Source organism: Dasypus novemcinctus, chromosome 5, assembly GCF_030445035.2.
Source record: "Dasypus novemcinctus isolate mDasNov1 chromosome 5, mDasNov1.1.hap2, whole genome shotgun sequence".
NCBI lineage: Eukaryota > Metazoa > Chordata > Mammalia > Cingulata > Dasypodidae > Dasypus > Dasypus novemcinctus.
The window spans coordinates 130,192,678-130,254,695 of record NC_080677.1 but is presented as its reverse complement, the minus strand read 5'-3'; the positions used below and the strand labels follow the sequence as shown (position 1 = coordinate 130,254,695).

General features: G+C 39.6%; 1 protein-coding gene and 1 non-coding gene across 2 annotated transcripts; both read right to left on the bottom strand.

The window, feature by feature from the left end:
- Nucleotides 1-4,208: 4,208 nt before the first annotated feature.
- On the bottom strand, nucleotides 4,209-60,758 carry ZNF398 (zinc finger protein 398). Its single transcript, XM_004484248.4, has 6 exons — nucleotides 60,333-60,758; nucleotides 56,247-56,642; nucleotides 43,008-43,134; nucleotides 42,347-42,460; nucleotides 11,512-11,625; nucleotides 4,209-10,127 (listed from the first exon to the last, which is right to left on the bottom strand). The coding sequence occupies exons 1-6, from the start codon at nucleotides 60,354-60,356 to the stop codon at nucleotides 8,974-8,976; spliced, it is 1,929 nt and encodes a 642-aa protein (XP_004484305.1). The 5' UTR covers nucleotides 60,357-60,758; the 3' UTR covers nucleotides 4,209-8,973.
- Nucleotides 17,805-17,927, bottom strand: LOC111762132 (U6atac minor spliceosomal RNA). The gene has a single exon (XR_002795323.2). It is a non-coding gene; the product is annotated as a U6atac minor spliceosomal RNA (small nuclear RNA).
- Nucleotides 60,759-62,018: the final 1,260 nt, after the last annotated feature.

The window sequence follows — 62,018 nt, the reverse complement described above, 5'->3', positions numbered from 1 at the left end:
TTCCACAGACTGCCAGCGGGTTCCTGGTTAATAACCCCTGGTTTAGGCAGAGGGGGGCTTTGCAATTGGATACAGCTGGGTTTAAATTCCAGATTCAGATTCACTGCCCACTAGCTGTGACTCTGAGCAATTCATTTAACTTCTCTGAGCTTCACTCAGTCTCCTCATATATAAATGAAGAAAATGCCTACTTTTAAGTTGTAAAGATGAAATCATATGAGAACAGTGCTTAACACATAGTGGGCACTCAGCAAGATAGTTATCACAGAAAGGCCACTTGTGATTACCCTCAAAATAGTGTCTACTTTGTTTCCCTAAATGACCAGGTCCTATCTTGTTATGACAGAGATCTCCAAAATTATCACCCTATATCCAGGCAGGCCTGCTTCAGAGCTCCCCCAGACTGGTACCCTTTAATTCCATTGCACTATGAAAAAAAAGATGACATTGTCTCATTTAAAATAAGGAACATTATTGGCCCAAGTGAGACGTGTGTTTGGAGCACCATACTCAGGACAATTAATCAAGTAGTTTTCTCTTTTAGGCATACTTCCAGGATACAGAAAGGAGTATCTCATGGACTTACTACTATCCTCAAAGAGTTTACAGGCTAATAAAGGTTATGCTGCAAGACAGCAATTTCTTTTCCTCTGTTCCCTGGCCACAGGAAGCAGCCTGATTGTAAATATCATATCCACTATTATCAGGGGAATCAGGCAAGTAGAGTCAAAAAAGCTCCAGGCAAATTCATGTTCACAAACAAGGCACATTTCAGAGCACACATTCTGACCTATAGATCGTCTACCATGAGCAGTGAGGTTTAAGTTAGTCCCAAGCATTTAAGCTTTCCTTTCCATATAAAGTAGCATTTAACTAGTTATAACTACTTTCCTTTTTACACAGTAAGAAACCACCATAGTATGTCCATTTCATGTTTATCCTTTACAGAGGATGGATTTTCAGTCATTCACACTTTTACACCTTGTAGCCAGAGTGTTCATTATCATGACATCTGAACAAAACTATTTGGCTTAAACAAAATTTAAATGTCTGGGCTTCATTGTACTAGCATTATAACAACCAAGCCTACCAACCAAAGGCTGCAAAATCCAATAGTGGATACAAGGGCAGTGAATGGGGTGATTAGGGTGCATTTCCCCAAAGGAAAACAAGATGTGGATGAGGAGGGAGAAGCATGGGCCATGGACCCTATTAGAGGTACTCCCACCAGTGACTGGTGGGTTGATAAGGCTGAGATTATGCCAAGTGGAAGACATCCTGTACTAGAAGTATCCAGTCATTAGATTTATGAATCACTGGGTAACCATGAGGCAGTTATTTAATTCATTGAGAAGCAGAATGAACAACTGGATACAGTGAATTATAAATGTCAAGTATCTATCATTGTTAAACATTTCCCATAAGGGAAGGACCTAGGATTGACCCCTCAGTCCCTCAGGTGGGAATGGATGGGAATTGACTGCTTTTCATCTCCTCATCTGGGGATTCTATAGCAGGAGCTCTTAATAAGGGGTCCACGGGCTTGAACTGAAATTCAGAAAAGCATTATTCTTGTGGGGATGTGTTGGTGTGGGTGCGATATATTTATTTATTAAATAATATACAGTATAGTGTGGACTTAGTAAGGGGTGCGTGAAAGAAAAAAGGTGAAGAACCCCGCTTGTCCTATAGCTATTGTGCTGGGGTATATTTGAAGTGATAAATGCTGAACCAAAAGATGCAAAAGCCAAAGGAGAGAGGGATTAATAAATGCCAGCACATTTATGTGCCTACCATTTCCTAAGAACTTCTTTTCTGCTCCTCTTTGCACTGTGTCCTTTCAACAACTACAACAAGCTTTATTTAAGGAAGAAAACCTCTAGATTTAATCTTAGCTAAGTGAAGGGGCTAACCAGATTTGTACTGCTTTCTTGGTGTCTTGTCATGCCTAATTTAACAAACAGGTTTAAGGATAACCAATATGATTGAGGACGGGATAGACAGAAAAAAGAGAGGACAGCCTCAGACCTTTCCCCACCCTCTGGCATGTCTTCCTATCTTAACTGTAGGATGCTGTCCCCAGTTATAATGCCCACCTCCAAGGAAGGGTAACTCCTTAGATTACAATGTCATTAACATGCTAGTGTGACAAAAAAGATCAGAGGGCAGGCCTTTATGGAGGGGAGGATGGGATACTGGGTGATAAAGCTCCAGGTTACTTAAAAGGGGGCAGAAAATGTGAATGTGGGGTCACAGTCAAACATTTTGTATTACAAAGTTTTAAGGGCAATTTACTAAGTAATGAATTTTCAATCCTCTTGCCTTTTTCAGACCCATCTTTTGCCAACATTTTTATTCCAAGTTAAATACCCAAACAGAGACGTTCTCCCTCTCTCCCTTTCCTCTATCTCCTTCCTTCTCACTCTCTTCTAAATATGTGTTTTATACCTATGTAAAACTTGGAGAAAATACTATTTTTCCCCCCTTGGATTTATTCTTAGCCTACTTCTACTAGGCATTTATCACCTTCTTGACAAATTTTGACACTGTAAAGGAGTGAAGTTCATTGACTTTACACTTTTTAATGACTGTTATCTTTCCTCAGTCTCCCAATAAATAGGTACTTGCTTAGTGACTAAGCGGGTATGCTATTCAGCAGTTCTAATACAACAGAAAACCTAAAGCTTAGAAACCCTTTATGCAGAAGACATGGCTTGTTGCTAACAATTGTGGTATATTCTATTGATTCTTCTGCATGAGCAAACTTCAGCTTTTAAGTGTGGATTGGATTACTAAAAATGGTCAAAATCCATTCATAATCAAGTCTAGTAATGGTGTAGAATAAAATTGTTTTTTCCAAACACTGCTCTTAAAAGGAGGTGCTAGTCTTACCACAGTAGAGGTTAGGAAGGTCTACAGCATAGACGCTGGGTCCATTCTTATCTGTGCTCATCCGGTATCCCCACCATACCAAGCTCCTGCACATAACCTGCGGTGAATCCTGTTTCTCCCACTGCCTCTAGAGCCCCGAACTTAACCACTGAGATACATCAGAACTTTTCTTGACAATTCCCATAGCTGTATTTCCTTCTGGGCCCTTCTTTAAGAATCAAATTGTTATTTCCCAATGTGTATTCAAAAACCTTTTTTTAAATCACCAAGGCACAGCTTCCTGCTCTGGTAAAGCAGGCTAACTAGCCATTCCCCAGTCCAATAATCCTTTTCTCTTTTTATGCTCTTGCAAACCTTGCAGACATGTTAGAATCATTTGGGGGGATCTTTTTTAAAGAAAAAATCCAGGTCCTATTCCAGATTGATTAAATCATGCCATGGTGGGCCCTGGCATTGATATATATTTTTTTAAAGCTCCCCAGGTTATTCCAATATTCAGCCAAGGCTATGAGAACAGTTTTTCCACATATCCTGTCTCAGCCACAAAATCATGAAAATTCTAAATTATTACTTCTTAACTAATCACATAAATGTAAGATTGTTTAATATTCTTGTTCATTGTTTTCATTCACTTTTACTCATTGAAGTTGACTTTGTACATATTTTTAAAAATAAACTTAAAAAAATTAGTGACTCAAGGCTAAGAACTGACTTGATATATGAAGCCTTATGTACCACCTAAATTTTGAGTTCTGTTTGTTTAACCCAACCTCTCCAGTACTGTGCCTGCCTTTCTGACTCTGTTGTAGTTCTCCATATACATAAAATTAGTTATCTAATATAAGTTGCTGGTAGAAGTTAACACATTATATAGACCAACCTAGTATTTTCTGCATTGATCTTTGTTTTCCAACCTCTGCCCACATCATGACTCTGCTTCTCCCACTGCACCCCTAAATGCAATCTTGGGGTAGCCTGTCTCCAGTAAGGGCAGGCAAAGTGGAAGTGAAAAAACGACTAATGCCCAGTTTGAAGATAACTACATCCGGGAAATTGTATAACTGGCCAACAGAGTATTTCTCTTGTACTTACTGTACCAGCACCTTCTTCGTATGCCTGTAATGTTTCAAAGCTCTTTGAACTTCTTAATTTGATCCTCACAACACCTATGTAAATTAGGTAAAGCTGGTATCCTCTTACTACACATGAGAAAACTGAAAGCGAGATTAGAACCCTGGCCTCCCAAATTCCATTCCAGGAACTTTTTCATTACAATAACCCTTATTCTTATAAAGGCATTAAACTTACATTTTAAGTAATGTTACTACATTATATGAAATTTATTAATAAATAAATCCATCATTCTAATGCAATCATTGTTATTTTGGCATGTTTTCATTTTCCTATGCTTTTTAAAAAATTGCGATCAAATGTATACTGTATAAGCATTCAAAATAAAATTTTATAGTTTTACTAGAACATTGTCAGTTTGTGTGGCTTTGGAGTAATTACAGTATAGTTAGAATGAAGCTTTTTATTCTGAAATAATTCATACCTCTCAGAGGCATTTATTCTGCTGTGTTGGCAAAATCACTCAATAGGATAGAACCAGACAAGGAAAATAGGAACTGGGAAGTAAAATCTTAAATCCTAGAATTTTAGAGTTGGAAGGGACCTTATATTACCATCTTGTTCAATCTTCACATTAGGATTAGGAAAATGAGATCTTCAGAAGTTCCCACTATACAATTATTCACTGAGTATCCATGTGCCTAACAGCATTAGGTATCATGAGGGATACAAAATAAGACATGGATTCTATTTCTGTGTAGCTTAATTTTTAGACCTGTTTCAAGATTTTACAGTGAACAGTGGCTTTGCTAATAAACATAACCCAATGAGGTTTTATCAAAGATTTTATTTGAAATATAACCTGGCAGTCTCTGAGAGCAATGCAGCACACTGCTTTTGAGGCTTCTCTGATTGGGCTATATCTATTTAACTGACCAAATTCACATACATTTATTCTCTGTGTGTGTACGACTACGGCCAGAGCTACTCATTTAAAAAGAACCTGGAGCAGGGCCAGAAAGGGAGGAATGACACTCTAGAAAGTGACAAATTTCTCCTTTACAAGCTACTTAACAGCACCTACCAAGTCCTGTATGCAAGGGACAGTAAGTTCTGGTGAATAGACAATGCATATGATAAAGAAGTCTTTTAAAGAAATATAATAAAGGTTAAAAAGAAATTCTCTCCTTTCTTGGTACTACCAGAAATGCTACACTGTGCCACCATTTGCCCATTCCCACGTGAATCTACCAGGCCCACAGATGCTAACGCAGGCACCATGTGAATAGATAGAGTAAAATAATAAGCTAAATGGAAGCAAAAGAAGATGGTAGGCAAAAAGCTAAGACATCAAGTTATCAAGGGCTCAGTAAGAAACAGAGAGAGCAGCTACTTCTGTAGAGCAGCCTCAGTTCTTCACACTTTCTACTTCAAAATCAGCCCAGCTTCATCACCCTCTCTACTTGGTCCTGTAAAATCTTTCCTGATAGCTATCAAACTGAGCACCTTCTATGTTGGGCTTTGTGCTAGAAACTTTACAGAGGTTTCCTCCTAAACCCTAATACCTCTGAGACATAGGTATTATGATCCCTATTTTACAGATAAGGAAACTAAGGCTTAAAATGGTTAAATATTTCATCAGTTATGTTACTTATGATGAACCCAGGTTTTCAATCTAGGTCTGACTTGAGTCCCTGCTCTAAACCATTAAGCTATACTAACACACATATATACTTAAGGCCTTGTGCACTCCCCAGCGTGACCTAACTTGATTATCATTCCAACAGCCTGACAATTTCCAACACAAAGAATGGCCTCTGTGTACAACTCCTATGAGAAGAAGTGACTGCTTCCTTTGCTACAGATAAAGAACTGGAGTAAAGAGAATAGAGTCATAGGAATCCACCAAGCACACATAAAACATATAAATCTGATGATATCAGACATCCTCTTCCATAAGAATCCCTTTTTTTCAAAGACTTGCTTTTACTCATTGCTACTCAGGCGTCCTTAGGAAGATACAGAGGAGGATTTTGTTGTCTAAGAAGCTAAGATATGGGAGAGGGCACTGCCCTTTCTCAAGAGGGATCTGAGCACCAATGACGTATTTGGGATCTCTATCGCATTTGGGATGAACAGATAAAGCAGCTCAGGTCCTTTTTATCAACAAGGCCTTTGCAGACTGAGACTGTGAATATGTTATTCCCCAGTAAGCAGTAGGGTCTGGTCCTAGTTGAGACAGACAGGGACACCCACATCTCTTGAAATTGCTTTGAAGAGAAGCCCAGCAGAGAACCCAGAATGAACATGGCAGACTTTATTTAGTTAATGACGAGAGAAGTTATGTAGAGCACTGCTCTGGCTAGAGTCCAGCTAAGGTGTTTCCAATATCAAGCCAGCAAAAAACAACTGGAGTCATCTTTAACTTTCTAAACAAGCAAACAAATTCCATTTATTTTCAGATCTGTAGCTGAACCAGAGGTTCATCCAAACATAACAATGAAAAACCTAGTAAGCAAAGAGCTAATCTGATACATTCAATACCTGGATCCACTGACCATACCAACATTTGAAAAGGTCAAGGAGATGGTGTCTATTTATGAAAGTACAGACTCCTTAGTCCAGAAGGCAGACTGATGAAAAGCACATTCCTGGGTTTTCCTATTTCCTATCTTATCTGCTAATGGCAAACAATTCTTAGATACTTGTTTGGATTAGCAAACCAAATGCTAATAGTTGGTAAATTTGGGTATCTGCATGAGAATGGAAAAAAAGAAGACTTTTAGAATTATCTTATCCAACATGACACCTAGTATAGGAATTCCTTCTCCAGCATACCCTGGCAAATGCTTGAATCTGTTCAGAAAAAGGGAGCTCCTAGCCAAGCATAGTTCTTTCATTCTTCTTCCTTTCATGAGGGAAATCAAGATATAAAACAGAGCTGATTTCATACTCAAGTTTCATGTGGGTGACCAATGAGGCTGGAACCCTGGCTTTGAAATTTCCAAAAACCCTGAAGTTTCCATAGTAAGGTTGATTTTGGCTAGAAATCTCTTAATCCTAACATGCCAGGGTTCTGCCCATCTTCTGTCTTGTTTGTTCTGTACCCTTGGGCCTTTCCATTGCTTTCAAACTCTAAGTTATGAGAGCAGACTACATCTCCCATTGTTCTTGGTATTGTGAATGGCATGTGGCAGATGTTTTAGAAATGTGATTATCCTAAACAGCAGCATGTTTGGACAAAGCTTTCACAGGAGCAAAGCTAGCTGGGGTTAACACTTTCCTAGTGTGGCTATGCATCTCTTGACAAGATGAAGGTTACGTGAGATGATAAGAGAAAAAATGGGCTCCTCCCTTATCACTTCATTAAGGAAGTGTCCTATCAAAATACTCAGAGACCTTGTTCCAGGCATCATAGGATGATTCAAGGGAAACAGTGCTTAGAAATAGTTTTTCTGTCTAGTACTTAGGGCTTCTGCCTTCTCTTCCTGTCTTCTACCTCAGGCTCTAAGCATGACTAAAATGATAAATCAAACTGATTTCAGTCAAGTTTCAGCAAGAATTTCTCTGCTTTGATTTTGCAGACTTATTTGGCACTGCCTGGATAGAAGCCAGAAATACAGACAGGATTTTGGCAGGAGAAGGAATGTATCACAAGATTAATTTTTTTTTTCAAATTTTTAGAGGCTCACCTTTTTCCTTTCAGTGGCATCATTTTGCAGATGAAAATTTGAGATCTGTAAACAGGAAGGGACTCACACCCAGTCATAAAGCCACTTAGGAGTAGGACCAGGCTCAGATGCTCCCACTAATTGAATGACCCTGTCAAGAGAACACATGGTACCAAATCCCTAAAAGCAAATAATCAGGAATAGGCTGTCCTTGTCTTAGCTCTCAGTTATCTAGGAAGTTCCTCAATCTGTTCAATGCTCGTGGAGTAGAATCAGATGGGGTGAACATATAACCTCTCTGATAGCTAAATGAAGCTCAATTACAACATTATTATTATCTCACTAACTTAGGAAATGAAAGTTGAAAGTCCACTGATGCTTTCTGAAACTCTATAATGTTTCTGGGCAGTTCTGTGATCTTTTCTGCTGATGACTGACAAGAACATCAGACACCAGGAATGGAAAGCCCAGCTTATTGGCTTGGAAAGGATAAGGAAGAATTTGATGTGAAGGACTCTAAAAAGTGGTTCAGACACAATTTTAGATGTTGTGTTGTTGATGTGCCAGAAATTTTTCTTGGATCTCTCAAGACTGGGGCTGCAACACTGATCCCATTTTTTTTTAAACCAGGGCATTGGCAAAGGTGTCTAGAGGCCTCAATGCTTCAATTCAAACCAGTAAAAGTTAAGAGCTGTTCTCTTTAAGAAGCTTTTAAAGTTATAGTTCTTCTTTACCCATTATTAAGCAAAATGTATTACAAGAATTAACCCAGTAAACATAGGAAGGCGGTCTTGAGCTATCACATTATATGGAAAGGCAGCTATGTAGGTTTGTGAACAGATCTTAGCTGGTATAAAGAGGGAATAACATAAACAGTGGCTTAACAAACATGTTCTTACAATAATCACCTTATCTATCCAGGAATTAATGAAAGGCTTTAAACATTCTCATGCCTCACAATGGGCTGCAAGCTTTGGAAGCTCTTCCTGTGTACCAGTCTCTACCTAGAGTCACAATCAATTATCAACCTCTTATCCTGTAATAGATTACCAGAGCCAAATCTTGCTTTTCAACTTCTTTGCAATATTTTTATGACTTCTGCTTATGTAATATCTCTGAAAAGACAGGGATGATGGGCTCCTTTCCAGGTCTTTCTGAGCTTCAAAATATGGTGTTTGTATAATGTTGTAAAGTTCTGAAACTCAAGCATGTGTATAGGATCTCAAATTCATTAACATGCCAGATGATAATTATTGTTTGAGGTGGAGGGACTCATGGGCTTTCTCTTGGATTTTTTTGCCTTGCTTCAAAAACATGGATAACCATGAAATGACAAGATTTACAAAACTCCTCCTCCACTCCCTTCCCCATACCACTGGTTGGTCTCTAGGCCTTCAGTGTTAACACCTAGGCCAGAGGTTTCAAGCCCAGTTAATAGGGGACCTGGTGGGTCAGGTGGCTGTCCAGATGGGTCTCTATCATCCCCACAGCCTCCATTGTGGCCCGACCGCAAGTGATCCTTGAGTGTCTGTTTGTAGCGAAAGCTTCTGCCACAGTAGGAACAGGGATAGGGTCGCTCGCCTGTGTGGATGCGCTGGTGTTTCATGAGGTGGTGCTTCCGGATGAAACTCTTGCCACAATGAGCACAGCTGAAGGGCCGCTCACCTGTGTGCAGCCGCCGGTGGTTCAGCAGGTGCTCCTTGCGCATAAAGCTCTTGCTGCAGTCAGTGCATGGGTAAGGACGCTCACCCGTGTGGATCATCTGGTGGCGAATCAGAGCCGAGTGGCCATTGAAGTCGATGCCACACTGAGGACAGGAGAAAGGCCGCTCCTGCGCATGACCCCGTTGATGAAGTAGGAGGCTGATTTTCAGGCTGAAGCTTCTGCCACACTGGGTGCAGCGGAAGGGTCTCTCACTTGCATGAGCTCGTCGATGGCTAGTGAGGCGGGCCTGGTCAGCAAAGCGCTTGGGACAATCAGGACAGGGAAAAGGGCGCTCAGTACTATTATGGACCCGAAGGTGGTAAGTGAGTCTTGATGGGTGAGTAAAAGTCCTGGCACAGTGTGGGCAGGTGGGGGGTGTCTCACTGGCATGTTCCTGGGAGTTACCGCTGAGGTCAGCCTGTTCAGGAAAGTGCTTAGGACAGGGGGCACAGGATAAGGGGTGCTCACCAGCGTGGCTACATTCGTGAGTCAGCAACATGTCTTGGTTGAAGCTCTTGCCACAGTGGTGGCATGAGAATACCTGCTCCCCAGCTGGAGGAGGAAGGGAGTAGCTACCTAACTGAGTAAAAGTCACCTGTCCCTCAGAGGCTTCAGCCAGGTCAGTGGCTGGACGTCCAAAAGCTGTCATGGATGCAGACTGTTGGCTTTTGAAAGCCATATCTGAAAAAGTATCCTTTGCTGCTACTGGTGGAGAAGAGAAGGTGACTGGAATTTCAGGGCACAATGAGGCCCTAGCAAGGCCTTCAGCTTTGACCACAAGCTCTTCATCTGAAAGAAAGGACTTAAGAGTTATACCTATAAGCAACTATCTGACTAGCAACTCTCATGTATTCCCACCAGCTCTACAATATTGCTCTGTGCTCTTAATTGGCTTGGATAAGAAACTCGGTGGAGGGCTGAGATAAGAATCAAGCTATCTATAGTTTCTGTGACAAATCATCAGTGAAGTCAGTATACTACCTCTTAGATGCTCCCTGTTTGGAAAAGGAAAATCTTTGGCATCAATCTTCCGAACATTACTTTCAATGTATTTGACTTTTGCTCAAGACCTAAGGTTCTCTGTTGTCTATTGTAATAAAACGTATTATCATATATTTATCTACTTCTGTTCCTCTCAATTCTACCAGCGAAATCTTTCACTATAGTCAGCTGTCTCTTCACTTTGCCTAAAAATAAAATACACATTTCTGCTTCTGCATCTTTGTTCATTCTGTCCTCCCTTTTGAAGAACGCATTGGTCCCTGACTTGCCAAATTATATCCAGCTATATTATACTAATCTCCTAAGGCCCAACTCTGGCTTTACAACCTTCTTTAGGCCTTTTCTAAATTCCTAAACTAAAACTGATATATCTTCAAACATCTCATTTCTTTTATATGGAGTATCCATTCCATGAATTTTGGCACTTAACAATAAGGATGACAAACTGGTAAGTGTTTTCCCATACACTCTTAAATAAAAAAAAAGAGCATAAACTCTTATTTTTCATTTGTACTTCCCAGATTAAAAAAGAACACAGGGCGTATGAAATATTTAAAAAACGAAAACAACAACAACAAAAAAACCCCAGGTTGCATTAAGTTTATAAACTATTGGGTCCCTTCTGCCCTTGAGGGTCTCTCTTTTATAATTCAGATAGAAATATAGCCTGTAGGTATAGATTATGCTAAATATCTTAGGAAGAAGGTACTTCTGCTTCTTCTTCCATCATAGCTTTTACTTTTACTGAGGAAGGGATCTTAATTAACATTCTCATTTGCTCCTTGCCAATGACATTTCTGTCTCCATTGCCATCTCCCTACCCCAGCCCCATTTTTATTCTATTCTTTCTATTTGATCTTTAAATGTTCTTCTGTCCTTCCCCATCCTAATATTTCTGGTCCATCTGTATGCACTTATTTTTCTTCCTCTGACAATTTCAATTTTTTTTTCATTTAAGAGTGTGTTTTCTTGCTTACAATTTATATTAGTAGCATTTTAATTTCATTTCTAACTTACAAATTTTTGAGCCTTCTCCTCTCCCTCCCCCACCTCCTACCACATTCTTCTCCCACTTCGTTGCCTCCACAACCGCATTTCATCTGCTTTTTCTTCATTCACTCCTGGCATGAGCTGGGTCTCAGCATGAAGGTCTCTTCAATGTATTACTCACCAGCATAGGTACTTTTGTATAAGTTACTCTCCTTGGTCTCCTGTGGGACCCCTGTTTGAGGCTCTTCCTCTTGTTTAATCCAAGAGAGAATATCTGATGTTGAAATACCAGGTTCTATTTGTGGGAAAAAGAAAGAAAATGGCCTTCAGGGATGTGAATCAGAAAGTAAAATTAATCATGTTGATTTGTTGAACAGTGTTGCCCAAATATGTATTTTTTAAAGGTTATATGATGTTTTCTTTTTTTAAACTTATTAAGAAATAATTTCATACTTACTGGACAGGGTGCAAAAATAATATAAAATCCATACAAAGAACTCCAACATAGCCCCCCTACCCAGATAACCAGATCCACCAACTTTTAACATTAAGAATTTATTTCTAACTGAACTACAACAACAAAACTGAACCCGCCTTTAAAAAAATGTAAACAAACTCTAGAGAACCAGTTCAAAACAAAAACAAATTTATGTATTTTTACATGATAGATTCAGCTTGATTCTCTATTTTCAGTGAGTCCATTTCAAACAAATCACAATCTTTATTTTGGAGACGGCACCCTGATATAATGTAGCCTCAATGGTACCTTGCATTCTAATAGCACTCTTATTTTAAAAAGTATTTTCACTTTTTTCTTCACAGTACTCTTATAAATAATAAAGCAGGGAATATTTTCCCCATTAAGTAGAGGGCCCACTGATGTTAAGTGGTAAAATGCCATGATGTCAAAGATTTGCTATAAAATACATTAGGAGGGAGTGGGTGTAGCTCAGTGGTTGTACACCTGCTTGCCCTGTATGAGGTCCCAGGTTCAATCGCTGGTACCTCTTAAATAAAATAAAACAAAACAAAACAATAAAATAAAATAAAATACACCATGAAAAAAAAAGAGAAACAAGGTTGAACAAAAAGGTACTTTTAAAAGTTAATTAAAAAACAAATACACTTCCAGAATTATAAAGCTAGGTCAGTTTAAACACAGGATCTGATGTCCCAGAAACATACTTTTCTGATTCCCAATTCTGGACTCTTTCTAAGGATCCTATTACCTTTGCATGTTAAATTATACAGGTCACTATTTCCTGAATCCTGGGAGTAAGGAAATAATATATGCAACTCTATCAAGTCCTGGGGATTCTTTTTGAAAAAAAAAAAAAGCATAGCCTTCAAGAGTTTTGCACACAACGTGCCTCATTTGGTCAGAACAGAAGCAGCTGTCATTGCTAGTCCAACATAGGCATATAATGCCTTTTTTGGCCTAAAAGGACAAGCTGGACAAGGTCCAGAGAGTAAATAAATTCAAGCTCTCTACAATTATTTCTCAAAAAAGCCTTGTAAGCAGGTTATGGTTTTATTTCTACCAAATGAACAGAACTCACTGTTTTGCCCAGTGACTTTTAAATCATTTAGAGATCACTGAAATCTAAAAGTATGCCCAAAGCAGAATTAAGAGACTAGACAAGACTAAGGTACAAAGGGTTGTCAGGTTAGGTTTAGAGCCTGGGAAAACACAGATTTTAGTACATGTGGCAGGCTGTCTTTCCAATTTCCTACTATGAGACACAGCCAAGACTGAAGTGTATTTAAATGTAGCCCAACTTTGTCTTATTCCTCCCCCGCCCCAATTAATTTACACACACACATACACACACACACACATAGAGGGGGTGGGGAAGGCAGGAGGGGAAAGCCTGGGTATAAGAGGATCTTTTTAAAAATTTATTTTTTTGCCATTTTAACCATATTTAAGTGTACAATTCAGTAGCATTACTTTTACAATGTTGTGCTACCATCACCACCACCCATTACTAAGTTTTCCATCACCCAAAACAAAAATACACTGAACCATTAGTCAAAAAATCTCTATCCCTCCAGCTCTACCACCACCCAGCCCCTAGTAATCTGTAATATACTTTCTGTCTCTATGAATTTGATTCTTCTATGTACTTCATATAAGCAGAATCATACAATTTGTCCTTTTGTGTCTGAGTTATCTCAGAACTTCATTCCTTTTCCTGGATGAATAATATTTCCCTGTATGTATATATCACATTTTGTCTATCCAATCATCTCTTGGACACATGGATTCCTTCCACTTTTTGGCTATTGTGAACAATGCTGCTATGAACAATAGTGCACAAAAATGTTTGGGTCCCAGCTTTCAATTCTTTTAGCTATATATTTAGGAGAGGAAATATTAGTTCATATGGTAATTCTATGTTTAACTTTTTTGGCAAAATACCAAACTGTTTTCCACAGTGGCTGCATCATTTTATATTTCCACCTTCAATACTCAAGGGTTTTAATTTCTCCACATCTATGTTTTTTAAATAATAGCCATCCCACTGGGTATGACGAGGCATCTCATTGGGGTTTTGATATTGCATTTCCTTAATGGCTAATGATATTGAGCATCTTTTCATGTATTTATTGGTAATGTGTATTTCATCTTTGGAGAAATGTCTATTCAAGTCTTTTGCCCATTTATTGAATTGTCTTTTTGTTGTTGAGTTTTAAAAGTTCTTATGTATATTCTGGATATTAAACTCCTATGAGATATACGGTTTCCAAATATTTTCTCCCATTCTCTAAGCTGTCTTTTCTCTTTCTTGACAATGTCCTCTGATGCACAAAAGCTTTAATTTTGACGAAATCCAATTTATTTTTTCTTTTGTTGCTCACGCCATTGGTGTCAAATCTAAGAATCTATTGCCAAATATTAAGGTCACGAGGATTTTCCTGTTTTCTTCTAAGAATTTTATGGTTTTACCTCTCTCATTTAGGTCACAGATCCACTTTGAGTTTATTTTTGTGTATGGTGTAAGTTAGAAGTCCAACTTCATTCTTTTGCATGTGGATATCTAGTTGTGTCAGCACCGTTTGTTGAAGAAACTATTCTTTCCCTGTTGAGTGGATTTGGCATCCTTGTCAAATACGTGGGTTTATTTCTGGACCCTCAATTCTATTCCAACAGTTTATATTTCTATCCTTATGCCACTACTACACTGTTTTGATTACTGTAGCTTTGTAGTAAGTTTTAAAATCAGAAGTATGTGTCCTCCAATTTGTTCCTTTTTTTCAGGATGGTTTTGGATATTTGGGTCACCTGCCATTCCATATGAATTTGAGGATTGGCTTTTTCATTTCTGAAAAAAGGCTGTTGGAATGGTGTTCTGTCATGGTCCCTAGGGGAGCAGCGATAGTCTCCCAGGTACAGCGGCGGGGACCGGGAGGGAGTGAGGGTTCAACAGTGAGCCCCTGATGCTAATGACTATGCTTGTGAGCCGATAAGCCTAAAATAAGAACAAGGCCTAGAGCAACATTGTGCCTGGGAATTTCCTCCTGTCAGCCTTCATGTTACTCAAATGTGGCCAGTCTCGAAGCCAAACTCAGCATGTAAATGCAATGCCTTCCCCCCAGCGTGGGACATGACACCCGGGGATGAGCCTCCCTGGCAACGAGGGACCACTATCAACTACCAACTGATGATGCAACTGGAAAATGACCTTATACGGAAGGTTCAATGTGGATCAGCAGAATATCCCTGTCTACATAAAATAACATGACTTTAAAATGCTGTTTGACCTAAAGTAAGGGGGAAATGGAAAAGAGAAATGAGTTTATATGGCTACGAGTTTCTAAAAAAGAGTCTGGAGGCTGGCAGAAGGACTGCCCTCATGCACAACTGAGCAGAGTCAGAGAGACAGATAAAGCAGATACAACCCCCAGATATCGGTTCCTTCGAGGGCTAAAGAGACCCATGGGAGTTATGGTCATGGCCGATGGGGTTAAATACCAGGTCAGATGGCCCCTTTTTGGAACTGGTGTTTATGTGTGATGAATCTGGACTCAGATGGGATCTTCCTTCATAAGACTTTCATGCTAAGGTGATGGAGGTGCAGTTAATGTTGGGGTTTAAGATATATTTAGCGGATTTGAATCTCTGGACTGACAATGTGATAGCCAGGTCCTGAGCCTCAACAGACTCCAGCACCTACAATATGATTTATTGGACTTATCACACTCAGCTAAGATGGAGTTGAAGAAGGACAACCACCACACCATGGAGCCTAGAGTGATTACAACTGAAAGTGGGAGGATTGCATCCAACATCCATGTGGAATCTGAGCCTCCTCTTGACATAGAGGTGCAATGGACACAACCAATCCAATGTCCACATAGAAGAGGTGGCATTGGATTGGGAAAAGTGGACATGGTGGCTGATGGGTATGGGGAAAGGCAGGAAGAGATGAAAGGTGGAGGCGTCTTTGGGACATGGAGCTGCCCTGGATGGTGCTTCAGAGGCAATCACCGGACATTGTAAATCCTCACAGGGCCCACTGGATGGAATGGAGGAGAGTATGGGCCATGATGTGGACCATTGACTATGAGGTGCAGAGGTGACCAAAGATGTACTTACCAAATCCAATGGATGTGTCATGATGATGGGAACGAGTGTTGCTGGGGGGGGGGGGGGGAGAGGTGGGGTGGGGGGGGGTGGGGTTGAATGGGACCTCACATATATATTTTTAATGTAATATTATTACAAAATCAATAAAAAAAAATGTAAAAAAAAAAAAAAAAGGCTGTTGGGATTTTGATAGGGATTGCATTGAATCTGTAGATTGCTTTGGGTAATATTGATATCTTAATATTTAAGTCCTCTAATCCATGAATGTAGGATATCTTTCCACTAATTTAGGTCTTTTTAAATTTCTTTCAACAATGTTTTGCAGTTTTCAGTATATATGTCTTTCATATCCTTGGCTATATTTATTCCTATTTTATTCTTTTAGATGCTTTTGTAAATTGATTTTTCTTGATTTAATTTTTGGTGATCATTGCTGGAGTAAACAGAAACACAACTTATTTTTTAAAAATATTTTTTATTTACCCCCACCCCCACCCCGTTCTCTGTGCTCACTGCCTGCTTTCTGTGTCCATTCACTGTACGCTTTCTGTATCTGCTCGTCTTTTCTTTAGGAGGCACCGGAAACCAAACCCAGGACCTCCCATGTGGGAGAGAGGCACTCAATCATTTGAGCCACCTCTGCTCCTTGCTTTGTTGTGTCTCTCACTGTGTTTCCTCTTTGTCTCCTTATGTATCAGCTTGCTGACTTGCTTGTCTTCTCTATGAGGCACCAGGAACCAAACCTGGGACCTCCCATGTGGTAGGTGGGCACTCAAATTCTTGAGCCACATCCATGTCCCCACATCTGATTTTTCTGTGTTGATCTTATATCCCACTACTATGCTGAATTTATTAACTCTAGGAGCTTGCTGTGGATTCTTTGGAGTTTCCTATATATAGGATCATGTTACCAGAAATAAAGATAATTTTATCTTCCTTTCCAATTTGGGTGCCTTTCATTTATTTATTTTGCCTAATTGCTCTGGCTAAAAGTTTCAATACAATGGTGAATAACAGTGATAACTGCAGATATCCTTGTTTTGCTCCTCATCTTGGGTAAAAACTTTCAGTGTTTTGCTGCGAAGTATGATGTTAGCATATTGGCTTCATGGGAAGAATGGCCTCCTTCTTCAAAATTTTGGAAGAGTATGAGCATGAATGGTGTTAATTGTTGGAACACTTGGTAGAATTCAAGTGAAACCATCTGATTCAGGACTCTTCTTTTTTGGGAGTTGTTTGATTATATATTTAATCTCTTTTCTTGTTATTGATCTCTTGAGATTTTCTATTTCTTCTTGAGTCACTTTACATAATTTGTATGTTTCTAGGAATTTGTTTTATCTATATTAACTAATTTGTTGGCACACAATTGTTCATAGTATGCTCTTATCCTTTTTACTTCTGTGAGGTCAGTAGTAATATCCCCATTTTCATTTCTGATTTTAGTTATTTGTGTCTTCTTTTTTTCTTTGTCAGTCTAGCTAAAGGTTGTCAATTTTATTGATCTTTTCAAAGAATCAACTTTTGGTTTTGTTGATTCGCTCTCTATTGTGGAAGAAGATCTTTCAACAGACATCTAGACAATTAACTTTTTACTCATCCAAAATGACTTTTTCAATGCTTAACTATTTCGATCAATTTTCTGAATGATTTAGAGCTCTAGAAACCTCAAAATGTGATTCAAGTAGTTTTTTGTAAAGATTTACTTTATTTATTTATTCCTCCCACCCCCGGTTGTTTGCGCTCACTAGGTGCTCCCTGTGTCTGCTAGTCTTCTCTTTAGAAGGCATTGAGAACTAAACCTGGGACCTCCCATGTGAAAGAAAGGCACTCAATCACCTAAGCCACCATCGCTCCCTGCTTTGTTGTCTCTCTCATTGTTTGAGAAACAGTGGTTAGATGCCACAAAGCAGGTGGCAATGCCTTAATTATAAGTGTGTCAGGCCCGAAGGCCTCTTCCACCCTTGTCAAGGGGAGTGCTAACCTTCCCTCCTTTCATACAACATTCAAGTAGTTTTGGCTATTTTTATTGTTGTTTACCATTTCAAAATCATAGATTATTATATATTCGAAGATTTTCATTCCATTGCAGTCACTAAACTTTTTTTTAAACAAATCAATTTTATTGATACATATTAATAAAGCATACAATTCATTTAAGCAAACAATCACTGCTATTTGGTATAATCACATGGTTGTGCATTCATCACTTTAGTCATTATTAGGACATTTTCATTATCATTATACTTTTTGATACTCAAATTATTCTTTCTATGATCAGTGGGAGCCCTTGCAGATAGACTCCTATGTCCTTTCACACAACCCCAGATATCCAGTTTCCTTCATTTCTGGGATGACAAACCAGGCTCATCTTGTGCATTTTCTGCCTCAGGCACATAATCAATGATCTCTTCAAGAAACAGATTTAGAGATCAAATTCTGGATGATAAGGTTGCTAATTGCTAATAGGTTATCATTGCTTCAAAGGTCCTTTCAGGGAAGCAGATATGTCTCAACAGACAAAGCATCCGCCTACGACATGGGAGGTCCAGGGTTCAAACTCAGGGCCTCCTGACCCATGTGATGAGCTGGACCACGCACAGTGCTGTTGTACGCAAGGAGTGCCGTGCCACGCAGGGGTGTCCCCCGTGTAGGGGAGCACTACACGCAAGGAGTGCATCCCATAAGGACAGCCGCCCAGCATGAAAAAAGTGCAGCCTGCCCAGGAGTGGCGCGGCACACACGGAGAGCTGACGCAGCAAGATGATGCAACAAAAAAGAGACACAGATTCCCAGCGCTGCTGACAAGAATGCAAGCGGATACAGAACACACAGTGAATGGACACAGACAGCAGACAACTGGGGGGAGGAGAGGGAGAGAAAGAAAAAATAAATCTTTAAAAAAAAAAAGGTCTTTTCAGTGGACAGAGATATAAAATACATACTTGGAAAAAGAAATGTTTATATTAATATTTGATTCATATTTAAGATGACAGGGATTAGTTAAATCCTCTATTTTTATGCTTGTATCTTTTTTTTCTAACCCTGAAAATCTTAGTTCCTAATGACAATCTAATCTTTGCTTTATCTAAATATTTGTCTCAAAATACTACTACCAATAATATGAACTCAATTTAAGATTTCTTTGTGGATCTTTTATTTTTTTTAAACATGTTCTTTTTTTTTTTTTTTTAAAGATTTTATTTATTTATTTCTCTCACCTTCCCCCCCACCCTGGTTGCCTGTTCTCTGTGTCTATTTGCTGCGTCCTCTTTCTTCACTTCTGTTGTCAGCAGCACAAGAATCTGTGTTTCTTTTTTTGTTGCGTCATGTTGTTGTGTCAGCTCTCCGTGTGTGTGGCACCATTCCTGGGCAGGCTGCACTTTCTTTCGTGGTGGGCGGCTCTCCCTAAGGGGCACACTCCCTGCACGTGGGGCTCCCCCACGCGGGGGACACCCATGCGTGGCAGGGCACTCCCTGCGCGCATCAGCACCGCACATGGGCCAGCTCCACATGGGCCAAGGAGGCCTGGGGTTTGAACTGCGGACCTCCCATGTGGCAGATGGACGCCCCAACCACTGGGCCAAGTCTGCCGCCCTGGATCTTTTATTCTTTAGGATAGTTCTCCTCTAGGGACATATAGTTAAAATATTATGTTTTAAAATCACATGAAATAAATCTTCTCTATGTTATTTATGTCACTGACTTGATACACAGTTAAGTTTGGCTGTTTCAGTATGTGTTTGATTTTTATAAATTTAATTTTAATTATGTAAAACACTTAAAGTTCCAAAATCAACTCTATAATTCCCTCTCCCATTGTATAGGTAGGCCCTTTTATTGGCTTTCTTTTTAACCTTCCATTGTTTCTTTGTGAAAATATAAGCAAATATGGATTAACCTTCAAATTTTTCCTCTTTAACATAATATAACTGCATTAGTCAGCCAAAGGGGTGCTGATGCAAAGCACCAGAAATCTGTTGGCTTTTTTGAAGAGTACTTATTTGGGGTAAAAGGTTATACTTATAAGGCCCTAAAGAGTCCTCACCCACTCTGAGTTGTCCTAAATGATATTGCAGGGTCAGATGCTGGACTTTATATATCCTGCCAAAACCCACTGAATGTACTGGGGGTGAGTGTGAACTACAGGGTATACTATTATCCATGTGGTGCAGCAGTGCTCCAAAATTTGTTCACTGAGTGTGATGAGTGTGCCACAATGATGGGGAAGGTTGTTGGTGTGGGAGGAGTGGGGTGGGGAGGTGGGGGGTATATGGGAACCTCTTATGTTTTTTATGTAACATTTTTTGAGATGTATTTATCTTAAAAAAAAAATACAATTTACAAAAATGACGGAGGTGGGGGTGGGGAATGGGTTATATGGGAATCTCTTTATGTTTTTTTAATATAACGTTCTTTGTGATCTATTAGCTTTCATTTAAAAAAACAGAACAGCAGCTATGCAGGGCAGGGGAAGCATAGAGAGATGAGAGGTGATGTGTTTTGTTTGCTTTTTATTATTTTTATTATTATTGGAGTAATGAAAATGTTTGAAAATGACTGAAGGAATGAATGCACAACTATGTGATTATATTGAATACCACTGATTATACACTTTGAATGATTTGATGCTTTATTAATATTTATCAATAAAGTTGATTTGTTTAAAAAAAAAAAGGATCCTCACCCAAAGTCTGTTGTCATGTATTGAAGCAAGACCTCACCCAAAGTCTGTTGTCAGGTATTGAAGCAAGACGTTAAGGTCTTGTCTGTGAGGGGTCAGCCTTCCTCTTCCTCTTAAGGCTCTATGGGCCCAACTTCTTCTGATCTCAGCTCTAAGGATGGCATAAGGCTAGTCTCTCAGGTCTTCATAGCTGCTCTGGTCTCTTCACAAGGTCAGCTGTAAACTACCATATCTCCCCAGGGCTCCAGCATCAAAACTAAATTCTCTCCTCTGCTATGTCTTTTCCTGTGTATCTACTTCAGCCTCCTTGATCGAGTGTCTGTTTATATATAGCAAACCAAGGGGGCAGGGACTCAACTCTGAGTTGCCTTAATGATGTGGTCAAATCGAAGCCCTAATCTTGATTTTTTAAAAAAAATTTATTGAAGTATATCACTCACACATAAACACACATAAACAGTAAGTGTATAGTAATAGTTGTGAACTTACAAAACAAACATACTCTCATAACTCATCTTACTACCAATACCTTGCATTGTTATTAAACATTTTAAACTAATGAATAAAGAGCATTGTCAAAATATTACTACTAACCAAAGTATTTTCCCCCAACCCACTCTATTATTATCTTTATATAATTTATATAAGAACATATATAAACAATTAAGTGTATAGTAAAAGTTGTGGACTTACAAAGCAAACATGTAAAATATTATACAGGGGTCCCCTACATCAACCCTCCACCAATACCTTGCATTGTCGTGAGACATTTGTTACAGATTATAAAAGAATACTGCCAAAATCTTACTACTAATTATAGTCCTTATTTTACATTTGGTGTGTTTTTCCCCCAACCGACCCTATTATTACTTTTTAAATATATTTTTTATGACAGAAGCTATAAACTTACAAAACAATCATGCACACGGGCGAAATTCCCAAACAACATCTATCAACACACAACACTGTGGTGGAATATTTTTTACAGATAAAAAAAAATCATCTGATTGTTACCATGCTCATAGTGTATATTTGGCACACATTCTCCATACTGCCCCATTATCAACACAGTACATCTTTGGCATAGATGCAAGCATATTACATTATTACTGCTAACTACAGTCCACAGGTCACTCCAGTTGTATTTTTCCCATGCTTCTCCACATTCCCACCACCCTACAGTGGTAATGTACGTTTATTCTAGCTCACAAAGGACAATCTTGCATCTGTACCATCAACCACAATTCTCATCCACCTCTTGGTTTACTATGCTATTCAGTTCCTAGATTATTCTCTAGCATTGTCAATTGGCACTTATATCCCTAGACTACCATTTTCAGCCACATCCCCATTTATAAACTAGCTGTTACTCATATGTGTTCCCATCCACTCTACATATTTCCATACTTTTACAGTAAAGCTAATTAAAACTTCTACAAATATTAAACATCAGGAGCCCATCTCAGTCCTCCTCTTATCTCCACTACCTACCACCAGGGCTTGAAGATATTTTCCTACAATTTCTTCTAGAAGCTTTATAGTTCTTGCTTTTATATTTAGGTTTTTGATCCACTTTAATTTTTAGATAAGATGTGAGATAGGGGTCCTCTTTCCTTCTTTTGGCTATGGATATCCAGTCCTTTCAGCACCATTTGTTGGATGTACTATTCTGCCTGAGCTGTGTGGGTTTGATAGGCTGGTCAAAAATCACTTGAACATACCTGTGAGGGTCTGTTTCTGAACTATCAGTTTGGTTCCATTTGTCTATGTGTCTGTCTTTATGCCAGTACCATGCTGTTTTTACCACTATAGCTAGGTAATATAATTTCAAGTCTGGAGATGAGAAATCACTTTTCCTTTTTAAGATGTTTCTGGCTATTCAGGACCCCTTGCCTTGTCAAATAAATTTGATAATCGTGTTTTCAATCTTAAAAAAAATGCTGGTAGAATTTTTATCAGGATTGCATTGAATCTGTTTATCAATTTGAGTAGAATTGACGTCTTAATATTTGGTGTTCCAATCCATGAGCGTGCAATGTTCTTCCAGTTATTTAGGCCTTTCTTTTTTTTTTAAAGACTTAATTTTTATATATTTCTCTCCCCTTCCTCCCCCCCCCCCACCCCCGCCACAATTGTCTGCTCTCTGTGTCCATTCACTGTGTGTTCTTCTGTGACTGTTTCTATCCTCATCAGCAGTACCGGGAATCTGTGTTTCTTTTTGTTGCATCATCTTGTTGTGTCAGCTCTCCAAGTGTGTGGTGCCATTCTTGGGCAGGCTACACTTTCTTTCGCGCTGGACAGCTCTCCTTAAGGGGCGTACTCCTTGCGCGTGGGGCTCTCCTACGCAGGGGACACCCCCACGTGGCAGGGCACTCCTTGTGCACATCAGTACTGAGCGTGGGCCAGCTCCACACGGGTCAAAGAGGCCCGCAATTTGAACCACAGACTTCCCATGTGGTAGGTGGATGCCCTATCCATTGGGCCAAGTCTGCTTCCCTATTTAGGCCTTTTTTGATTTCTTTTAACATTGAGTTGCAGTTTTCTGAATACAAGTGCTTTCCATCGTTGGTTAAATTTATTCTTATTTGAGTTTTACCTGTCATATTTTATTTTCACCACTCTTTTGACACTTTTGGTTACTTTTATTGATATAATCTTCATTTCTAGACTCTCCTCCAAGCCTTCCTCTCCTGTCTTTTCTTTTTAGGCTCTAGCACACCCTTTAGCATTTCCTGAAAATCTTGTCTCTTGGTTAGAAATTCTCTCAGTTTCTGTTTATCTGTGACTATTCTAATCTTGCCCTCATTTTTGAAAGATAATCTTGTCAGATATAAGATTCTTGGCTGGAAGTTTTTCTCTTGTAGTAACTTAAATATATCAGACCACTATCTTCTTGCCTCCCTGGTTTCTGATGAGAAATCAGCACTTAATCTTATTGGGTATCCCTTATATGTTATGCATTACTTTTCTTTTGCTGTTCTCAGAATTCTCTCTTTGTCCTTGGCATTTGACATTCTGATTAGTATGTGTCTAGGAGTTGGTCTATTTGGATTTTTTTGGATGGGAATACGTTGTGCTTCTTGGACTTGTATATCTATGTCTTTCAATAGGGTTGGGAAATTTTCTACCACTTTTACTTCAAATATTCCTTCTGCCCCTTTTCCCTTCTATTCTCCTTCTGGAACACCCATGACATGTATGCTTGCACATCTTTTGCTGTCTTTCAGTTCCCTGAGACCTTGCTCAATTTTTTCCATTTGTTTCTTCATCTGTTCTTTTGTATGTTCACTTTCAGAGGCTATTTCTTCAAGCTCATCAATCCTTTTTTCTGCCTCCTCAAATCTGCTATTACATGATAGCAATGGTTTTTTTTTGTTTTTTTTAAAGACTTATTTATTTTTTTAAATTTATTTCCCCCCCCCCCCCCAGCCCCAGTTTCTGCTCTGTCCATTTGCTGTGTGTTCTTCTGTGACTGCTTCTATCCTTATCATCGGCACCGGAATCTGTGTTTCTTTTTGTTGCATAATCTTGTTGTGTCAGCTCTCCATGTGTGCGGCGCTATTCTTGGGCAGGCTGCACTTTCTTTCACGCTGGGCGGCTCTCCTTACAGGGCGCACTCCTTGCGCGTGGGGCTCCCCTACGCAGGGGACACCCCTGCGTGGTACAGCACTCCTTGCACACATCAGCACTTGCGCATGGGCCAGCTCCACACAGGTCAAGGAGGCCTGGGGTTTGAACTGCAGACCTCCCATGTGGTAGGCAGAAGCCCTATCCATTGGGCCAAGTCCGCTTCCCCCAATGTTTTTTAAATTTCATTTATTGTGCTTTTCATTCCCATAAGATCTACTATATTTCTATGTATGCTTTCAAATTCTTCTTTGTGTTCATCTAATGTCTTCTTAATATCCTTAATCTCTTTAGCAGTCTCACTGAATTTATTAAGGAGATTTGTCTGAACATCTATGATTAGTTGTTTCAACTCCTTTATGTCATCTGGAGGTTTATCTCGTTCCTTTAACTGGGCCACAGCTTCCTGTCTTGGCGTGGATTGTAATTTTTTGTTGGTATCTTGGCATCTGGATTACTAGAATATTTATTCTGGGTGCAGTTTTTCTCTTTAGTTTAGGGCTTCCTGCCCTTTCTCCCTTGCTGGTTGTGCAGTAGGAGCCAACAATGCAGTTGGTGTTATAAGCTGTGGAGGTTCAAGCTGCCCTCATTGCACGAGGGAACAATAAAGCTTCTCCCAACTTTCTCCTTTGCCAGGTGTAGGACAGTGTCACAGCTAGGTGGAATAATCCAAGACATGCAGGCCTAGACTGTAATTGCCCAGAAAGACTGATGAAGCTTCACACCCCTTTCTCCCCTGCCTGGGGCAGGGATGGAACTGCAGGTGTGGGCAGCAATTTATGCAGTGCGGGTCCAAGATGACCACAGTTGCCCTGGTAGACTTCTGATTATTCAATCTGTGCCAGCCAAAGGTACCTGCAGTTACCTGGATAGGCTGGTGCAGGGACTGCCAGCCTCCTCCCTGCCAGAGGTGGGGCTGAAGCCTAGGTTAGGGCTGCAGGTCAATCTGGATGAAAGAAACTGGTTCCTACCATCACTGTGATTTTTGGTCAGCTGGGCTTCCTCGCAAGCTGCGGGCAGAGCCAAAATGGTGGCTACTGGCCTCTTTCAGACTTGGACAGTTTCACACCCAGACCTTAGCCAGCTAAGTCTACTAATCAGTAGCCCAAATCAGTGGCTAGCCATCTCCTCCTCTCATTTTTGGGAAATGGAGCTTCCAACTCCAGCCACAAAATACCTCCTGGGGCAGCTTGTGTTGCCCAAGTAGGATAGTCACTGGCCTCCATAGCTTAGCTGGTAATTTCCTGGAGAGGCTGGCACAGGTCCCCTCAGCTTTCTCCCTCCCAGAGGTGGTGCTGGGGCTTAGGCTACAGCTGCAATCTGACTTGGTTGAAAAGAAGACGGTCCCCCCGACCAGCACTGTGATTTTCAGTCCACCCCGCTTCCCCTCATGCCAGGCACAGAGTTAAGATGGTGGCTCGCAGCCTCTTTCTAACTTGGACAGGTCCAAACTTTGACTGTTCTCAGGATTATAGTTTAGCCTGCTGAATTTACTCATCAATAGCTGAACATGGTGCCCAACCGTCTCTTCCTTCCCTGTTTTTGGAAAGTGGAGCTTTTAATTCTAGTCACGGAACAGCTCTCGAGGCAGCTTGTGCCTCCAGTGGAGGATGGGCCCTGGCCTCTGGGGCGTGGAGCGCTCTACTTATGATTCTTCTCTGCAGACAGGCCATCTCCTCCTTTCACTCCCCCAAGGACGTTGCAGGATGCTCTTCTGGTCTTCTGGAGCCCCACACAGGTGCTTCAGCTAGCTCCAGACAGCTCTGGGTGTTTACTAACTGTCTTATAGCAGAAGCTCACTCTAGGAGCTCCTTACTCTGCTGCCATCTTGCTGGTTGTCCTAATCTTGATTTTTTAATATCTTTTTTTTCCTAATCTTGATTTAATCATGTAAATGCAAAGCCTTTGAATTTAAATCAATTAAAGGGTATCATGCACAGAGGAACAGAACAGTTTACAAACATAATCAAATATCTCTTTTTGGAATTCATGAATAATATCAAACTGCCACAATAACTACATAAAACTGTTCTGTGTTGTTTTTACTTAAAATATATTCTGTAAATCTCTTTATAACAATGTAGAGGACTCCCAGTTGCACTATGTAGATAAACATTGTTTATCCAACCATCCCTTACTGACAGGTATTTGGGGTCTTCTGGGTCTTTTGTTACAATATTAGACAGAAACCAAAAATGAAAAGTCATGGAGAACTTTTTTTTTTTTTTAAGCCAATTCTTCAGAAATTTAAGCAGCTGTTGTCATTAATGCCCTCACTGACAAATTTATTTTCATTGAACTTGGGACCAGGAAGCTAACCCTTCTTTTTGAATGGTGATGTTAAAAGTCCCTCCGGTTAACAATCTAGACAAGTACAACTAAATAAATATTTATTTAATTCAATAACTGATTCTGAGGACTACTGTCATAGAATGTAATTTATAACTCTATAGTGTCTATCATAACTTAGTGGGAGTAGTGAGAATGCATAACATAAGGAAATTTTAGAGGTGAATTAAAGGAGCAGGAGGACTTGAATAACAGGATGACCTGATAGAGACATATGCTCAGTGATAAGTATGGCACGTTCACCAGTTCAGCACAATAGCACTCAAAGGGTATTCCTCACAGTCCTCAGTAACTGCAACAGTGGATACTTAGACATAAAGTGAAAGTTAATTCATTGGTTCATGCAAGCAGCAGGAATAAGTTTAATTATTCCACTTGAAATTCTTTTTATTTTTTATTTTTAAAAAGATATTTAGATTACATAAATATTACATAAAAAGTGTAGGGGATACCCATATGCCCCACTCTCTACCTCTAACCACCTGGAATTCTTGGGTAAGTTTTTTCTCCAAAGAACTCTTGAAAATTGGAGTTCAATAGTAAAACGACTAGTGACTTTAAATAATGTGCTTCCTCATCTCCCCAACTTACACTCAGGGCTGACCCAGTTTGACCCTAGTAGTAGGGTTAAAGGAGAGTTTCAGAAAATCTCAAAAGCTTATATTTTTCTGTATTCTCCCATTCACTGCTATTCTCTACTAAATGTATGAGATTTTTATCTAAGATACTAGGCATTGATGACTCTATATTCTGTGGACAGATATTATGATTTCTCTTTCCTTTCACTGGATTCAGATGCTGTTAATGGATAGTCATATAAATCCATATACCAGAAAATTAATTCCAAGATATTTGGATATAAAAAGGGGAGGGGGTGCCAGTGCACACACGTAGTATCATTACTCTATCCATGTATATTCTGCTTATATATTTTATGTAATTAAAGTCTAGTAGTTCTTCCTAAAACTATATATGGAATAATACAGTAACTGATATATTATTTTATAATAAATATGGATAAAACTCAAATGTATTTTAAGAAATTAAGGTTTTGAGAATTATATATTTTACTATAAATGCATGATTTTATCTAACAGCAAATAATATGGCATATTAAAATTGAATTTAAAAAAATTATGCTAGATGGCTTGTTTACAAATGAGATTGTGGCTGAAAGGGTAGTCTAGGGATGTATATGCCAACTGAAAGAAAGCTAGAGAATAATCTAGGAACTGAAAAACACAGTGAACCTGGAGGTGAATGAGGATTGTGGTTAATAATACAAAAACAAAAATCTTCTTCTATGAACTAGTACAAATGTACATCATTATTACAATGTGGTAAGAATATAGTTATGCATGGGAAAAATACAATTAATGTAACTTATGGACTATAGTTAATAGCAATATCATAATGTTCTTGCATCAATGTAAAAGAAGGTACTATGTCAACACTAAACGTCAGTAATAGGGGCTATGAATTTTTTTCTTTTGGACTGAGGAAAACATTCAAAGGTTTTCTGGGACAATGACTATAGAACTCTTTGATGAAAGTAGAGCCACTGAGTGTACACTCTGGATAGAATGTACAAGGCATGGGACTGTATAACACAGTGAACCATGTGGTAGAAGATGGACTATGGTTAACAGTACAGATATTAAAGTGTTCTCTTATGAACGATAACAAATGTACAATACTAATACATAGTGTTAATAATAGGGGGTGAGTGAAAAAAATATAATTGTACGCTATGGACCAGAGTTCGTGGTAATAGTCTGATGAGTTCTTTCATAATCAGTAACAAATGTTCCACATCAATGTAAGGTGTTGGTAGAGGGGTAATACACGGGAATTCTGCACATTATGCATGATTGTTTTGTAAGCTCACAACTTCTCTAATTAAAAAAGAAAGAAAAAAAGGTGATGATAGAGAAGTGAAAAGCTGCTTGCTCAAAAAAGAAAATAAATTATAACAAAATGAATAAAAGATTTAAAAGTTTAGAATTAAATGAAGAATAATCAAAAATATTTTCTTTTTTTAGTTCTGTCTCTAAAGTGGTCTTGCATTAGTATCACCCATCTAGTACTCATGTGGAACAATCTGTTATGCACCTTAAATGACCAGACATTGGCATAATACTGTCCTCCATAAAAAAGAACAAGGGATTTTTTAATATGTTAGGAGAAGGAAAATTCAAATTAGACTTGTGTGCAAAAAAGAATTACCATAGCAGGCCTGGGACTGCTTATCTTCAGAAAGGCCAGCTTACAAAACTACCCTTTGGCTGGCAAGCAGTTTCCTAAACTAATATAAAACTTTCCCTAAATGATAAGAGTGACTCACTGTATCTAAACTGTTTGTATAAATAATGTGGCTTATGCTAAACACTTGCTTTCCTTTGGTAGTCTGGAATTTGGGGTGCCTACCTGACCAAACCCCAATAAAAACCTTGGGCACTGAGTCTCTAATGAGTTTCTGTGGTGGAAAACACATTGCATGTGTTGTCACAATCTTTGCTGAAGGAATTAAGCACATCTTAGGTGACTCCACTGGGACAGGATTCGTGGAAGCTTGTATCTGGTTTCCTTCAGACTCTGTCCAGTGTGCATTTTCCCCTTGCTGATATTTCTTTGGATCCTTTCACTGTAATAAATCTTAGCTGTGAGTATGACAATATGGTTAGCTCTGTGACCTCTTGTAGAGACTTACCAACCTCATATTTTTCGGTCATAAAATAATGGTTTTTGTCACCCTTTCTGAGGCAATACTGGAAGGACACTGGAACCAGTTTAAGAGGCCTCTCACTAGTCAAATTTACAATTTGAGAAAAGAAAATAACTGAATAAACAGCCACAAATATATAATTATATCCAAAAGGGGGGAAAATATAAAGGTTTCTAAAGGATAGACCCATGTGAGTTTATTTTTTTGAATGCTACATATTGCTTAGCCCAAGTTACATCACTTCTAAATGAAGTTTTAGTAAATGTCTGGGTTGATAATCATAAGAATATATAAGAATAAAGCTAGAGTATTAAATAAATACAGTGCGTATATTGCTTATTAATTTCAAGTAAAAATATATTTAAATAGGGAGCAGATGTGGCTCAAACAGCTGAGTGTCTGTTTCCCACATGGGAGGTCCTGGGTTCAGTTCTCAATGCCTTCTAAAACAAAAATAAACAACAAGCAAACAAATGAAAAAACCAACTCAGAGGAACTGATGTGACTCAGTGGTTGAGTTCCAGTTTCCCAAATACGAGGTCCTGGGTTCAACCCCTGGCCTCAGTACCTCAAAAAAAAAAAAAGTATTAAAATATATAAATTGACTATCTAAAAATGGAGTCTTAAAAACAAGGCAAAGGCTGACCAAGATAGTGGTGTAAGATGCTTGAGAGTGCCATTCTTATACAGAATTTTTGAACAATTAGCAAAAACTAGTGCAGTTATCTTCCTAAGAACTGCAGAAAACAGTTAAAGGGTTGCAGTAATAGGGTGACAGGTGAATTAAGAAAATGCAGCTTTAAAAACAGTAGGAGAGGGAAGCAGCTGTGGCTCAATCGATTGGGTTCCCATCTACCATATGGAAGGCCGTGGGTTCATGTCCCAGGGCCTCCTTGTGAAGGCAAGCTGGCCGTGCCTGCAGAGAGCTGACAGCCCACGCCCGCAGAGAGCTGAAGGCCCATGCCTGGGGAGAGCTGGAGCAGCAAGATGACACAACAAAGGGAGTCAAGCAGACACAGAAGAACGTGCAGCGAATGGACACAGAGCAGACAGCAAGCAAGCCGCGGGGGGGAGGGGAGGGATAAATATTAAAAAAAACAAACAGTAGAAGCTCATGGTACCCTTGCTGTTCCCTTCCCCAACCCTTTCCCAGCACAGCATGAGGCGAGCATGCACTCCCGTTTTTGGTCCCAGGTGCTTTCCGGGAGTAGCAGAGTAATCCTAAGTATATATATGCTTGGGTGACTGTATGTCAGTGCCAATCTATCAGGTAGCAAGATGAAAGACTACCAGGAAAGATGTCTTGGCTCACCCTCCTAGAAGCTGTACTACAGGCAGAAGTAGCTTGCAGACAACTAAGTCAATGAAAAAACAATTAAGTCAAAGTGGGCTGGGGTAAAGGATTACCTAAGCATCTGGGAGGGGAGAAAGTCTATTTCATAGAGAGTAGAGGGAACATTCAAATTCCTGTAAACAGGAGAATTCCTAAGGCCATGAGGAAGAACAAGTCCAGAACACATAAAAGTCCAGAACTCAGAAAAGGCAGAGAGAACCCTGCACTTCACATCTGCCTTGGGCTGAACGACTTGATATAAGTGGTAAACTCTAAAGGAGAGCACCAGCCAATGCAGAGCCAATTTGCAAAGACCAAGGGTTTGCAAAAAAAAGGTGTTTTTTTTTTTGTTTTTTTGTTTTTTAGGTACCAGGGGCTAGGGATTTAATCCAGGACCTCATATGTGGGAAGCCAGTGCTCAACCACTGAGCCACATCGGCTTCCCTGTGGTTTTTTGTTAGTTTTGCTTGTATTTGTTTTTGTCTTTTTCAGAGAGCACTGGAACCAAACTGGGGACCTCCCTTGTGGAAGGAAGGTGCTCAACTGCTTGAGCCAGATCCACTCCCCATTGGTTTGTTTTTGCTAGCTCCTGACATCCAAGGAAATCTCTTTTATCACTGCCTGAATACAAACTTAAGGAATAGACAGTCCGGGAAAACATCCCAGAGTTAAAACTTTAAAATATTAAAATGTACATTGTGCAACAAAAGATTACAAGATAAACAAGGAAACAGAAAATTAAAGTTCATAGAAAGGAACAAGATAAAAGTCCAGAAACCATCAACAAAGAGGACATGACTTTGGGGATATACCAGACAAAAACTTAAAAATGATCCTCAATATGCTCAAGGAGATCAAGGAAAACATGGAGGTAGAACTAAATATCAGGAAAACAATAAATGAACAATGAGAATTTTTACAAATAAGTAGAAATTTTTAAAGGAACAAAACAGAAATATTGGAGCTGAAGACCACTGTAGCAGATTGATATTACAGAGGAATTACAAAAAGAAATATTGGATTATGTTTGTAAACTGATCATTTCCTCTGGGCATATTAGATTATATTGGATTTAGAAGTTTACTTGATTAAGTAATCAGGTAAACCTCTTATGCCAGTAGGGTGTTCAGTCCCCACCCCTTGGTGGGTAGGGACTCACAGATAAAAGACATGGCAAAGGACTAGAGCTAGAGGGTTTTTAAAGTTGTTTTGATTTTGGAGTTTAATGCTGAAGTCTTAAACTGGAGCCCCAAGAAGTAAGCACACAGAGGAAAGAGAGGCAAGCCCCAGGAAGAGAGGAACCCTGAGCCTGGAAAGAAGCAAGCCCTGGGAAGAGAGGAACCCTTAGCCCAGAGAGAAGCAAGACCTGGGAAGAGGCGGTGAACTTGGCCCAGTGGTTAGGGCAGCTGTCTACCACATGGGAGGTCCGTGGTTCAAACCCCGGGCCTCCCTGACCCGTGTGGAGCTGGCCCATGCGCAGTGCTGATGCATGCAAGAAGTGCCATGCCACGCAGGGGTGGTCCCCGCGTAGGGGAGCCTCACGTGCAAGGAGTGCACCCCATAAGGAGAGCTGCCCAGTGCAAAAGAAAGTGCAGCCTGCCCAGGAATGGTGCCACACACACGGGAGAGCTGACAAAACAAGATGATGCAACAAAAAGAAACACAGATTCCCGTGCCACTGACAACAACAGAAATGGACAAAGAAGATGCAGCAAATAGACACAGAGAACATACAACCGGGGTGGGTGGGGAAGGGGAGAGAAATAAATAAATAAATAAATCTTAAAAAAAAAAAAAAAAAGACCTGGGAAGGGAGGAACCCAGGAACCCTGAACCCTTGCAGGTGTCGGCAGCCATCTTGCTCCAATATGTGAAAGCAAACTTTGGTGAAGGAAGTAACTTATGCTTATGGCCTGGTATCTGTAAGCTCCTATCCCAAATAAGTACCCTTTATAAAAACCAACCAATTTCTGATATTTTGCATCAGCACCCCTTTGGCTGAATAATGCGACCGCAATAACTGAAATGAAAAATTCCCAGAAGGATTTTCAACAGCAGATTGGAGCTGGTGGAAGAAAAGAGTCAACGAACTTGAAGATAAGATAACTGAAATGATTCAGGTTGAGGAGCAGAAAGAAAAAAAGTATTTTTGAAAAGCAAGCAGAGCTTAAAAGGCCTGTAGGACACCATCAAGTGCACCAATTTAAGCATTGTAGGAGTCCCAGAAGGAAAAGAGAGAAAGGGGAAGGAATATTCAAAGAAAGAAAGGCAGAAAACTTCCCAAATGTAATGATAGATATGAATATGCACATTCAAGAAGTCCAACGAACACTAAACAGGATAGACTCAAAGAGAGCCACAAACCAGACATAGTCATCAAACTGTTAAATTCTAGATAAGGAAAGAGTTGTGAAAGCTGCAAGAGAAAAGCAAAGTGTTATGTTACGAGAGACTCATAATAAGATAATGTGGTGATTTATCATCAGAAACCATAGAGGTAAGTAAGAGTGGGATGAAATATTTAAAGTGCTGAAAGAAAACAATTGGCAGCTAAGAATTTTATATCCAACAAAACCAGAATGTGAGGGGGAGTAGGGTGGGGGTTTGGGTGGACTATCCATGGATCTGGAGGAAGAAACAGGTGAACTCTGGGGATTTGAAGGTCTTTGGTTAAAACGACAAAGGTGAGAATGATCTTTTGGCAAATATGGCAGGGGAGGGTTACTGGTGCAGGGTGTCAACCACCTCGGGCATATTTCCAGGGAATATGAAATATATCTTGTCATAGTGTATTATCTCAGAGGGTGGGGACCCACACAATAAACAAGAAAATATTTAACTCCTATCCTGGGGAGTCCTGCTATGTTCTCTATCAGAGGGGCAAGAATCTCCTGAGAACATAGGCAGTACCTAATAAAAGAAAATAGACCAATATGTCAAGCCCTCAATATCTTTGCATGTAGCTATGAACCTTATTCTTTAAAACTTGAAACTTGGTGGTTACTACAGGTTCTGAGGGGAGGGAAGGGGAAGAATAGAATAGATGGAACATAGGGCATTTTTAGGACATTGGAATTGTTCTGTATGATCGTGCAATGATGGATACAGGATATTTAAATTTTTTTTAAAACCTATAAAAGTGTACAGTGCAAAAGGTAAACCATAATTTAAACCACTGACCATGATTAGTAACAATTCTTCAATATTTGTACATCAATTTTAACAAATGTACAATACACATGTACAATGTTATTAATAGGGGAGAGTGGGAGAAGGAGAGGGAGTTGGGTATAGGGAATCCCCTATATTGTCTATGTGAATTTTCTGTAATCGAAAGCTTCTTTGAAGATAAAGTGAAAAAAAATAAGACACTGGGGGAACATACAGAAGAAACTGTCACTGTACATAAAAGACAACAGATCTTGTGGTGAAGAAAGTCACAATGAAAAAATTGTTATTTTAATTTTTAATTTTTGTATTTTTAAATGTATTATTATATTGTTATTTTCTTATTATTTTTATTTGTTTATTTTTTGGCTTTGTTTTTGGGGAGGTTTTGGATCACAGAAAGGTCATAACTGTGGCAGGGGAGGATCACTGGTAGGGATTTTTGATGATGGGGGGAGGTGTGGGGAGGGGTGCACCTGGGGCATGCCTCTATGCCATATGAATATGTTCAAGTGGTCATAGCATGTTGTCTTGGTGCATGGAGATCCACACAATAATGAAAAGAATACTGAATTCCCATCCTAAGCAGTCCTGTTACATTCTCTAATAGAGCGGCAAGAATCCCCCGAGTACATGGGCAGTGCTTAGTGAAGGACAGCTCATTAAGTCAGGCCCTTGATATTGATGGTTGTACTTATGAACCTTTTCTTGTGAAATTTAAATTTAGCCTAGTGCTCTATATTGCCTAAGAGTTTCCTCCTGAAAGCCTTCTTGTTGCTCAAGTGTGGCCTCTCTCTAAGCCAAACTCATCATCATACAAGCACACTATCTTCCCCCTAGTGAGGCATATGATTCCCTGGGATAAGCCTCCCTGGCACCAAGAGATTCTTATCAAGCACCAACTAGCTATGCATTTAGAAAAAGACCTTGACTAAAAGGGGGAAATATTAAATACAAACGAGTTTTCATGGCTATGAGATTTCAAAGTGACTTGGGAGGTCATTCCAGAGGTGATGCTCATGCCTGTCTCAGCAGGATCTCATTGACTGCCACAATAAACAGTGCTCAACCAGCAGAGCTCCTGACGGCTTTAGAGAAATCTAGACACTATAAGCAAGGCGGACTATCTCAGGAATTCAGCACCCTATCAGTGGAACTTACTTTGGAATATATGCTCCCCAATGTATCAGAGTTAGACTCATTTATAATTTCCTTACACATGGCTCTTCTGTCCCTTTTATTTGAACCTATAATTAGCACTAAAATCGTTAAATATATGTCCCAGAGACTTAAATCTTTGGTCTGTTCATTTGCCAGTTAAGTCCTGAATCTCAGCAAGCAGAATTGCAATACCTACTCCCCAGTTCATCAGACTCACCCAGGACAACTAACAAAAGGACAGCATCCATCCCAAAAAAACAGACAGTATCCACAACTGTAGGCAAGACAGTTCCATCCATCTGCCCCAAGGGATCTAAGCTTCCTCTCAATCAGAAATAAGAGTGGGCATCACCATTCCAAAATCCTCAAGACTGAGAGAGAGATGAACAAACATAAGGCAGGAATGTAACTATGGACTAGTAGACTTAATATTATTCTAGTAATAGAAGAACTTGTATCATTGATATAAAGGCAGTGGCCACAAGAGGTTCTGAAGGGAGGAAAAGGGGAGAAGAGATATAACACAAGGCATTTTGAGGGCATTGGAATTGTCCTGCATGATATTGCAATGACAGATACGTGTCATTGCACATTTTGTCAACCTATAAAATTGTGTGAGGCAAGTGTAAACTATAATTTAAACTATAGACCATGGTTAGTAGCAGTGCTTCAATATGTGTTCATCAACTATAACAAATGTACCACACTAATGAAAGATGTTAATTGGGGAAAGAGGGAGAGGGGGATGGGATATATGAGAATCCCCTATATTTTTGATGCAGCATTTATGTAATTTAAAGCTTCTTTAAAAATAAAAAAATAGGGAAACGGACTTTGGCCCAGTGGTTAGGGTGTCCGTCTACCACATGGGAGGCCCGCGGTTCAAGCCCCAGGCCTCCTTGACCCGGGTGGAGCTGGCCCATGCGCAGTGCTGATGCGCGCAAGGAGTGCCATGCCACACAGGGGTGTCCCCCGCGTAAGGGAGCCCCACGAGCAAGGAGTGCACCCATAAGGAGAGCCGCCCAGCGCGAAGGAGGGAGCAGCCTGCCGAGGAATGGCGCCGCCCACACTTCCCATGCTGCTGACGACAACAGAAGCGGACAAAGAAACAAGACGCAGCAAAAAGACACAGAAAACAGACAACCAGGGGAGGGGAATTAAATAAATAAAAATATATCTTTTAAAAAAAAAATAAATAAAAAATAAGTAAGGGAGAAATTAAGATATTCTCAGATAAACAAAAGCAGAGGGAGTTCTTCGCTACTAGACCTACCTTATAAGCAAGGCTAAAGGGAATTCTTTAGGCTGAAAGGAAAGGACACTAGACAGTGGATCAAAGTGGCATACAGAAATAAAGACCTCAGTAAAGGTCACTGGTAAAGGTAAATCATGAGTAATTACAAATGCCAATAATATTGTACTGTGTTTTTTGTATGTAACTCCACATTTTACTAGTTCTAAAATGCAAATGCATAAAAAGTAATGATAAATTTATAGTTTGGACATAAAGTTGTATAAAGATATCACAAGGAAGTAAGGAAATATCTTGAGGTAAATGAAAACAAAAACACAACACATTAAAATTTATGGGAAACAGCAAAGGCAATGCTGAGAGGGAAAATTATTTTTCTAAATGCTTACATTAAGAAGATGAAATCTCAAATCAGAGACCAAACCTCAAATTAGAGGATCTAGAAAAAGAAGCAAAAACTAAGGTAAAGCAAACATAAGGCAAGAAAAAACAAAGATAAGAGACCAATGAAATCACGAATAAAAAAAATAATGCAGAGAATCAACAAAATCAAAAGATGGCTCTTTGAAAAGATTAATAAATTTGACAAATTTTTAGCTACACTGACAAAAAAGATGAAGCAATAACTAAAATCAGAAATAAAAGGGGAACATTACTACAGACCCCACAGAAACAAAATGAGTATACGAGGATACTATGAACAACTATACACCAACAAATTCGATAACCTAGAAGACATGAACAAATTCCAAGAAATACATAAGCTACCTGTAACAGTTTGATATTATTTATGAATTCCAAAAAGAGGTATTGATAATGTTTGTAAACTGGTCTGTTCCTCTGGGCATGATATCCTTTGACTGATTTAAATTCAAAGGCTTTACATTTACATGATTAAATCAAGATTAGGGCTTTGATTTGACCACTCATTAAGGCCACTCATAGTTGAGTCCCCACCTCCTTAGTGGGTTATATAAATGAACACTCAATCAAAGTGGCAAAGCAGATATACAAAAAAAGACATGGCAGAGGAGAGAACTTAGTTTTGACAATGGAGCCCTGAGGAGAAATGAGTCACTTGCCTGATAGTTCACAGCTGACCTTGTGAAGAGACCAGAACAGCTGAGCAACCCTGAGAGACTAGCCTTATGCCAGCCTACAGCTGAGATCAGAAAAGGTTGGGCCCACAGAGCCTTAAGAGGAAGAGGAAGGATGAATCCTGGCAGAATTGGCCACCATCTTATTTCAACACATGGCAACAGACTTCGGATGAGGAAGTACCTCTTATGGTTTCTTGAATTGGACTCTTTAGGGTCTTCTAACTATAAGCTTTTACCCTAAATAAACACCCTTTATAAAAGCCAACAGATTTCTGGTACTTTGTATCATCACCCCTTTGGCTGACTAATACACTACCTAAAAGGACTCAAGAAAGGGAAAATCTCAACAGACCAATTACAAGTAAAGAGATTAAATGAGTCCTCAAAACCTCCCAACAAAGAAAAGTCCAGGACCCAATGGCTTGACTAGCAAATTTTGCCAAACATAGCAGGAAGAATTAACAATAATCCTTCTCTAATTCTTCCACAAAACTGAAGAGGAGGTAACACTCCCTAACTCATTCTATGAGACTTAATATTTCCTTAAAATAAATCCAGATAAAGGTATCACAAGAAAACAAAATACTGACAATACCCTTAAGAATATAGATGAAAAATCTTCAATAAAATACTAGCAAACCGAATCTAACAGCACATTCAAAGATTATACATCAAGATCAAGTTGGATTTTTCCCAGTTATGCAAGGGTGGTTCAACACACATAAAAATGAATTAATGTAGTACACCACATTAACACAATGAAGGAGAAAAAAACCCACATGATCTCTCAAATGATATTGAAAAGGCATTTGATGAGATCCAGTACCCATTCTTGATACACTCAGAATACTAGGAACAGAAGGAAACTTCCTCAACATGATAAAGGTCATATATGAAAAACCCACAGCTAACATCATACTCCATGGTGAAAGTCTGAAAGCTTTCCCCCTAATATCAGGGACAAGACAAGGATGCCCATTGTCACCACCATTATTTAACATTGTACTGGAAGTTCTAGCCAGAACAATTAGGCAAGAAAAAGAAATAAAAGACATACACATTGTAAAGGAAGATGTAAAACACTCCCTATTTGTAGACGACATGATCCTACATGTAGAAAATACTAAAACATCCAAAATAAAACTACTAGAGCTAATAAATGAATTCAGGAAAGTGTTGGGGTATAAGATCAATAGGTAAAAAGCAGTAGTGTATCGTGTGTGACAACATGGATGAACATGGAGGACATTATGTTAAGTGGAATAAGCTAGACAGAAAAGGACAAATATTGTATGATTTCACTGATACAAAATAATTATAAGAAAACCCACAGAGGGAAACGGACTTTGGCCCAGTGGTTAGGGCGTCCGTCTACCACATGGGAGGTCCGCAGTTCAAACCCCGGGCCTCCTTGACCCATGTGGAGCTGGCCCATGCGCAGTGCTGATGCGCGCAAGGAGTGCTGTGCCACACAGGGGTGCCCCCCGCGTAGGGGAGCCCCACGTGCAAGGAGTGCACCCCGTAAGGAGAGCCGCCCAGTGCGAAAGAAAGTGCAGCCTGCCCAGGAATGGCGCCACCCACACTTCCCGTGCCGCTGACGACAAAAGTGGACAAAGAAACAAGATGCAGCAAATAGACACAGAGAACAGACAACCGGGGGAGGGGGGGGAATTAAATAAATAAATAAATCTTAAAAAAAAAAGAAAACCCATAGAGTTAGACTCTAGAATATAGGTTACCAGTGGACAGAATGGGGGTAGAGAATGGGGAGCTAATGCTTCATTTGTGCAGAATTTCTATTTAGGTTGATTTTAAATGTTTGAAAATGGATAGTGGTGATGGTAGCATATTATGTGAGTGTAATTAACACTGATGAATTATGTTTGTGAATGTGGTTGATACAGGAAGTTTTGGGTCATGTATGTTACTAGAAGGAAAGTTAGAAGATAAAACATGGGACTGTATAACACAGTGAACCCTGTTGAGGATGACAGACTATGGTTAATAGTACAAATATAAAATGTTCTTTCATGAATTATAACAAATTTACAACACTATTACAAGGTGTTACTAATAGGGTGGTATATGGAGAAAAACACAACTAATGTAAACTGACAAACAGTAATGTAGACTATGGAGTATTTTTAAAGGTACAATTATAATAAAAATCTTTCATTAATTGTAACAAAGGTACCAACGTAATGAAAAGTGTTAATAAAAGGAATAACTGCCATGTGAGGGAGTAATATGGGAACTCCGTATTTTCTGTATGATTTTTCTGTAAACCTACAACTTTTCAAAAAAAAAAAAAAAGGTGAAAATAAATTGACAAGATGACAGCTAAATCAAACTTTCATACATTAGTACAAAATCAAATTACTTGTATCTTTTCTACCCATTCCCTGGAATAAAATGGTATAATCATGCTCATTGAGGCCTGTGCCAGGTAATTAATAATGTAAACTAAGGAGATGTTCCCAATAATGTATCTTTTTGTAATATAATATTACCCATTTTATTTGTGATATTATTTTAGATTCTTTACTTATATCCATGATATTGAGATTAATCAAATTCAACCAATTACATGCCTAAGTACAATCACCCACTCAGTTTTAAAAATAATATAATTTATGGCAGGAGTAAGCATTGGTCAAAACTCATAAAACATGCACTTAAGATGTGGCATTTCAATGTATGCAATGTATGTAAATTTTACCTCAAAAGAAGAAAACAACAAATAAATATCGAACTCTAGGTTAATGCTATTTGTGGTAAAGTATGTAGGGGATATGTACTGATGTCTGCATTCATTTTGAAATACTATGAAAATCAGATAGATTGGTGAATTGATGGATACAGAGATGCAGAGATGGATATATGTGTGACTATCAAGTATAATAAAATGTGAATAGGAAAATCTAGGTGGTAAGCATATACAGTGTTCACTGTAAAATTATTTAAAACTTTTTTGTTTGAAAATTTTCAGAGTAAAATTTTAGAAAAAAAATAATACTATATGGGATAAGGGGTAGATTATAAAAGTAGTTCATCTAGTAGAGATATCTAGAGAATAAACTTTCTGTAAGCTTTCTACCCAGCAAAGGAAAAAAAAGTATTATAATTTTCTGATAGCAAAGGTCTGTGACTAGAGGAAACAATACAACTAGATTTTAGTTAGCAGCCTTTCCCACACAATATCAAGCAGCCACCAACCAAAAATGTTAGGGAGGATTAATGACAGCTGGCTACCCAGGCTTGGCAAAATCAATTTACTTTGCCCAGGTGATATCATGAGTCCACTGGTTAAGAAGTACCATGTAGACTCCTAGTCCTTTCAGCATTTCAGAACACAGTGCGTTCATTCCCTCTAGATGAGGGGTTCCTAACCTTTTTTGGTCCATGGATCCCTTAGCCAGTCAGGTGAAAACCATGGACCCCCTTACGAAGTCCACACTACACTGTGTATTATTTAATAAATCACACCTGAACCAAACATGTCCCCACAAGAATAATGTTGTGGTGTTTTTTTTTTTTTAATTTCAATTCAAGCTCACAGATTCCTTGTTAAGAACTGCTGCTCTAGATGCTTCACTACAGGTAAGCTTAACTGCCTCCTTTGTCATTTATGGGCATGTTTACTTTACTAAATTTCTAGGTCTTAGTACTTTTGTATGAAATTCAATTAACCCGGGGATGAGCCTCCCTGGCACCGAGGGATCACTACCAAATACCAACTGAAGATGCAACTAGAAAATGACCTTGAATTAAAGGTTCAATGCGGATCAGCAGAATATCCCTGTCTACGTATAATAACATGACTTTAAAATGCTGTTTGACCTAATGTAAGGGGGAAATGGAAAGGAGAAATGAGTTTATATGGCTACGAGTCTCTAAAAAAGAGTCTGGAGGTTGTCAGAAGGAATGCCCTTATGCACACCTGAGCAGAGTCTCAGAGACAGATAAAGTAGATACAACCCCAGGTATTGGTTCTTTTGAGGGATAAAGAGATCCGAGGGTTCTATGGTCATGGCAGATGGGGTTCACTGCCATGTCAGATGGCCCTTCTTTGGAGCTGGTGTTTCTGCATGATGGAACTGGACTCAGATGGGATCTCTTTTCACAAGACTTTCATGATACTTTACTGGAATTGTAGTTGGTGTTGGGGTTTAAAATATATTTAGGGGATCTGAATCTCTGGACTGACAATATGATAGCCAGGCCCTGAGCCTCAACAGACTTCAGCTCCTACACTCTGATTTATTGGACTTAACCCACTCAGCTAACATGGAGTTGAAGAAGGTCAACCACCACACCATGGAGCCTAGAGTGCCTACAACTGAAAGCAGGAGGATTGCATCCAGTATCCATGTGGAATCTAAGGCCCCACTTGACATAGACGTGCAATGGACACAACCAATCCAATGTCCACAGAAAAATGTGGCATTGGTGTGGGAAGGGTGGCCATGATGGCTGCTGGGTGCAGGGAATGGGAGGAGGAGATGAGATGGGGAGGCGTTTTCGGGACTTGGAGTTGTCCTGGGTGGTGCTTCACGGACAACTACGGGACACTGTAGATCCCCCCAGGGCCCACTGGATGGAACGTGGGAGAGTGTGGGATATGATGTGGACCATTGACTGTGGGGTGCAGCGATGCCCAGAGATGTACTTACCAGGTGCAGTGGATGTGTCATGATGATGGGAGAGAGTGTTGCTGTGGGGGGAGTGGGGGGTGGGGGCGGTGGGGTTGAATGGGACCTCATGTTTTTGAATGTAATATTTTTTTAAAAAATGAATTAAATAAAAAAATTTAAAAAAAAGAAATTCAATTAATATCCCTTAAGCATGTGAAGGCATTGGACAAGATATCTCTAAGTTCCTTCTTCTATTTAATCCCCGATAAGCCATTCAAAGTTTAGTTGCTTTTAACACTGACAGACTTTGGAAGGCCCTAAGCCCTGTGTACTTAGTTCTGAGCCATCTTCTCTAACCAGGAAAGAGAGTCTAGAAGAGGATAATGTCTTACCTTCACTGGGGTCTGTGGGAATCTCACTTTCCTCTGGCCCTACCTGGTCCCCTGTATTATGTTCTCCTTCCGGTTGAATCTGAGATAAGACATCAGGTTGATTCATGGCATAATCTAGGAAAGGAAAAAGGGAGAGAGGGTACAACAAAGAAAGGATTAAAAGGCATGACAACTAATGCCATCAAGGTTGAGTTGATGGCTTTGACAAGATTCTCAGTCCTGGCAATTTTTTTTAAAGACTCCATATCATTTCTCCTCATCCACCTACCTCCAGCTACAGATAAATATCTGTTCTGGAAAGCAGGTAAGAGATGTGTGGGAAAGGTACACATGCTACTTTAGTACTGCCCACCTGCTACTGTCAGTAAGAATAACAGCATGACCCAAGGGAGAGAAAGCAAGCTTCTTTCAAAGTGAAGGATACTCATGGATAGCATCACAACTGGAACACTGACAACACTGAATTTCTTTCTATGTCCTGTGATTTAGCAAAAGTAGAAATTATGATTTCTTATTTAGCAAGGTAAATTAGTCATCTTTGGTTTGGAACCAGTATCTAAAGTGTGAGGATAGAGAGTGAGAATGAGGACATTGGAAGTAAAGGGACTGTCCTGGGTTATCTGGGAGCTGCTGTCACCTCATGGTGCCAACTCAGCCTTACCCATGGAGACAAGAGACTCATAGTTGCCCTTCATGATATTCTTGTAAAGTTCCTTTTGCCATTCTTCTAATTTTTCCCATTCTGGAGTGGAAAAGTAGATGGAGACATCATCAAATGTCACAGGCACCTGCAATTACAATCACACTGGGATTAGTCCTTCCCACTGCAATTCAATCATTCAACAAATCTTTACTAAATGCCTACTAGTTGCAAAGAATTATGGGAGATACTAAAGAGATACAGGAAAAACTGAAGACATAGATCTAACCTCCAAGTTCAAAACATTTTCAAGAAGAAAGGTAAAAAACCTTAGGGCTAAGAGTTTTCAGAGGATGGAGAACATTCCTTGTAAATGGTGATTCATAAAGAGATAGGTACAAGAGCAAAGCAGTATTTAATTCATATAACGTAATATATGCTGAATATCCAGGAAGTACAAAATTATAAAATATGGTTTCTATGGATAGAGTTGATGGTAATAGATTATAATGAGTATAACTAATACTTACAAATATGATTGTGGTTGAAAGAGGTCATCTAGGGACTGTATAATATTGTGCTTTCAGTGGTAGATGAGGATTGTGGTTCATAATACAAACACAAGAATATTCCTCTATTACAAGGTGTAAAGAATATGGTGAAACATGGAAAAAATACAACTAATGTAACTTACAGACTACAGTTAACAGTTATATTGTATATTTTGGTAGAAAAGTCAAAGAAGGTACTATGTCAATGTTAAAGGTTAAAAAAAAAGAGAATATGGGATAAGATGTGAAAATGAGATATGAATAGGATCACACTTTTTTTTTTTTCATTTTTGTCATGAACAAGGAGACTTTGGTCATGTTATTTAATCAATCTGTGCTCAATTATTCATCTTTCAGAACACTGGAAAAACAAGTGAATTTGCTTTTTGGATTAAATAAGATAAATGTATCTGGACAGGATTTTTTTAGTAATCCTTCTGTAATTTAAGCTGCCTTTTGTCTATTATTTTATTTTTTGAAGCTGAAATCAAGTTTTAAAAATACATATATGGTTTCTGCTCTAAAAGAGTATATGACTGTAGGCCAAAGTAATGATAAGGACAAGAAATTTTGGAAATAGAGCTATAATGGAACTGGGATATAAACAGGCCTAGTGAGAATGGGAAAAGCATTTAAGCAAGGAAAATTACAAAGTACATTCAGAAGACAATTACGAAATCTGCTTTTTTAAAAAAATATTTATTTCTCCCCACCCCACCCCAGTTGTCTGTTCTTTGTGTCCATTCGCTGTGTGTTCTTCTGTGATCGCTTCTATCCTTATCAGCAGCACTTGGGAATCTGTGTTTCTTTTTGTTGGGTAATCTTGTTGTGTCAGCTCTCGTGTGTGTGGTGCCATTCTTGGGCAGGCTGCACTTTCTTTCGTGTGGGGCTCCCCTACGCGGGGGACACCCTTGCGTGGCACGGCACTCCTTGCGCGCATCAGCACTATGCATGGGCCAGCTCCACACGGGTCAAGGAGGCCCAGGGTTTGAACCGCGGACCTCCCATGTGGTAGATGGACACCCTATCCATTGGGCCAAGTCTGCTTCCCTGAAATCTGCCTTAATGGAGTCAAGTTTTCATGAAGACCATGGCCTAAGACTAACTGAAGGTTTCTGTACAGAAATTTCCTAACCTCCCAGCAGAGGCTGGTCTAAAGCCATGTACTTATCCCTAGGCAAAAACTAGAAGGTTCTTATAAAGAAATACAAGACTAGGAAGGTATCTAGTTTGGATATTATCAACTAAATAAAGTATTCAACATTCTGGTATTTAGCTATTCACTATCATGATGGCTGGCTCTCCCTCCTCTCACATGAGAGCTTTCTATAGGAGTTTTTTTTTACTTTTCAATTTTTAAATACTTGTAACTGGGATTTTTTAACTACAAAAATAAAACAAACCCTAAACAAGAGAACTCCAGTACCCCACAGACACCCAGGTCCAGCAACTGTAATAGTTTCCCACATTTGCCCTCCCTCCCTTCATCTGTCCATCCATCCATCCATCCATCCATCTATCTATCTAAGATATCTATTCATTTTCTGAACATTTGAGAGTAGGTTGCATACACCATGCTCCTTCAACACTTAATACAGCTATGTGTGTGTGTGTGTGTGTGTATTTTTTTGGGGAGGTACTGGGGGTTGAACCCAGGACCTTATACATGGGAAGCAGATGCTCAACCACTGAGCTACATCTGCTCCCTGTGTATATTTTTTAAGAACAAGAATATTCACTTAAATAACCATCACAAGTAGGTATCAAGTTCAAGAAATGTAACACTGATATAAAGCTTACTATCTATATTTCAATATTTTCATATGTTCAAATAATATCCTTTTTAAAAATTTTATTTTTTTTAAAATATATTTTTCTAATAATGTCCTTTTGAGTCTTTTCTTCCTTACTAGATCCCATCCAGGATTATGTATTAAATTTAATTGTCATTGTTTCTTTAGTTGCTCTTTTTTTTAAATTGTGGGAACATATATACAACATAAACTTTCCCATTTCAACCACTTCCAAACAAACAATTCAGTGGGATTAACTGCATTTACTATGTTTTAGTACTTTCACCACTCTTCACTACTAAAGCCTTCCCATTTCCTTAAAGAGAAACCCTATACCCATTATGCATGAATTTTCCATTCCCTTTCCCCCTGGGAACTTGTATTCTAATTTATGTATTCCAACTTAACAGATTATGTTCCTATACCCTTTTACCTCCCCACTTTCATGTAGTTCTTGTCTCAAATGACATGTGTATCCCAAACCAGATTTATCATTATATTTTATGCATTTCTGTTTTAAATCCTATAAGAAACAAAAAGTGGGGTTACAAACCAAAAATAGTGGCATTTATATTTACCCATGTCATTACTCTTGCTGGAGATTCTTATTTCTTCATGCAGCTTTAATCTATTGTCTATTGATCTTTCCTTTCAACCTGCAGAACTTTATCATCTCTTGAAAGGCTGGTCTAGTGGTGATTAAGTCCCTCAGCTTTTGTTTATCTGGGAATGTCTTAATTCCTCCCTCATTTTTCAAAGAGTTTTGCCAGATGTAGAATTCTTGGGTGGCAATTTTTTTTTGCTTTCAGCAAAGGGAGACAGGGAGGCAGTGGATAATGTATTTTTTTAACGCCCCCTTGCAGCTTTTTGTGTGCTGTCTGCTCTTTGTGTCCATTCGCTATAGGTTCTTCTGTATTTATTTATTTCCCCTCCCCACCTCATGGCTTGCTTGCTGTCTGCTTTCTGTGTCCATTTGCTGCAGGCTCCTCTGCGTTCTCATTTGTGTCCCTTCTTTTTGTTGCATCACCTTGCTGAGTCAGCACTTCGTGGTGCCTGCGGGTGAGCCTGCCTTCACAAGAAGGCCCTGGGACGTGAACCGTGGGCCTCCCATATGGTAGATGGGAGCTCATCTGATTGAGCCACAGCCGCTTCCCAGTGGGATGATATTTTAAGTGCTGAAAGCAAAAAAACTGCCACCCAAGATTTCAATATAAGGACTTACCTTATATTGTGGCTCCATTCTATGTGATCATGTTGCTTCTCTCCTGTGGCGTTCAGAATTCTCTCTTTATCTTTGGCATTTGATTATACTATGGCATGGTGTGGGTCTATTTGGCTTTCATCTGTTTGGAGTTTATTGTTTTTCATGCTTTAATATTCTCCATTGCTTGGGCTATTGTTGTTTCTTTGTAGGTCTTATAATCTTTTGTCAAAACCTAGATATTTTGATATTTTAACGTATTATCACTGAAATTTAGACCCTGAGAAATCTGTCCCTTAAGCTTGTATACAGTGGGTACTCAACAGACCTTTCCTTGAATGCCTGTATTTGCAGACTGACCTGTGCAAATACTCTCCTTCAGAACTTATACATACAGTGAGTTTAGAGAATAGCTCAAGGCTAAAGTATAGGGGCCTTCTTGATTTTTTCTGTACATACGTCTTGGGCATGTGTGTGTGATCCTAGGAACTCCCCCTTACATGGATACAAATGTCCCCTCTTCCCTAGGAAACAGTTTTTTCTTGGTCCTGGGCATTGCACTATATATCCTACTGCCAGCAATCCCTTATCCCAGGCAGGCCATCATTTGACTGCTCTCCCACAGCATTCTGTAGGAGAGCTATGCTATATGCACAGCAAGTTCTCGGATATTGAGTCTGTGACGAGTATCCTGGTTCAGTTCCTCAGGCTACTACCAGAGAGATCTGGCCATCCTTATATGCTCCCATGCCAGACTGGTGGTGTGAAGATGGGGGAGAGGCCAGCCAGGTTCCCACAAGAGACTAGCACTTTTAAGTTGCCCTGTTACTGTAATGCTTTAGCTGTTGTTGTTTTTTTTAAGTATTTTTCCCTCCCCCTCCCCCACCCCTGCTGTTTTTGCTGTCTGATGTCCATTCTCTGTGTGATCTTTTGTGTCTATTTCTCTTTTTGCCTTCTCTTCTCGTTTTTTTCTCCTCTAGGATTCACCGGGATTCGATCCTGGGGACCTCTGATGTGGACAGAGGTTCCCTGTCACTTGCGCCACCTCAGTTCCTGGTTTCTGTTGGACCTCACCTTGACTCTCCCCTTCATCTCTCTTTTGTTGCATCATCATCTTGCTATGTGACTCACTTGAGCAGGCATCGGCTCACTGCATGGGCACACTTTTACCAGGAGGCCCCAGGGATCGAACCTGGGTCCTCCCATATGGTAGACAGAAGCCCAATCACTTCAGCCACATCCGCTTCCCCCTTTAGCCATTTTCTGGAGCTTTAAGAAAAATGTTTCTGCCAGTTTTTGCTGGTTGTTCAAAGTTTCTATGGGAGGATGGATCCCTGAACCTTCTCACTCTGCCAACTTCTATAGTTTTATTCTTAAATATGAATTAATAGGTAACAATGACCATTTAGAAAAGACCAATGACATGAAGAAGGGCTAAAAGAAAAGGAGGAATAAATGACTACAGAAGAAACAGAAATTAGGGAACAGAATTAAAACTTCCTAATCAGCAATCCCATGAAGATTTGAGAAGATATTATACCCATAAAATAAAAACAGAATGCTATAGAAAAATCAGGGAAAAAGAAAGACTCCTGGTAATTAATAGATATATATCCACAAATTTTTCCAAAACTAAAAAGTTCAATAAAAGATTAAGGATAAATTCAAGATAATCTCCCTGAATACAGAACAAAAAGACATTAAAAATAAGAGAAAGAAAAAGAGTCAATATAGAACATTCAACATATAATTAAAATAAGAGTTCCACAAAGAATAGAGAAAATGAAGGGGAAGAAAGGTTTTTTTTAAAAATTAATAACTAAAGAGAACTTTCTAGGACACAAATTTCCAGCGTACACTAAGCACACAGCATAACAAGTGAAAAAAAATCCATCATTATGACATTTCATACCATCGAGTATTTAAAAGGAAACTCCAGAAGCTTCCAGAGAGAGAGAGAGAGAGAGAAAGACAGTTTCTCCATAAAGAGAAAAGTTATTACAAAAGAACAAAAAGCAGATTATTCACCTAATACTGTATGCTGGAAGATAATGAAGCAATGTCTCCAAATCTCTTAGGGAGAAGTATTTTCATAGAATTCTACAGCTAGTTAAAATATCAGTCTCATATAGAATTAAATAGATTTTCAAATAGGCAAAGACTCAAAAAGTGTATCTCCTAAGCATCTTTTCTTAGGAAGTTTCTTGAGGATATACTAGAACAAAACACATGAATAAGTAAGAGGAATACTGTGACTCAAGAAATAGTGGATGCAATTAAGGAACAACTAAATGAAGTCCCAGAACAAGAGTTGTGCAGTAGGCTACAAAAGGAATCAATCTAGCTTAGAAAAGGATAAAGAAGGGTACTCTGAGAGAAGTCTTAGGGCAAAAAGAATAATTCATAGAATAGATGATGTAACTGAGAGCTTAGAAAAATGTGAGAACATGGTAATTGAAAAAAGGAGCATCAAACGGAATATCTTTACTGGGGTCATGATGTGAGACCCTTAGAGAAAGAAATGTAATGCTAGCATACCAGTTCTTAAGTTTTTGGTCTCAAAACTCCTTTAATCTCTTAAAAACAAACAAACAAAACTACAGAGGAATCCTAAGAGCTATCATTTATATTATATATATCAATATTACCATATTATAAATTAAGATGGGAATTTAAAAATTCATGCATTAATTCATGTTAAATATAAACCATACATGTTAACATAAATAATATTTCTTAGAAAAATAATTATTATACATAGTAAAAAAATTTAGGGAGAACAGTGGTATTGTCTTAAATTTCTGCCAATCTAATTTCTGGTTTAATAGAAGATAGCTGGATTCTCATATCTGTTCCTGCATTTTATCTATTGTGATACTGTTTGGATTGAAGTATATGAAAAAAATGTAGCTTTGCACAGATATGTAGCTACACATTCAGAAAGGAGTATTTAGGAGTTTTTTCGACTAACTATTTTTTCTTTGCTACTACACCAAAACTTGACAAGTGGAAGTTTCTCAAGGGTTTTAGTGGCAATGTGGAATCTGAAATAATATCAGTGAACTTTTCATATTCTCTTACCTTAAATTACAAGTCTATTTTACACTTTGAATGGCTATTTTACCCATGCATGGTTTTGTAACAATCTGCACTGGTCACCTGGAAAATATTGGTTCACTGAATTTTGACATTTTTTTCTTTTAACTGTGAATACATAGCAGTGAAGAACATAAGGATTACTAATAAATTTATTACCACTGCCTTGATTTGTGCTTAGTGAAGGCAGTTTTACTCTTTGCACCACCAGTGCAAATGTCAACAGTAAAAATGAAAATAATACCATATTATTATGAAAATAATGTTGTCCTTTGAGTTTGTGGATCAAATTTAAGAACTGTTGTGATAGAAAAAATACTTGAGTATTTACCATGTGCAAAGTTCTACAGAGGGATAGAAGGATAAATCAAACAGATCTTAAGTCTACAGGCTGTTAAGGGGAATCTAATACACAGCAGAAAATTATTTGTCTAAGTTAAGTGTGGCTAAAGGGCTACAAGAATTCAGAGAACAATAATTTTTAGATGTGGGACACTGGGAAGGCTTTATAAGAGGTGACTTTTGAACTGAACCTTCAAGTATGGGAAGGACATCCTAATGGAGCAATACAAATTAAGGGGCACAGATGCAGGAAGCGCAATTCATTCAATTTGGCTGGAGGGTAGGGTATGAAAAGGGGAATAGTGGGAGACATGGCTGGAAAGTTAGAATGGGGTCAGGCTAAGGAGTCTGGATTTTATTTGGTTGGTAATAGAAGACTTTTGAGCAAAAAAGTGACCTGATTCTAGCTGGACTTTAGGAATATTAATTTAACAAGCGTTATATAACTAGGGGGAGAGAGAGCATTAGAAAGTTTTTGAGTGAAACCAAGCAAGAGTCAATGAGGACCTAACTGGGCGCAGCTACAAAGGGAAGATATAGGAGATATGGACAAGATTACCAAGGTAGAGTCAACAGGATGTGATGCTTTTTTTTTTTTTGGGTGCATTCTGTGTCTGTATTTACTTTTTAAAAGTTCCCCTCCCCGCCAGTTGCTTGCTTGCTGTTTGCTCTCTGTGTCCATTCGCTGTGGGCTCTTCTGTGTTCTCGCTCGTCTCCCTTCTTTTTGTAGCGTCACCTTGCTGAGTCGGCTCTCCGTGGAGTCTGCAGGTGAGCCTGCCTTCACAAGGAGGCCCCGGGACGGGAACCGAGGGCCTCCCATATGGCAGACGGGAGCTCATCTGATTAAGCCACAGCCGCTTCCCAGGATGTGATGCTTTTTGAAGGCAAGGACATGTCTAAATCATATCTAGCCTCCACAGCACTAAGCAGTGCTTTGCACACAGATGCTAACCAAATGTTTACTGAATAAACAAGTACTACAGGTATTCACACAAAAGAGAGCTCAGTGCTGTCTGAAATGGGGAAGGCTTCATGGAAGAAGGGGTACTTGGTTATACTTCTGGTCTCCCTCTATCAATACTTCTATTAATACCTCACCTTCTAAAATCATTATAGTTCTCTAAATTTTTTGCCTGGATCATAGGATTAGGGGGCTACAGGAATTCCTTCTTTGAGCTGCCACTAATCTCTTGGCTAAAACATTGGCATAGTGGACAACAACAGTCGAATATTTTACCCCACTTTGAATGATCCTAGGCGTTATTTTGGTAGCTCTCTACCTCTAACAACCCTACTTTCTGCAGTAGAGGCAATGACTACTTTAGAGTGACCCATACTTTGATGGAATCACCCCTATTACTCCAGTGTCTGGGCCTCAACTTTTGAAATCCAATTTTGTCAGTTCTCCTAGAGGTATTCAGACTCTGGAGATCTGATTAGAACAAAAACAAAAACAGAACAAAACATGCAAACTCACAAGAGACAGATTAATAAATAAGGATAAAAGTAGTTTTAATTTATATTAGAATTACACTTGGCCTGACATCCAGGCTGGTCTGCTCAGAAAACAAAGTTATGGTGTAAAAGATTATTTGATGTTTACAAAATCAAAGTTTGGGAGCTGGCTCTTCTTAGCAATAGCTGTACAGCTGTACTCTCCTGCGGATGCCAGACACATTGCTGTCTACTCTAGGGAAAGTTTATTCTGGAAAAAAAGAGGACCAGCTTAACAGAACTGGATAAATACTAACATTTTTCTTCCTCCAATCCATTTCCCAGTCTATATGGTTTGCATTGGATATTAACTTATATTTTACAAGATCAAAATTTATTGGTATTTCATAGGTTCTATGCTCAATCTCAGAAATATAAATATCCTTTAGCAATACTTTTAAGAAATTATTTTTTTCCTCTCAATTTGCTTCATTTGTGTCAGCCTTTTCTCCCTGACAAAATTTTCTATTCCTTGTGGACTAGAACTATAAATTTACTCCTAACTCAATGTATCTGCCATTTCTGAACTTAGGATTTCTCTGGATTCTTCAACTGCAGTCCTCTCGTGCATAATCAGAGACACAGCTTTCCCATTCAATTTTAGAGTTCAGCACACTCCCACTCTGTCCACTCCATGAAAAACTCACCAAAAACTCTGGTCCAATGATGCCTCTCCTTCTCACTCTTAGAAGAATTATGGATATAATCCCTCCTGATCTATTTACTGTTATTTCAATGGAATTCTGGGAGAAGAGGGAAGTAAATGTGTACTCAGTTTATAATCTTGAACTGAAAGCCCATTTTGATCCTTTTTTAATCTCCATTTTGTCACTACATTATTATATGTATCTTTGTTATAAGCTACTATGAATCTTGTATTGTGAGATTAAATGAAAATAAATTCTTTACTGAATATCTACACTTGAGCTCAGCCTGGTGTTAGGCGCTATGCAGGATGTAAAAGATGAGTAATTTATAAGTAGGAGTAAAGAGTGGTTTTGAATTAAGTTTAAAGCCCTATCTTCAGAAAAGAAGGGACTCTTACCTTACTACCCCCATTCAACCCTGGGAAAAATAAGGAGCAGCAGCATTTACGCCAAAGCTGAAACCAGAGTCCTTGTCTCTAAAGAAATTTAATGACCTGAGACTGCATGGGATCCTAGTACAGATCCTGATAACTTGGAATACCATCTTACTCCTTCTGGCCTCTGGGTGGTTCCTGCATTTTGCCCCTTGCCAGCACACCTTAAAGTGTGGCCTACCTATATCGAGTACCTATGAAAATAGCTCTTTCCTGTAAAGGAAAGATCTGTTGGTTAAACAGATCTACACAGTGGCAAAGGAAACACATTTTCTTCCTGTGTTTAATCTATTAATCAACCTAATCCGTTACTCATGAATATGAAAAAAGAACCAAGAATGATTTCCCAACATTTGAAGAAAACTAACAGCACCAGGTATATGGAAACTGTCTTTTAAGCATGATTTTTCTGTAAACCTACACCTTCTCTAATAAAAAATAAAATAAAATAAAAATAAAGGAAAATAAATCCAAAAATAAAAACAAAAACAGCCTAACAGCACTAAGATGAACAAACACTACAAATGATCGGAGGGGAAAAAAACAATTCAGGCGATAGAATAAACTAAAAATCAAACAAACCTCTAGTACATATTCTCAAAGAGATTCAAATAGATATTGCATCAATTCAAAAAAAATTCAGGGTATCAGATGATAAGATTATAGAATTATTTTTAATTGCCTTAGGCCTGATAATTGTATTACAGTTGTATAGGATACTGTCTTTATTTTTAGGAAATGTATATATAGGTGTGAATTGTCATGAGGTCTGAAATTAAACTGTTTGAGAAAAATATATAATAGTGATTGTATTACTGTACTAGTCTTATGATATTTCTATATTTTAAAAATTGGAAAAAATTTTTAGAGTATGAATTTTTAAAATTCAGGTTGCTTTAAAAATGAAGAAGAAAATAAGAAAAAGTTTGAAAATTAGTGGAGAAGGGGGAATGAAATATTATAAAAATAGAACCATAGAAGAAAATTTCCCAGAGTTGAAAACATTCCAGTCTTCTGACTGAAAGGTCATACCAAGTGTCCAAAACAAATTTTAAAAGATTTTAAAATTTATTTTTTCTAAAATAAATTTTAGAAAAACAAATATAAGCATAAGATAACAAAAAATTCCAGGGAGAAAAATATAGATTCCTTACAAACAAATGAGAATTAATTTGGCATTAAACGTCTCATTAATGGCATCTGATCTTAGGAAAAAAACAACCAAAGCCTTTAAAATTTTGAGGGAAAAGAATTTTGAACTAGGAACCTGGCATTCAAAAGTAAGGGCAGAATAAGGGCGTTTTTCAACAAAGCAAGGACTCAAAAGTTTCTCTTATTTCAATCTAGGAGGTCCTCAATACATTCTGACTAGAATTAAATACATTCTAATTTCATGAAGAAATCTTTAAGAGGAATCACAACATTATTTTATATTTGATTGTGTCGTTTAAGATGTTTTACCTTTTCCAGGTAAAATAATAAGTAACTTTAAAACTTAACCTTTTCTTTTAGCAAATACTAAGTTTCCCCAAAGAACTTCTGGAAGGGTTCCAGGTACACAAGTAAAACAAAATGTGGGGAAGGTTCTCTATCAGTCTGACTCCAATATACCTCCCAGTTACTGTCTCATTCTCTGCTCCTCTTCCCGGTAAAACTTGAAAGAGTTGGGTTTTTTTGGGTCATTCTCTCCATTTTCTCTCTTCCCATTCACTCTTCAAACCATTCCATTCAGTCTTCTATCCCCACCACCCCACTGAAACAACTCTCAAGGCCACCAGTGACTAGTATGTTGCCAAAGTGTATTAACTATCCTCATCTTTCTAGACCTCTCAGTAACATGTTCAACCTAAATGACAACTTTGTCCTTAAAATGCTTTTTCCTCCTTGTTCCTGTGATATCACATACTTTTCCTGTTTTATTTTTCTACTTCACTAGCTACCTCCCAATCTCCTTTGTTGGCTGCTGCTACCCCTAGAGTGTGGTCCTTGGACTTTTTCCTGCTTTTCCACTTTCTCTCTCAAAGTAATCATTTCCAGCCACATGACTTACAATACTATCCATATGTCAACAGCCCCCAAATATATCTCTCCCTTGAACTCGAGTCCACTTAATAACTCTCTTAAATGTATCACAGACATCTCAAACCTAGCACAACCAAAGAAGAATTCTTGTTCCTTCCCACCCCAAGGCCATTTTTCCAGGGGGGGCTGATGTGGCTCAGTGGTTGAGTGCCAGCCTCCCACACATGAGGTCCTGGGTTCAATCCCCAATCCCCAGACCTCAAAATAAGAAAAAAACTAACAAAAAAAAACTCTCTTTGCTGACTCTCTCTTTTAAAAATAAAAATAAAAAAATAAAAATAAAAATCCTGAATCTGTCTACTTCTTTCCAACACCTCTACTGCTACCCTCATCCAAGCCACATCCATCCCTGACTATGAGAACTGTCTTACCTTCTCCCTGCTTGTTTTCGCTCCCATGATCCATTTTCCACAAAGCAACCAAAGTGATTCTTTAAAAATATAAATTAGATATAATTCCTCTGCTTGAAATCCTCCAATTTCTCCCCCCTATACTTGGAATAAAACCCAAACTCCTTACCTCGATCTTAAAAACTTACATCAGTGGTTCACAACCATGGTCGCATATCAGAATCACCTATGGATCTTTAAAATTATTCATGTTTAGGCCCCATCCTGGACCTCTTAAGTCAAATCTCTAGGTGTGATGCCTGTCAAAATTTAAAAAGCCCTTCAAGTGGCTTCTATGTACAGCCAGGGCTGAAAAACACTACCCTAAATAATTTGGTGCCCTATCCATTTCTCCAATTATGGTTCTTTCCATTCACTATACACCAACAAACTGGCCTTTTTCTTTTCCCCCACTGTTCCAAGTTTGTTTGTACCTTAGACAATTAGTACAATTTTTTTCTCCTTAGAAATCTCTTCCTTAGATCTCATGGTTGGGTCCTTCCCATCATCCAGTCCCAGCCTAAAATATTAGCACCTTTATTAGACCTTCTCTGACATCCACTCTAAAATAGATCCCAGATAGCTCTTTCCTTTATTTTTATCAAAGCACTTATATTCATTTATTTTCTTGTTTGTTTGTACTGTGTTTTTTTTCTCCCACTAAAGTGTAAGCTCCAGAAAAGTGGGAGAGCTTATATGAATTGTTCACTCAGTGTTCTCAGGATGTAGACCATGCAAACAATAAGTATACAAGAAATATTTGCTAAATGAATGAGTAAATAATGGGTATGCTTGGAAACTAGCTGCCTCAAGAATGTTTGCCATAGCTTAAAAGTAATGTTTATTTCCTTTTGTTTTATGAGCTATTCCTCTGAAAGGGCTGGGCCCTAGCATTGCAGCACTCTTCCTCTGCAAAGGATGCTAAAGGACAGGATCTAAATCAACACTAGACCCAGAGAGCAGTCCAAACCCTTATATTTCACTCTACATCCTTTCTCTTGTCCTCCCTCTAATTTTTTCCACCAGAATTCCACCAAATTCAAACTGATTGATATAAATAATATTTAATTTAGCTTCCACAGCAAGATTCTAGCACACAGGTAAACATAAAACAACTTCATGGTTCCCCTAAGACAGTTTAAGACATTTTAAAGGAAATAAAAATGTCTAAGTGATTGAGCAAGACTACCCCTTACTATTTGTCTAAGGCATTCAGAAGTGAAGGTATTACCTTTGGGATATCTCCTTTAATACCTGGGGGGAGCCGCAGGATCCAGAAGTTTCTATTTCTCAGCAGATTCTCCAAGTTCTCCAGTCGCCTCTGCAGCAGCCCATATTCCTGCAGCAGAGTCCCCAGCATGGCCCACTTGCCATCCAGCTGGTTCCCAAGCTCAGCCACTGTCTTTTCACAGCTGGCTAACTTCTTCTCTGCTGTCCCTGTCCGTCCTTCTAGGTGTAGGAGTCGCCGGCTGTGGACCTCCACCTTTCGCTCTATGGCCTGCACGGCTGCTACCACTGTCCATAGGGAGATGGCTGCTGTTTGCAGATGTGCCTCATTTGCTGCTGGGGGTGTGGGAAGAGGTAGGGGCTGCAGGGATGTAAGGCACTCAGAGTCCCATTCGGAAGTCTGTGGGTAGTGGAGAGATGGAACAAGACATTGAGTGTTAGCAGGAACCCTAATTCCAAAATGAAATCAGATAAGGGCTGCTTAATTTTCCAGTCCAGATTAATCTAAATATAGTTTTAGTACAGTGGGCATAAGCCTCATCTTTCTGAAGCTCAGTGGTATCAAAAAGCCAAGATAACTGCTTTGTTGATTCAGCGATCAATCAGGTAAGACAGTGAATGAGTGAAATTGGATCCTTAAGAACCAGCCTAGCATATTCCCTAGGATGTAAGAACTTAGAGCCAATCTTCCACAGGCTCAGATTGCTGCTGCATCTTCTGTCTCTGGAAAAGGCCTAAATGTACAGAGATCCTTTCCTGGTTTCATTGAGCTCAATGCCCTTTGAAAATGGCCTTCTATATTTACGTTTTGGCTTTTTCTACCTACCAGATTACAAACCACAATTTGCAATCATTAATTATTATTAATAATTTAATAAGCTGAGAATGTTGAGTCTGGAGAAAACATGACAGCTGTTTTCAAGTATTTGAGGGCTATAAAGCAGAAGGCGGAACAAACTTATTTAATCTATTTAATGACTCCAAAGGACAGAACTGATGAACATATGGAATTTTCAGGCAGGCAAATTTTGGCCTATATAATTTTTAATTAGATCTCACCAAGAAAACCACAGGCTTCCCTATCACCAAAGATACTTAAAAGAATGGTTTAAAAGAAAGAAATTCCTACAACAAATAGGAGGTTGAATTAAGATGACTTCTACAAAGTCTTCTAACTCTATGAACTTGAATAAAGCATTCTCTGGCTACAAACTCCCATCTTTCCAGTTCACTCACTCCCTTATTCTCATTTCATCTGGTGTGCAATCCCATTAACAGCTCCAGTCCCTTAGCCATTCCATTTTTTCCTAGTTTTATCAGCCTATGCCTGGCTTTGCTTTCTTCCCTGGATGATCATTTCAACCCTTTCACTCCATTGGTCTTTCTACTCAGCTAACCTTCAACTTTGAATCAGTCCCAGTGTTCTCATTCTCCATTCCATAAGTAGGCTGGTAAGACCTACTAAAAGAAATCACACAACTGGGTAAACTGGCATCCATATACATCAATGGTCTCTAATCTCAGTGGGACCTCAATATTGCCCAATGCCCTGTTTCCTTTCCCATTCCATGAAGTGGTAACTACAAACCTTCAGCATACTCCTTAAACTTTTTTTTTTAACATTTAATTTTTTTTCTTCCCCTCCCCCTCCCCTGCCCTGCTGTTTTTGCTATCTGTGTCCATTCTCTGTGTGATCTTCTGTATCTTTTTCTCTTTTTGTCTTCTCTTCTTGTCTATCTCCTCTAGGATTCACCAGGATTCAATCCTGGGGACCTCTGATGTGAAGAGAGGCTCCCTGTCAATTGCACCACCACAGTGGCATGCTGTGCTTCACCTTGACTCTCCCCTTTCATCTCTCTTTTGCTGCATCATCATCTTGTTGCGTGACTCACTCGTGCAGGCACTGGCTCACCATGCGGACACTCAGCTCACTGCGTAGGCACTGACTCACCACGTGGGCACAAGTGCAGGCACTCAGCTCGCCACAGGGGCACTGGCTCACCATGTGGGCACTTGGCTCGCCACACCAGCACTGGCTTGCTGCGCAGGCATGCTTTCTCTTCTTCTTTTTCACCAGGAGGCCCCAGGGATTGAACCCGGGTCCTCCCATACCATAGATGGAGCAACATCCACTTCCCTCCTTAAACTTTTAGTACAGTGCTTTTTAAGTTAATATGCCTGGAAACCTTATAGAAATGCAGATTTCGATTCAGTAGGCCTGGTAGGAAAATACAGATTCTACATTTTTAACATGCTCCCAGTTGATGCTGATTTATTGCTGATTCAGGAAGAACACTTTGAGTAATAAGGCTCTGTCCACTCCAAGAAGACCACCTGCTCTCAGGAAATGACCTAGCCTCCTGCTTTGAGGATAAAATTAGAATCATTAGACCTAAACTCTTTCAACTTTCTTTTTCTTTACACACCTTCTCACTTCAAACTTATCATACTTTATCCATGCTTTCTTCTTTCTTTCTCAGGGGAAAAAGGTTTATTCTATCCAATTCTAGACTCTCCATTTATGCACTGAATGCCATCCCCCTTCCACCTTTATAAGTACATTGTTCCTTTCTCTTTTTTATCTTCAATAATTCAATTACCTCCTGATTCTTCTCCATAAAACAGACCTGCACTGTCCAGTATGATAGTCACTAGCCATAAGTGGCTTCTGAGTACTTGAAATGTGGCTAGTGCCATTGAGATGTGCTGTGATCATAAAATATACACCAAATTTTGGAGACTTAGTATGGGAAAAAATGAAAACTATCTCATTAATAATTTAAAAATATTGATTACATGTCAAAATATTTTGAATATATTGGGTTAAGTATAAAATATCATTAAAATTAATTTCACCTGTTTCTTCTTACTTTTTAAACGTGGCTACTAGAAAATGGCTCCCATTGTATCCCTGTTGGACAGTGCTGGCCTAGACACATGCTCATCTCTGCCATCTTAGAAAAAAAAGATTGGAAAAATGAAAAATAGGTCGAGTAGAGATGGCATTCCCCTCTGCGCTATTTCTCCATCCATTGCTACTGCTCCCTTTTTCCCTCCTGACTCAAACTTCTTCCTTTTTTCACTTTCCAGTCACTGCCCAATGGACCATTATGGCTCCTGACCCACTAAAATGGCTCTCCTTGAGTAACCTAAAGCTTCCTGGTTGGTAAATCCAAGGAATACTTTTCAGTCCTTATGTTACTTGACTATTCCCTTCTCATTCTAAATGGTTCTTGTGTGCAGTCATCACTGTAGCCCTAGCAACTGGTAGAGCTCTTGGCACACTGTAGGCCTTCAGTAAACACTAACTGAATGAATAAACACACATATAAGGCTAATTCCATCCTCAGAGTCTGTGCCAGTCATTCATTCAAGGAATACTTATGGAGGACCTCCTGTGTCTGGCATTGTTACCTACTAGGCAAGGGGAATGCCTGTCCTCACCAAGACTGATGGGAGGAGATCTTCAACACAAATTTTACTGTTACCACCACACCTGCAGACTGTGTATGGCTCAGGTAGACTGCACTGACAATGATTTTGTGAGACAGCTCCCAAAGCTTTGAGAATGGCTGAGTGATTAGAAAACAAACAACACTTCCCTGTTTCTGACAGGCTGTAGTAGGGCTAACATGAAGCCTCTCTCTGTCCTTTCTCACTCATTCGTCTTTAAATATTGTAAAATAATCTCCGTGTCTAAAATCTTCAAAGCAAGTAATTCCCGTACCTCACAAATGCAAGATCGGGGGTTTCAGGGTGAGGGGCAAAGGGCAATTCCTCTTTAGAGCAGCGCTCAATTTTAGCTGCTCTGCCTGACGAGGGAGGTTTCACACCCAGTCACTCAGGCCCCTTTCCCGGGCCAGCTGCAACTACAAAAAACCGGTGCGACAGGCGAAATGGCAGCGCCGAGATTCCTTCCATCCGGCTGCTCTAACCTCTGCGATAAAGCGCCCGTTCTCGGCCGCTCGGGTCGCCTCTCGGGCTCCCGGGCCTCCTGCTTCCCGCCCTCCTGCTCTCCGAGGTCTGCGTCGCACAGCTGGAGGCACCGAGCCCCTCCCGGCCTCACAGCACTCCTCGGGGCCGCCCTTACCGGAGCCGGAGCCGCCTCGGCCATGGCCCTGCTGTTCCGCCGGGACCTCGGGGAGTCGCCGCCGCCGCGCAGCCACACGCAGGGTCAGCCTCCCGGCCCTCTCCCCAGGCGGTGCCGCGGGCTCCGGCCCTTCCTTCCCCGCCGCTCGCTCTCGCGCGGGACAGTCGGCCCCGGGGCTGCTCCCGAAGCTCTGGGCGGGCGGGGATACGCAGGCCGCGTTCCGGGGCCGCAGAGAGGCTGGGCTGGGCTGGCAGCCGACCCGGACAGAGCTCAGGTCGCGAAGCAGGCTCAGCCGCACTCGGCCCGCAGCGGCCCCTCAGCTGTCGCTTTGTGGGCACCGAGTGCACCCTGGGAAGGTCTCCTGCCTAGACGCGCCTCAGGCTCGCGCCGCACGGCAACAGCGACCAGCGCGCCCCCTGCTGTCCCGGGCGTGCCGCGCGTCCTCGCGCTTCCAGCACGCTCCCGATGCACCCTCGGCCCCCAGGGCTACGGCGGAAGGTCGGCCGCTTGTGGCACTGTAGGCTTCTGTCTCTGTGCTTTATTTCCTGGAACCAAAGTATGTTCCGTTTTGGTTAGGCCGGGACCGCAAACCGGGAGTTATTATGGGGAGTTGTTTTTTTTTTCATAGAAGCACGATAATCACACATTTACCAAGGGGAAACCGGTGTCCCCAGATGGCAAATTTTAAAAGTTGGAAATCACACAGCGGGAGAGTCTGATGGAAGACAAGGACCGAAGTGAACCTATGGGTTAGAACGAGTGAACAAGAGGCCAATTATGTAATGAAGAAGTCATTATTTACAGAAATTTAAATGTGCGATCAAATATAAAATAGTTCACACCCCAGGTGTCCTAGAATTAGGACCAAAACTACTCTACAATCTTCCTTACATCTCAGATTATTGGCTCTCTGGGGGCCTGGAATTCTTAGTCAGGCAAAGATAAAGCCTGAGGTTATGGTTTGCTGGGTCTGTGCTAATGGACAGGAAAGAACCAAGATGTTATCTGTGGAGAGTATGTGTGTCAGGTAATGTGTGTGTGTTATAGTAAAACAACCATATAACCCTGATTTTCCTATAAAAACCTCATTCCCAAACCAGTATGTCAACACATGAATCTAGGGATAGGGAAGACGAGTCACAGCTGAGACCTGGCAGCAAACATGGGTGTGAGATACGTGGCCGTGAAATCCTGCCTGGAAACCCCTTGAGGGAAAGGCAGTAGCCAAGAATAAATTGGGAAAGGCAGGGAAAGATTGCAGCCACGGGATCCCATTTGGAACAAGATCCCATTTGGAGTCAAGGGGGTGCCTCAGATACCTTCAAAAACCTCACCATTGGCCCTCCCGAGAACTAACGCGGGATAGCCAACCAGAACAGCGAACAGCTGGGGCCCCTCCCCCAACGTGAGGAAGGGAAGGATGAGCGATGGCTTAGTAAAGATAAGCCTAAACTGTAGTTGCCGAAAGCAGCCCACATCTACACTTTAGGTGCGTAATACTTTTCTTTTCTCCCATTTCTCAGTAAACTACTGGCTTAATTGAACAGGCATGTTCTTAAATTCTTTATGTAACATAAGCAATAACCTAGAGGAATCTGTCATCCCCCAACTTCAAATAGTCAGTGCCTATGGCAGTAAAAGTATTTATAAGTAATCCCGGATAGACAATCATAAAACAAGAAATCT

Excerpts from the sequence above, each read along its gene's own strand:
- ZNF398 (XM_004484248.4), bottom strand. The coding sequence starts at position 60,356 with ATGGCCGAGGCGGCTCCGGCTCCG. Across the intron at positions 43,135-56,246 it reads TTAAAGGAGATATCCCAAAG|GTGCCTGTGACATTTGATGA; the intron begins GTAATACCTTCA and ends TTGTAATTGCAG. Across the intron at positions 11,626-42,346 it reads TCCCACAGACCCCAGTGAAG|AACCTGGTATTTCAACATCA; the intron begins GTAAGACATTAT and ends TCCCACAAATAG.